Consider the following 72089-nt stretch of genomic DNA (forward strand, 5'->3'; position numbering starts at 1 on the left):
CTCACAGAGACACGCTCCTCTCACAGAGACACGCTCCTCCCACAGAGACACGCTCCTCCCACCACAGAGACACGCTCCTCCCACAGAGATAAACGCTCCTCCCACAGAGACACGCTCCTCTCACAGAGACACCTTCCTCTCACAGAGACACGCTCCTCTCACAGAGACATGCTCCTCCCGCAGAGACACGCTCCTCCCACAGAGACACGCTCCTCCCACAGAGACACACGCTCCTCCCACAGAGACACGCTCCTCCCACAGAGACACACGCTCCTCCCACAGAGACAAGCTCCTCCCGCAGAGACACGCTCCTCCCACAGAGACACGCTCCTCCCACAGAGAGACGCTCCTCCCACAGAGACACGTTCATCCCACAGACACGCTCCTCCCATAGAGACACGCTCCTCCAACAGAGACACGCTCCTCCCACAGACACGCTCCTCCCACAGAGACACGCTCCTCCCACCGAGACACGCTCCTCCCACAGAGACACGCTCCTCCCACAGACACGCTCCTCCCACAGAGACACGCTTCTACCACAGAGACACGCTCCTCCCACAGAGACACGCTCCTACCACAGAGACACGCTCCTCCCGCGGAGACATGCTCCTCCCACAGAGACACGCTCCTCCCACCACAGAGACACGCTCCTCCCACAGAGACACGCTCCTCACAGAGACACACGCTCCTCCCACAGAGACAAGCTCCTCCCACAGAGACACGCTCCTCCCACCACAGAGACACTCTCCTCCCATGGAGACACGCTCCTCCCACAGAGACACGCTCCTCCCACAGAGACACGCTCCTCCCACAGAGAGACGCTCCTCCCACAGAGACACGCTCCTCTCACAGTGACACGCTCCTCTCGCAGAGACACGCTCCTCCCACAGAGACACGCTCCTCCCACAGAGACACGCTCCTCCCACCACAGAGACACGCTCCTCCCATAGAGACACGCTCCTCCCACAGAGAGACGCTCCTCCCACAGAGACACCCTCCTCCCACAGAGACACGCTCCTCCCATAGAGACACTCTCCTCCCACAGAGACACGCTCCTCCCACAGAGACAAGCTCCTCCCGCAGAGACACGCTCCTCCCACAGAGACAAGCTCCTCCCGCAGAAACAAGCTCCTCCCACAGAGACACGCTCCTCCCACAGAGACACGCTCTCCCACAGAGAGACGCTCCTCCCACAGAGACACGCTCCTCCCGCAGAAACAAGCTCCTCCCACAGAGACACGCTCCTCCCACAGAGACACGCTCCTCCCACAGAGACACGCTCCTCCCACAGAGACAAGCTCCTCCCGCAGAAACAAGCTCCTCCCACCACAGAGACACAGTCCTCCAACAGAGACATGCTCCTCCCACCACAGAGACATGCTCCTCCCACCACAGAGACATGCTCCTCCCGCAGAGACACGCTCCTCCCACTGACACGCTCCTCCCACAGAGACACGCTCCTCCCACTGACACGCTCCTCCCACAGAGACACACGCTCCTCCCACAGAGAAACGCTCCTCCCGCAGAGAAACGCTCCTCCCACAGAGACACGCTCCTCCCACAGAGACATGCTCCTCCCGCAGAGACACGCTCTTTCCACAGAGACACGCTCCTCCCACCACAGAGACACGCTCCTCCCATAGAGACACGCTCCTCCCACAGAGACACGCTCCTCCCACAGAGAAACGCTCCTCCCACAGAGACACGCTCCTCCCACAGAGACACGCTCCTCCCACCACAGAGACACGCTCCTCCCACGGAGACACGCTCCTCCCACCACAGAGACACGCTCCTCCCGCGGAGACATGCTCCTCCCACAGAGACACGCTCCTCCCACAGAGACATGCTCCTCCCACCACAGAGACACGCTCCTCCCACCACAGAGACAGGCTCCTCCCGCGGAGACATGTTCCTCCCACAGAGACACGCTCCTCTCACAGAGACACGCTCCTCCCACTGACACGTTCCTCCCACAGAGACTCGCTCCTCCCACAGAGACATGCTCCTCCCACAGTGACACGCTCCTCCCACAGAGACACGTTCATCCCACAGACACGCTCCTCCCACTGAGAAACGCTCCTCCCACAGAGACACGCTCCTCCCACAGACACGCTCCTCCCACTGAGAAACGCTCCTCCCACAGAGACATGCTCTTCCCGCAGAGACACGCTCCTCCCACTGAGAAACGCTCCTCCCACAGAGACACGCTCCTCCCACTGAGAAACACTCCTCCCACAGAGACACGCTCCTCCCACAGAGACACGCTCCTCCCACAGAGAGACGCTCCTCCCACAGAGACACGCTCCTCCCACAGAGACACGCTCCTCCCACCACAGAGACACGCTCCTCCCACAGAGACACGCTTCTCCCGAGGAGACATGCTCCTCCCACAGAGACACGCTCCTCCCACAGAGACATGCTCCTCCCGCAGAGACACGCTCCTCCCACAGAGACAAGCTCCTCCCACAGAGACACGCTCCTCCCACCACAGAGACACTCTCCTCCCATGGAGACACGCTCCTCCCACAGAGACACGCTCCTCCCACAGAGACACGCTCCTCCCACAGAGAGACGCTCCTCCCACAGAGACACGCTCCTCTCACAGTGACACGCTCCTCTCGCAGAGACACGCTCCTCCCACAGAGACACGCTCCTCCCACCACAGAGACACGCTCCTCCCATAGAGACACGCTCCTCCCACAGAGAGACGCTCCTCCCACAGAGACACCCTCCTCCCACAGAGACACGCTCCTCCCATAGAGACACTCTCCTCCCACAGAGACACGCTCCTCCCACAGAGACAAGCTCCTCCCGCAGAGACACGCTCCTCCCACAGAGACAAGCTCCTCCCGCAGAAACAAGCTCCTCCCACAGAGACACGCTCCTCCCACAGAGACACGCTCTCCCACAGAGAGACGCTCCTCCCACAGAGACACGCTCCTCCCACCACAGAGACACGCTCCTACCACAGAGACACGCTCCTCCCACAGAGACACGCTCCTCCCACAGAGACAAGCTCCTCCCGCAGAAACAAGCTCCTCCCACCACAGAGACACAGTCCTCCAACAGAGACATGCTCCTCCCACCACAGAGACATGCTCCTCCCACCACAGAGACATGCTCCTCCCGCAGAGACACGCTCCTCCCACTGACACGCTCCTCCCACAGAGACACGCTCCTCCCACTGACACGCTCCTCCCACAGAGACACACGCTCCTCCCACAGAGAAACGCTCCTCCCGCAGAGAAACGCTCCTCCCACAGAGACACGCTCCTCCCACAGAGACATGCTCCTCCCGCAGAGACACGCTCTTTCCACAGAGACACGCTCCTCCCACCACAGAGACACGCTCCTCCCATAGAGACACGCTCCTCCCACAGAGACACGCTCCTCCCACAGAGAAACGCTCCTCCCACAGAGACACGCTCCTCCCACAGAGACACGCTCCTCCCACCACAGAGACACGCTCCTCCCACGGAGACACGCTCCTCCCACCACAGAGACACGCTCCTCCCGCGGAGACATGCTCCTCCCACAGAGACACGCTCCTCCCACAGAGACATGCTCCTCCCACCACAGAGACACGCTCCTCCCACCACAGAGACAGGCTCCTCCCGCGGAGACATGTTCCTCCCACAGAGACACGCTCCTCTCACAGAGACACGCTCCTCCCACTGACACGTTCCTCCCACAGAGACTCGCTCCTCCCACAGAGACATGCTCCTCCCACAGTGACACGCTCCTCCCACAGAGACACGTTCCTCCCACAGACACGCTCCTCCCACTGAGAAACGCTCCTCCCACAGAGACACGCTCCTCCCACAGACACGCTCCTCCCACTGAGAAACGCTCCTCCCACAGAGACATGCTCTTCCCGCAGAGACACGCTCCTCCCACTGAGAAACGCTCCTCCCACAGAGACACGCTCCTCCCACTGAGAAACACTCCTCCCACAGAGACACGCTCCTCCCACAGAGACACGCTCCTCCCACAGAGAGACGCTCCTCCCACAGAGACACGCTCCTCCCACAGAGACACGCTCCTCCCACCACAGAGACACGCTCCTCCCACAGAGACACGCTTCTCCCGAGGAGACATGCTCCTCCCACAGAGACACGCTCCTCCCACAGAGACATGCTCCTCCCGCAGAGACACGCTCCTCCCACAGAGACACGCTCCTCCCACAGAGACAAGCTCCTCACACAGACACGCTCCTCCCACAGAGACACGCTCCTCCCACAGAGAGAAGCTCCTCCCACAGAGACACGCTCCGCCCACTACAGGGACACGCTCATCCTACAGAGACACGCTCCTCCCACAGACACGCTACTCCCACAGAGACACGCTCCTCCCACAGAGACATGCTCCTCCCACAGAGAGACGCTCCTCCCACAGAGACACGCTCCTCCCGCAGACACGCTCCTCCCACCACAAAGACACGCTCCTCCCACAGAGACACGCTCCTCCCACCACAGAGACACGCTCCTCCCACAGAGAGACACTCCTCCCACAGAGACACGCTCCTCCCACAGAGACAGGCTCCTCCCACCACAGAGACACGCTCCTCCCACAGAGACACGCTTCTCCCCGGAGACATGCTCCTCCCACAGAGACACGCTCCTCCCACAGAGACAAACTCCCACAGAGACACGCTCCTCCCACAGACACGCTCCTCCCACAGAGACACGCTCCTCCCACAGAGACACGCTCCTCCCACAGACACGCTCCTCCCACAGAGACACGCTCCTCCCACAGAGAGAAGCTCCTCCCACAGAGACACGCTCCTCCCACAGAGACATGCTCCCCCCACAGAGAGACGCTCCTCCCACAGAGACACGCTCCTCCCACCACAGAGACACGCTCCTCCCACAGAGACACGCTCCTCCCAGAGACACACGCTCCTCCCACAGAGACAAGCTCCTCCCACAGAGACATGATCCCGCAGAGACACGCTCCTTCCACAGAGACAAGCTCCTCCCACAGAGACAAGCTCCTCCCGCAGAGACACGCTCCTCCCACCACAGAGACACCCTCCTCCCGCAGAGACACGCTCCTCCCACAGAGACACGCTCCTCCAACAGAGACATGCTCCTCCCACAGAGACACGCTCCTCCCACAGATACACACGCTCCTCCCGCAGAGACACGCTCCTCCCACAGAGACACGCTCCTCCCACAGAGAGACGCTCCTCCCACAGAGACACGCTCCTCCCACAGACACGCTCCTACCACAGGGACACGCTCCTCCCATAGAGACACGCTCCTCCCAGAGAGACACGCTCCTCCCACAGAGAGACGCTCCTCCCACAGAGACACGCTCCTCCCACAGACACGCTCCTACCACAGGGACACGCTCCTCCCACAGACACGCTCCTCCCACCACAGCTACATGCTCCTCCCACCACAGAGACATGCTCTTCCCGCAGAGACACGCTCCTCCCACTGAGAAACGCTCCTCCCACAGAGACACGCTCCTCCCACTGAGAAACACTCCTCCCACAGAGACACGCTCCTCCCACTGAGAAACGCTCCTCCCACAGAGACACGCTCCTCCCACAGAGACACACTCCTCCCGCAGACACGCTCCTCCCACCACAGAGACACGCTCCTCCCACAGAGACACGCTCCACCCACAGAGACACACCCTCCTCCCACAGAGAGACGCTCCTCCCACAGAGACACGCTCCTCCCACAGAGACACGCTCCTCCCACCACAGAGACACGCTCCTCCCACAGAGACACGCTTCTCCCGCGGAGACATGCTCCTCCCACAGAGACACGCTCCTCCCACAGAGACATACTCCCACAGAGACACGCTCCTCCCACAGAGACAAGCTCCTCCCGCAGAGACACGCTCCTCCCACAGAGACATGCTCCTCCCACAAAGACATGCTCCTCCCACAGATACACACGCTCCTCCCGCTGAGACACGCTCCTCCCACAGAGACATGCTCCTCCCGCAGAGACACGCTCTTCCCAGAGAGACACGCTCCTCCCACAGAGACACGCTCCTCCCACCACAGAGACACGCTCCTCCCACAGAGACACGCTCCTCCCACAGAGAGACGCTCCTCCCACAGAGACACACGCTCCTCCCGAAGAGACACGCTCCTCCCACAGACACGCTCCTACCACAGAGACACGCTCCTCCCACAGAGACACACCCTCCTCCCGCAGAGACACGCTCCTCCCACAGAGACACGCTCCTCCCACAGAGACACGCTCCTCCCACAGAGACACACGCTCCTCCCACAGAGACACACGCTCCTCCCACAGAGACACGCTCCTCCCGCAGAGACACGCTCCTCTCACAGAGACACGCTCCTCCAACCGAGACACGCTCCTCCAACAGAGACACGCTCCTCCCGCAGAGACACGCTCCTCCCACTGAGACACGCTCCTCCCACAGAGACACGCTCCTCCCACAGACACGCTCCTCCCACCACAGAGACACGCTCCTCCCACAGAGACACACCCTCCTCCCGCAGACACGCTCCTCCCACCACAGAGACACGCTCCTCCCACAGAGACACGCTCCTCCCACAGAGACACGCTCATCCCACAGAGACACGCTCCTCCCACAGAGACATGCTCCTCCCACAGAGAGACGCTCCTCCCACAGAGACACGCTCCTCCCGCAGAGACATGCTCCCACAGAGACACGCTCCTCCCGCAGACACGCTCCTCCCACCACAGAGACACGCTCCTCCCACAGAGACACGCTCCTCCCACCACAGAGACACGCTCCACCCACAGAGACACGCTTCTCCCGCGGAGACATGCTCCTCCCACAGAGACACGCTCCTCCCACAGAGACATACTCCCACAGAGACACGCTCCTCCCACAGAGACAAGCTCCTCCCGCAGAGACACGCTCCTCCCACCACAGAGACACCCTCCTCCCACAGATACACACGCTCCTCCCACAGAGACATGCTCCTCCCACAGAGACATGCTCCTCCCACAGAGACACACTCCTCCCACAGATACACACGCTCCTCCCGCAGAGACACGCTCCTCCCACAGAGACACGCTCCTCCCACCATGAAACGCTCCTCTCACAGAGACACGCTCCTTCCACAGAGACAAGCTCCTCCCACAGAGACAAGCTCCTCCCGCAGAGACACGCTCCTCCCACCACAGAGACACGCTCCTCCCACAGAGACACGCTCCTCCCACAGAGAGACGCTCCTCCCACAGAGACACGCTCCTCCCGCAGAGACATGCTCCCACAGAGACACGCTCCTCCCACAGACACGCTCCTCCCACCACAGAGACACGCTCCTCCCACAGAGACACACCCTCCTCCCGCAGACACGCTCCTCCCACCACAGAGACACGCTCCTCCCACAGAGACACGCTCCTCCCACCACAGAGACACGCTCCTCCCACCACAGCTACATGCTCCTCCCACCACAGAGACATGCTCTTCCCGCAGAGACACGCTCCTCCCACTGAGAAACGCTCCTCCCACAGAGACACGCTCCTCCCACTGAGAAACACTCCTCCCACAGAGACACGCTCCTCCCACTGAGAAACGCTCCTCCCACAGAGACACGCTCCTCCCACAGAGACACACTCCTCCCGCAGACACGCTCCTCCCACCACAGAGACACGCTCCTCCCACAGAGACACGCTCCACCCACAGAGACACACCCTCCTCCCACAGAGAGACGCTCCTCCCACAGAGACACGCTCCTCCCACAGAGACACGCTCCTCCCACCACAGAGACACGCTCCTCCCACAGAGACACGCTTCTCCCGCGGAGACATGCTCCTCCCACAGAGACACGCTCCTCCCACAGAGACATACTCCCACAGAGACACGCTCCTCCCACAGAGAAAAGCTCCTCCCGCAGAGACACGCTCCTCCCACAGAGACATGCTCCTCCCACAGAGACATGCTCCTCCCACAGATACACACGCTCCTCCCGCTGAGACACGCTCCTCCCACAGAGACATGCTCCTCCCACAGAGACACGCTCCTCCCACAGAGACACGCTCCTCCCACCACAGAGACACGCTCCTCCCACAGAGACACGCTCCTCCCACAGAGAGACGCTCCTCCCACAGAGACACACGCTCCTCCCGCAGAGACACGCTCCTCCCACAGACACGCTCCTACCACAGAGACACGCTCCTCCCACAGAGACACACCCTCCTCCCGCAGAGACACGCTCCTCCCACAGAGACACGCTCCTCCCACAGAGACACGCTCCTCCCACAGAGACACACGCTCCTCCCACAGAGACACACCCTCCTCTCGCAGAGACACGCTCCTCCCACAGAGACACGCTCCTCTCACAGAGACACGCTCCTCCAACCGAGACACGCTCCTCCAACAGAGACACGCTCCTCCCGCAGAGACACGCTCCTCCCGCAGAGACACGCTCCTCCCACTGAGACACGCTCCTCCCACAGAGACACGCTCCTCCCACAGACACGCTCCTCCCACCACAGAGACACGCTCCTCCCACAGAGACACACCCTCCTCCCGCAGACACGCTCCTCCCACCACAGAGACACGCTCCTCCCACAGAGACACGCTCCTCCCACAGAGACACGCTCATCCCACAGAGACACGCTCCTCCCACAGAGACATGCTCCTCCCACAGAGAGACGCTCCTCCCACAGAGACACGCTCCTCCCGCAGAGACATGCTCCCACAGAGACACGCTCCTCCCGCAGACACGCTCCTCCCACCACAGAGACACGCTCCTCCCACAGAGACACGCTCCTCCCACCACAGAGACACGCTCCTCCCACAGAGACACGCTTCTCCCGCGGAGACATGCTCCTCCCACAGAGACACGCTCCTCCCACAGAGACATACTCCCACAGAGACACGCTCCTCCCACAGAGACAGGCTCCTCCCGCAGAGACACGCTCCTCCCACCACAGAGACACCCTCCTCCCACAGATACACACGCTCCTCCCACAGAGACATGCTCCTCCCACAGAGACATGCTCCTCCCACAGAGACACACTCCTCCCACAGATACACACGCTCCTCCCGCAGAGACACGCTCCTCCCACAGAGACACGCTCCTCCCACCATGAAACGCTCCTCCCACAGAGACACGCTCCTTCCACAGAGACAAGCTCCTCCCACAGAGACAAGCTCCTCCCGCAGAGACACGCTCCTCCCACCACAGAGACACGCTCCTCCCACAGAGACACGCTCCTCCCACAGAGAGACGCTCCTCCCACAGAGACACGCTCCTCCCGCAGAGACATGCTCCCACAGAGACACGCTCCTCCCACAGACACGCTCCTCCCACCACAGAGACACGCTCCTCCCACAGAGACACACCCTCCTCCCGCAGACACGCTCCTCCCACCACAGAGACACGCTCCTCCCACAGAGACACGCTCCTCCCACCACAGAGACACGCTCCTCCCACAGAGACACGCTTCTCCCGCGGAGACATGCTCCTCCCACAGAGACACGCTCCTCCCACAGAGACATACTCCCACAGAGACACGCTCCTCCCACAGAGACAAGCTCCTCCCGCAGAGACACGCTCCTCCCACCACAGAGACACCCTCCTCCCACAGATACACACGCTCCTCCCACAGAGACATGCTCCTCCCACAGAGACATGCTCCTCCCGCAGAGACACGCTCCTCCCACAGAGACACGCTCCTCCCACCATGAAACGCTCCTCCCACAGAGACCCACCCTCCTCCCACAGAGACACGCTCCTCCCACAGAGACACGCTCCTTCCACAGAGACAAGCTCCTCCCACAGAGACAAGCTCCTCCCGCAGAGACACGCTCCTCCCACCACAGAGACACCCTCCTCCCGCAGAGACACGCTCCTCCCACAGAGACACGCTCCTCCCACAGAGACATGCTCCTCCCACAGAGACACGCTCCTCCCACAGATACACACGCTCCTCCCGCAGAGACACCCTCCTCCCGCAGAGACACGCTCCTCCCACAGAGACATGCTCCTCCCACAGAGACATGCTCCTCCCGCAGAGACAAGCTCTTCCCAGAGAAACACGCTCCTCCCACAGAGACACGCTCCTCCCACCACAGAGACACGCTCCTCCCATAGAGACACGCTCCTCCCACAGAGACACGCTCCTCCCACAGAGAGACGCTCCTCCCACAGAGACACGCTCCTCCCATAGAGACACGCTCCTACCACAGGGACATGCTCCTCCCACAGAGACACGCTCCTCCCATAGAGACATGCTCCTCCCACAGAGACATGCTCCTCCCACCACAGAGACATGCTCTTCCCGCAGAGACACGCTCCTCCCACTGAGAAACGCTCCTCCCACAGAGACACGCTCCTCCCACTGAGAAACGCTCCTCCCACAGAGACACGCTCCTCCCGCAGACACGCTCCTCCCACCACAGAGACACGCTCCTCCCACAGAGACACGCTCCACCCACAGAGACACACCCTCCTCCCACAGAGAGACGCTCCTCCCACAGAGACACGCTCCTCCCACAGAGACACGCTCCTCCCACAGAGACACGCTTCTCCCGCGGAGACATGCTCCTCCCACAGAGACACGCTCCTCCCACAGAGACATACTCCCACAGAGACACGCTCCTCCCACAGAGACAAGCTCCTCCCGCAGAGACACGCTCCTCCCACAGAGACATGCTCCTCCCACAGAGACATGCTCCTCCCACAGATACACACGCTCCTCCCACAGAGACATGCTCCTCCCGCAGAGACACGCTCTTCCCAGAGAGACACGCTCCTCCCACAGAGACACGCTCCTCCCACCACAGAGACACGCTCCTCCCACAGAGACACGCTCCTCCCACAGAGAGACGCTCCTCCCACAGAGACACACGCTCCTCCCGCAGAGACACGCTCATCCCACAGACACGCTCCTCCCACAGAGACACACCCTCCTCCCGCAGAGACACGCTCCTCCCACAGAGACACGCTCCTCCCACAGAGACACGCTCCTCTCGCAGAGACACGCTCCTCCCACAGAGACACACGCTCCTCCCACAGAGACACACCCTCCTCTCGCAGAGACACGCTCCTCCCACAGACACGCTCCTCCCACAGAGACACGCTCTCCCACAGAGACACGCTCCTACCACAGAGACACGCTCCTCCCACAGACACGCTCCTACCACAGAGACACGCTCCTCCCACAGAGACACGCTCCTCCCATAGAGACACTCTCCTCCCACAGACACGCTCCTACCACAGAGACACAGTCCTCCCACAGACACGCTCCTCCCACAGAGACACGCTCCTCCCACAGACACGCTCCTCCCACAGAGACACGCTCCTCCCACAGAGAGAAGCTCCTCCCACAGAGACACGCTCCTCCCACAGACACGCTACTCCCACAGAGACACGCTCCTCCCACAGAGACATGCTCCTCCCACAGAGACACGCTCCTCCCACAGAGACACGCTCCTCCCACAGAGACCCACCCTCCTCCCTCAGAGACACGCTCCTCCCACAGAGACACGCTCCTTCCACAGAGACAAGCTCCTCCCACAGAGACAAGCTCCTCCCGCAGAGACACGCTCCTCCCACCACAGAGACACCCTCCTCCCGCAGAGACACGCTCCTCCCACAGAGACACGCTCCTCCCACAGAGACATGCTCCTCCCACAGAGACACGCTCCTCCCACAGATACACACGCTCCTCCCGCAGAGACACCCTCCTCCCGCAGAGACATGCTCCTCCCACAGAGACATGCTCCTCCCACAGAGACATGCTCCTCCCGCAGAGACACGCTCCTCCCACCACAGAGACACGCTCCTCCCACAGACACGCTCCTACCACAGGGACATGCTCCTCCCACAGTGACACGCTCCTCCCACAGAGACACGCTCCTCCCACAGACACGCTCCTCCCACCACAGCTACATGCTCCTCCCACCACAGAGACATGCTCTTCCCGCAGAGACACGCTCCTCCCACTGAGAAACGCTCCTCCCACAGAGACACGCTCCTCCCACTGAGAAACACTCCTCCCACAGAGACACGCTCCTCCCACTGAGAAACGCTCCTCCCACAGAGACACGCTCCTCCCACAGAGACACGCTCCTCCCGCAGACACGCTCCTCCCACCACAGAGACACGCTCCTCCCACAGAGACACGCTCCACCCACAGAGACACACCCTCCTCCCACAGAGAGACGCTCCTCCCACAGAGACACGCTCCTCCCACAGAGACACGCTCCTCCCACCACAGAGACACGCTCCTCCCACAGAGACACGCTTCTCCCGCGGAGACATGCTCCTCCCACAGAGACACGCTCCTCCCACAGAGACATACTCCCACAGAGACACGCTCCTCCCACAGAGACAAGCTCCTCCCGCAGAGACACGCTCCTCCCACAGAGACATGCTCCTCCCACAGAGACATGCTCCTCCCACAGATACACACGCTCCTCCCGCTGAGACACCCTCCTCCCGCAGAGACACGCTCCTCCCACAGAGACATGCTCCTCCCGCAGAGACACGCTCTTCCCAGAGAGACACGCTCCTCCCACAGAGACACGCTCCTCCCACCACAGAGACACGCTCCTCCCACAGAGACACGCTCCTCCCACAGAGAGACGCTCCTCCCACAGAGACACACGCTCCTCCCGCAGAGACACGCTCATCCCACAGACACGCTCCTACCACAGAGACACGCTCCTCCCACAGAGACACGCTCCTCCCACAGAGACACACCCTCCTCCCGCAGAGACACGCTCCTCCCACAGAGACACGCTCCTCCCACAGAGACACGCTCCTCCCACAGAGACACGCTCCTCCCACAGAGACACACGCTCCTCCAACAGAGACAGTCTCCTCCCGCAGAGACACGCTCCTCTCACAGAGACACGCTCCTCCCACAGAGACACGCTCCTCCAACCGAGACACGCTCCTCCAACAGAGACACGCTCCTCCCGCAGAGACACGCTCCTCCCGCAGAGACACGCTCCTCCCGCAGAGACACGCTCCTCCCACTGAGACACGCTCCTCCCGCAGAGACACGCTCCTCCCACAGAGACACGCTCCTCCCACAGAGACACGCTCCCCCCACAGAGACATGCTCCTCCCACAGTGACACGCTCCTCCCGCAGAGACATGCTCCTCCCACAGTGACACGCTCCTCCCGCAGAGACATGCTCCCACAGAGACACGCTCCTCCCACAGACACGCTCCTCCCACCACAGAGACACGCTCCTCCCACAGAGACACGCTCCTCCCACAGAGACACGCTTCTCCCGCGGAGACATGCTCCTCCCACAGAGACACGCTCCTCCCACAGAGACATACTCCCACAGAGACACGCTCCTCCCACAGAGACAAGCTCCTCCCACAGAGACACACTCCTCCCACCACAGAGACACCCTCCTCCCACAGATACACACGCTCCTCCCACAGAGACATGCTCCTCCCACAGAGACATGCTCCTCCCACAGAGACACACTCCTCCCACAGATACACACGCTCCTCCCGCAGAGACACGCTCCTCCCACAGAGACATGCTCCTCCCACAGAGACATGCTCCTCCCGCAGAGACACGCTCTTCCCAGAGAGACACGCTCCTCCCACAGAGACACGCTCCTCCCACCACAGAGACACGCTCCTCCCACAGAGACACGCTCCTCCCACAGAGAGACGCTCCTCCCACAGAGACACACGCTCCTCCCGCAGAGACACGCTCATCCCACAGACACGCTCCTACCACGGAGACACGCTCCTCCCACAGAGACACGCTCCTCCCACAGAGACACACCCTCCTCCCGCAGAGACACGCTCCTCCCACAGAGACACGCTCCTCCCACAGAGACACGCTCCTCTCGCAGAGACACGCTCCTCCCACAGAGACACACGCTCCCCCCACAGAGACATGCTCATCCAACAGAGACACGCTCCTCCCACAGAGACAAGCTCCTCCCACAGAGAGACGCTCCTCCCACAGAGACACGCTCCTCCCGCAGAGACATGCTCCCACAGAGACACGCTCCTCCCACAGACACGCTCCTCCCACCACAGCTACATGCTCCTCCCACCACAGCTACATGCTCCTCCCACCACAGAGACATGCTCCTCCCACTGAGAAACGCTCCTCCCACAGAGACACGCTCCTCCCACTGAGAAACACTCCTCTCACAGAGACACGCTCCTCCCACTGAGAAACGCTCCTCCCACAGAGACACGGTCCTCCCACAGAGACACGCTCCTCCCGCAGACACGCTCCTCCCACCACAGAGACACGCTCCTCCCACAGAGACACGCTCCTCCCACAGAGAAACGCTCCTCCCACAGAGACACGCTCCTCCCACTGAGAAACGCTCCTCCCACAGAGACACGCTCCTCCCACTGAGAAACACTCCTCTCACAGAGACACGCTCCTCCCACTGAGAAACGCTCCTCCCACAGAGACACGGTCCTCCCACAGAGACACGCTCCTCCCGCAGACACGCTCCTCCCACCACAGAGACAGGCTCCTCCCACAGAGACACGCTCCTGCCACCACAGAGACACGCTCCTCCCACAGAGACACGCTCCTCCCACAGAGAGACGCTCCTCCCACAGAGACGCTCCTCCCACAGAGACACGCTCCTCCATCCACAGAGACACGCTCCTCCCACAGAGACACACTCCTCCCACCACAGAGACACGCTCCTCCCACAGAGACACACCCTCCTCCCGCAGAGACACGCTCCTCCCACCACAGAGACACGCTCCTCTCACAGAGACACGCTCCTCCCACTGAGAAACGCTCCTCCCACAGAGACACGGTCCTCCCACAGAGACACGCTCCTCCCGCAGACACGCTCCTCCCACCACAGAGACACGCTCCTCCCACAGAGACACGCTCCTCCCACAGAGAAACGCTCCTCCCACAGAGACACGCTCCTCCCACTGAGAAACGCTCCTCCCACAGAGACACGCTCCTCCCACTGAGAAACACTCCTCTCACAGAGACACGCTCCTCCCACTGAGAAACGCTCCTCCCACAGAGACACGGTCCTCCCACAGAGACACGCTCCTCCCGCAGACACGCTCCTCACACCACAGAGACACGCTCCTCCCGCAGACACGCTCCTCCCACCACAGAGACACGCTCCTCCCACAGAGACACGCTCCTGCCACCACAGAGACACGCTCCTCCCACAGAGACACGCTCCTCCCACAGAGAGACGCTCCTCCCACAGAGACGCTCCTCCCACAGAGACACGCTCCTCCATCCACAGAGACACGCCCCTCCCACAGAGACACACTCCTCCCACCACAGAGACACCCTCCTCCTGCAGAGACACACTCCTCCCACCACAGAGACACGCTCCTCCCACAGAGACACACCCTCCTCTCACAGAGGCACACGCTCCTCCCACAGAGACACGCTCCTCTCGCAGAGACACGCTCCTCCCACAGAGACAAACGCTCCTCCCACAGAGACACGCTCCTCTCGCAGAGACACGCTCCTCCCACAGAGACACGCTCCTCCCACAGAGACACACGCTCCTCCCACAGAGACAAGCTCCTCCCACAGAGACACACGCTCCTCCCACAGAGACACGCTCCCCCCACAGAGACACGCTCCTCCCACAGAGACACCCTCCTCCCGCAGAGACACGCTCCTCCCAGAGAGACACGCTCCTCCCACAGAGACACGCTCCTCCCACAGAGACACGCTCCTCCTACTGAGATACGCTCCTCCCACAGAGAGACGCTCCTCCCACAGAGACACGCTCCTCCCACCACAGAGACACGTTCATCCCACAGACACGCTCCTCCCACAGAGACACGCTCCTCCCACAGAGACATGCTCCTCCCGCAGAGACACGCTCTTCCCAGAGAGACACGCTCCTCCCACAGAGACACGCTCCTCCCACCACAGAGACACGCTCCTCCCACAGAGACACGCTCCTCCCACAGAGAGACGCTCCTCCCACAGAGACACACGCTCCTCCCGCAGAGACACGCTCATCCCACAGACACGCTCCTACCACAGAGACACGCTCCTCCCACAGAGACACGCTCCTCCCACAGAGACACACCCTCCTCCCGCAGAGACACGCTCCTCCCACAGAGACACGCTCCTCCCACAGAGACACGCTCCTCTCGCAGAGACACGCTCCTCCCACAGAGACACACGCTCCTCCCACAGAGACACACCCTCCTCTCGCAGAGACACGCTCCTCCCACAGAGACACGCTCCTCCCACAGAGACACACGCTCCTCCAACAGAGACAGTCTCCTCCCGCAGAGACACGCTCCTCTCACAGAGACACGCTCCTCCCACAGAGACACGCTCCTCCAACCGAGACACGCTCCTCCAACAGAGACACGCTCCTCCCGCAGAGACACGCTCCTCCCGCAGAGACACGCTCCTCCCGCAGAGACACGCTCCTCCCACTGAGACACGCTCCTCCCACAGAGACACGCTCCTCCAACCGAGACACGCTCCTCCAACAGAGACACGCTCCTCCCGCAGAGACACGCTCCTCCCGCAGAGACACGCTCCTCCCGCAGAGACACGCTCCTCCCACAGAGACACGCTCCTCCCGCAGAGACACGCTCCTCCCACAGAGACACGCTCCTCCCACAGAGACACGCTCCTCCCAGAGAGACATGCTCCTCCCACAGTGACACGCTCCTCCCGCAGAGACATGCTCCCCCCACAGAGACATGCTCCTCCCACAGTGACACGCTCCTCCCGCAGAGACATGCTCCTCCCACAGAGACACGCTCCTCCCACAGAGACATACTCCCACAGAGACACGCTCCTCCCACAGAGACAAGCTCCTCCCACAGAGACACACTCCTCCCACCACAGAGACACCCTCCTCCCACAGATACACACGCTCCTCCCACAGAGACATGCTCCTCCCACAGAGACATGCTCCTCCCACAGAGACACACTCCTCCCACAGATACACACGCTCCTCCCGCAGAGACATGCTCCTCCCACAGAGACATGCTCCTCCCGCAGAGACACGCTCTTCCCAGAGAGACACGCTCCTCCCACAGAGACACGCTCCTCCCACCACAGAGACACGCTCCTCCCACAGAGACACGCTCCTCCCACAGAGAGACGCTCCTCCCACAGAGACACACGCTCCTCCCGCAGAGACACGCTCATCCCACAGACACGCTCCTACCACAGAGACACGCTCCTCCCACAGAGACACGCTCCTCCCACAGAGACACACCCTCCTCCCGCAGAGACACGCTCCTCCCACAGAGACACGCTCCTCCCACAGAGACACGCTCCTCTCGCAGAGACACGCTCCTCCCACAGAGACACACGCTCCCCCCACAGAGACATGCTCATCCAACAGAGACACGCTCCTCCCACAGAGACAAGCTCCTCCCACAGAGAGACGCTCCTCCCACAGAGACACGCTCCTCCCGCAGAGACATGCTCCCACAGAGACACGCTCCTCCCACAGACACGCTCCTCCCACCACAGCTACATGCTCCTCCCACCACAGCTACATGCTCCTCCCACCACAGAGACATGCTCCTCACACTGAGAAACGCTCCTCCCACAGAGACACGCTCCTCCCACTGAGAAACACTCCTCTCACAGAGACACGCTCCTCCCACTGAGAAACGCTCCTCCCACAGAGACACGGTCCTCCCACAGAGACACGCTCCTCCCGCAGACACGCTCCTCCCACCACAGAGACACGCTCCTCCCACAGAGACACGCTCCTCCCACAGAGAAACGCTCCTCCCACAGAGACACGCTCCTCCCACAGAGGGACGCTCCTCCCACAGAGACGCTCCTCCCACAGAGACACGCTCCTCAATCCACAGAGACACGCTCCTCCCACAGAGACACACTCCTCCCACCACAGAGACACGCTCCTCCCACAGAGACACACCCTCCTCCCGCAGAGACACGCTCCTCCCACCACAGAGACACGCTCCTCTCACAGAGACACGCTCCTCCCACTGAGAAACGCTCCTCCCACAGAGAAACGCTCCTCCCACAGAGACACGCTCCTCCCACTGAGAAACGCTCCTCCCACAGAGACACGCTCCTCCCACTGAGAAACACTCCTCTCACAGAGACACGCTCCTCCCACTGAGAAACGCTCCTCCCACAGAGACACGGTCCTCCCACAGAGACACGCTCCTCCCGCAGACACGCTCCTCCCACCACAGAGACACGCTCCTCCCGCAGACACGCTCCTCCCACCACAGAGACACGCTCCTCCCACAGAGACACGCTCCTGCCACCACAGAGACACGCTCCTCCCACAGAGACACGCTCCTCCCACAGAGAGACGCTCCTCCCACAGAGACGCTCCTCCCACAGAGACGCTCCTCCCACAGAGACACGCTCCTCCATCCACAGAGACACGCTCCTCCCACAGAGACACACTCCTCCCACCAAAGAGACACCCTCCTCCCGCAGAGACACACTCCTCCCACCACAGAGACACGCTCCTCCCACAGAGACACACCCTCCTCTCACAGAGACACACGCTCCTCCCACAGAGACACGCTCCTCTCGCAGAGACACGCTCCTCCCACAGAGACAAACGCTCCTCCCACAGAGACACGCTCCTCTCGCAGAGACACGCTCCTCCCGCAGAGACACGCTCCTCCCACAGACCTGCTCCTCCCACAGAGACACGCTCCTCCCACAGAGACACACGCTCCTCCCACAGAGACAAGCTCCTCCCACAGAGACACACGCTCCTCCCACAGAGACACGCTCCTCCCACAGAGACACGTTCCTCCCACAGAGACAAGCTCCTCCCACAGAGACACACGCTCCTCCCACATAGACACACGCTCCCCCCACAGAGACACGCTCCTCCCACAGAGACACCCTCCTCCCGCAGAGACACCCTCCTCCCGCAGAGACACGCTCCTCCCACAGAGACACGCTCCTCCCACAGAGACACGCTCCTCCCACAGAGACACGCTCCTCCTACTGAGATACGCTCCTCCCACAGAGAGACGCTCCTCCCACAGAGACACGCTCCTCCCACCACAGAGACACGTTCATCCCACAGACACGCTCCTCCCACAGAGACACGCTCCTCCCACAGAGACACGCTCCTCCCACTGAGACACGCTCCTCCCACAGAGAGACGCTCCTCCCGCAGAGACACGCTCCTCCCATAGAGACACGCTCCTCCAACAGAGACACGCTCCTCCCGCAGAGACACGCTCCTCCCACAGAGACACGCTCCTCCCGCGGAGACATGCTCCTCCCACAGAGACACGCTCCTCCCACCACAGAGACACGCTCCTCCCACAGAGACACGCTCCTCCCACAGAGACACGCTCCTCCCACCACAGAGACACGCTCCTCCCATGGAGACACGCTCCTCCCACAGAGACACGCTCCTCCCACAGACACGCTCCTCCCACAGAGACACGCTCCTCCCACAGAGAGACGCTCCTCCCACAGAGACACGCTCCTCTCGCAGAGACACGCTCCTCCCACAGAGACACGCTCCTCCCACAGACATTCTCACCCCACAGAGACACACTCCTCCCACAGAGAGACGCTCCTCCCACAGAGACACGCTCCTCCCACCACGGAGACACGTTCATCCCACAGACACGCTCCTCCCACCACAGAGACACGCTCCTCCCACAGACACGCTCCTACCACAGAGACACGCTCCTCCCACAGAGACACGCTCCTCCCATAGAGACACTCTCCTCCCACAGACACGCTCCTCCCACAGAGACACGCTCTCCCACAGAGACACGCTCCTACCACAGAGACACGCTCCTCCCACAGACACGCTCCTACCACAGAGACACGCTCCTCCCACAGAGACACGCTCCTACCACAGAGACACTCTCCTCCCACAGACACGCTCCTACCACAGAGACACAGTCCTCCCACAGACACGCTCCTCCCACAGAGACACGCTCCTCCCACAGAGACATGCTCCTCCCACCACAGAGACATGCTCCTCCCACCACAGAGACATGCTCCTCCCGCAGAGACACGCTCCTCCCACTGACACGCTCCTCCCACAGAGACACGCTCCTCCCACTGACACGCTCCTCCCACTGACACGCTCCTCCCACAGAGACACGCTCCTCCCACAGAGACACGCTCCTCCCACAGAGACACGCTCCTCCCACAGAGACAAACTCCTCTCACAGAGACACGCTCCTCTCACAGAGACACGCTCCTCCCACAGAGACACACGCTCCTCCCACAGAGACACGCTCCTCCCGCAGAGAAACGCTCCTCCCACAGAGAAACGCTCCTCCCACAGAGACACGCTCCTCCCGCAGAGACACGCTCCTCTCGCAGAGACACGCTCCTCCCACAGAGACACACGCTCCTACCACAGAGACAAGCTTCTCCCACAGAGAGACGCTCCTCCCGCAGAGACACGCTCTTTCCACAGAGACACGCTCCTCCCTCAGAGACACGCTCCTCCCACCACAGAGACACGCTCCTCCCATAGAGACACGCTCCTCCCACAGAGACACGCTCCTCCCACAGAGAAACGCTCCTCCCACAGAGACACGCTCCTCCCACAGAGACACGTCCTCCCACCACAGAGACACGCTCCTCCTACAGAGACAAGCTCCTCCCACAGAGACACACCCTCCTCCCACAGAGACACGCTCCTCCCGCAGAGACACCCTCCTCCCACCACAGAGACACGCTCCTCCCGCGGAGACATGCTCCTCCCACAGAGACACGCTCCTCCCACAGAGACATGCTCCTCCCACCACAGAGACCCGCTCCTCCCACCACAGAGACACGCTCCTCCCGCGGAGACATGTTCCTCCCACAGAGACACGCTCCTCCCACTGACACGCTCCTCCCACAGAGACATGCTCCTCCCACAGAGACACGCTCCTCCCACAGAGACATGCTCCTCCCACCACAGAGACACGCTCCTCCCACCACAGAGACTCGCTCCTCCCACAGAGACATGCTCCTCCCACAGTGACACGCTCCTCCCGCAGAGACACGCTCCTCCCACAGAGACACGCTCCTCTCACAGACACGCTACTCCCACAGAGACATGCTCCTCCCACAGCGACATGCTCCTCCCACCACAGAGACATGCTCTTCCCGCAGAGACACGCTCCTCCCACAGACACGCTACTCCCACAGAGACACGCTCCTCCCACAGAGAGACGCTCCTCCCACAGAGACACGCTCCTCCCACAGAGACACGCTCCTCCCACCACAGAGACACGCTCCTCCCACAGAGACACGCTTCTCCCGCGGAGACATGCTCCTCCCACAGAGACACGCTCCTCCCACAGAGACACGCTCCTCCCACAGAGAAACGCTCCTCCCACAGAGACACGCTCCTCCCACAGAGAGACGCTCCTCCCACAGAGACACGCTCCTCCCACAGAGACACGCTCCTCCCACCACAGAGACACGCTCCTCCCACAGAGACACGCTTCTCCCGCGGAGACATGCTCCTCCCACAGAGACACGCTCCTCCCACAGAGACATACTCCCACAGAGACACGCTCCTCCCACAGACACGCTCCTCCCACAGAGACACGCTCCTCCTGCAGAGACACGCTCCTCCCACAGAGACACGCTCCTCCCACAGAGACAAGCTCCTCACACAGACACGCTCCTCCCACAGAGACACGCTCCTCCCACAGAGAGAAGCTCCTCCCACAGAGACACGCTCCTCCCACAGAGACATACTCCCACAGAGACACGCTCCTCCCACAGACACGCTCCTCCAACAGAGACACGCTCCTCCTGCAGAGACACGCTCCTCCCACAGAGACACGCTCCTCCCACAGACACGCTACTCCCACAGAGACACGCTCTTCCCGCAGAGACACGCTCCTCCCACTGAGACACGCTCCTCCCACAGAGAGACGCTCCTCCCACAGAGACACGCTCCTCCCACAGACACGCTCCTCCCATAGAGACACTCTCCTCCCACAGAGACACGCTCCTCCCACTGAGAAACGCTCCTCCCACTGAGAAACGCTCCTCCCACAGAGACACGCTCCTCCCACTGAGAAACACTCCTCCCACAGAGACACGCTCCTCCCACTGAGAAACGCTCCTCCCACAGAGACACGCTCCTCCCACAGAGACACGCTCCTCCCGCAGACACGCTCCTCCCACCACAGAGACACGCTCCTCCCACAGAGACACGCTCCTCCCACCACAGAGACACGCTCCTCCCACAGAGACACGCTCCTCCCACAAAGAGACACTCCTCCCACAGAGACACGCTCCTCCCACAGAGACAGGCTCCTCCCACCACAGAGACACGCTCCTCCCACAGAGACATACTCCCACAGAGACACGCTCCTCCCACAGACACGCTCCTCCCACAGAGACACGCTCCTCCTACAGAGACACACGCTCCTCCCACAGAGACACGCTCCTCCCACAGACACGCTCCTCCCACAGAGACACGCTCCTCTCACAGAGAGAAGCTCCTCCCACAGAGACACGCTCCTCCCACAGACACGCTACTCCCACAGAGACACGCTCCTCCCACAGAGACATGCTCCTCCCACAGAGAGACGCTCCTCCCACAGAGACACGCTCCTCCCGCAGAGACATGATCCCACAGAGAGACGCTCCTCCCACAGAGACACGCTCCTCCCGCAGAGACATGATCCCGCAGAGACACGCTCCTCCCACAGAGACACGCTCCTCCCTCAGAGACACGCTCCTCCCACAGAGACACGCTCCTTCCACAGAGACAAGCTCCTCCCACAGAGAAAAGCTCCTCCCATAGACACGCTCCTCCCAAAGAGACAAGCTCCTCCCGCAGAGACACGCTCCTCCCACCACAGAGACACCCTCCTCCCGCAGAGACACGCTCCTCCCACAGAGACACGCTCCTCCCACAGAGACATGCTCCTCCCGCAGAGACACGCTCTTCCCAGAGAGACACGCTCCTCCCACAGAGACACGCTCCTCCCACCACAGAGACACGCTCCTCCCATAGAGACAAGCTCCTCCCACAGAGACACGCTCCTCCCACAGAGAGACGCTCCTCCCACAGAGACACGCTCCTCCCACCACAGAGACACGCTCCTCCTCCCACAGACACGCTCCTACTACAGGGACATGCTCCTCCCACAGTGACACGCTCCTCCCACAGAGACACGCTCCTCCCACAGACACGCTCCTCCCACCACAGAGACATGCTCCTCCCACTGAGAAACGCTCCTCCCACAGAGACACGCTCCTCCTACTGAGAAACACTCCTCCCACAGAGACACGCTCATCCCACAGAGACACGCTCCTCCCACAGAGACACGCTCCTCCCGCAGACACGCTCCTCCCACCACAGAGACACGCTCCTCCCACAGAGACACGCTCCTCCCACAGAGACATGCTCCTCCCACAGAGACACGCTCCTGCCACCACAGAGACACCCTCCTCCCGCAGACACGCTCCTCCCACAGAGACACGCTCCTGCCACCACAGAGACACGCTCCTCCCACAGAGAGACGCTCCTCCCACAGAGACACGCTCCTCCCACAGAGACACGCTCCTCCCACAGAGACACGCTTCTCCCGCGGAGACATGCTCCTCCCACAGAGACACGCTCCTCCCACAGAGACATACTCCCACAGAGACAGGCTCCTCCCACAGAGACAAGCTCCTCCCGCAGAGACACGCTCCTCCCACCACAGAGACACCCTCCTCCCGCAGAGACACGCTCCTCCCACAGAGACATGCTCCTCCCACAGAGACATGCTCCTCCCACAGAGACACGCTCCTCCCACAGATACACACGCTCCTCCCACAGAGACATGCTCCTCCCACAGAGACATGCTCCTCCCACAGAGACATGCTCCTCCCGCAGAGACACGCTCTTCCCAGAGAGACACGCTCCTCCCACAGAGACACGCTCCTCCCACCACAGAGACACGCTCCTCCCACAGAGACACGCTCCTCCCACAGAGAGACGCTCCTCCCACAGAGACACACCCTCCTCCCGCAGAGACACGCTCCTCCCACAGAGACACGCTCCTCCCACAGAGACACGCTCCTCTCGCAGAGACACGCTCCTCCCACAGAGACACACGCTCCTCCCACAGAGACACACGCTCCTCCCACAGAGACACGCTCCTCCCACAGAGACACGCTCCTCTCGCAGAGACACGCTCCTCCCACAGAGACACACCCTCCTCTCGCAGAGACACGCTCCTCCCACAGAGACACGCTCCTCCCACAGAGACACACGCTCCTCCAACAGAGACAGGCTCCTCCCGCAGAGACACGCTCCTCCCACTGAGACACGCTCCTCCCACAGAGACACGCTCCTCGAACCGAGACACGCTCCTCCAACAGAGACACGCTCCTCCCGCAGAGACACGCTCCTCCAACAGAGACACGCTCCTCCCGCAGAGACACGCTCCTCCCGCAGAGACACGCTCCCCCCGCAGAGACATGCTCCCACAGAGACACGCTCCTCCCGCAGACACGCTCCTCCCACCACAGGGACACGCTCATCCCACAGAGACACGCTCCTCCCACAGAGACATGCTCCCACAGAGACACGCTCCTCCCACAGACACGCTCCTCCCACAGAGACATGCTCCCACAGAGACACGCTCCTCCCACAGACACGCTCCTCCCACCACAGAGACACGCTTCTCCCGCGGAGACATGCTCCTCCCACTGAGAAACGCTCCTCCCACAGAGACACGCTCCTCCCACTGAGAAACGCTCCTCCCACAGAGACACGCTCCTCCCACTGAGAAACACTCCTCCCACAGAGACACGCTCCTCCCACTGAGAAACGCTCCTCCCACAGAGACACGCTCCTCCCAGAGAGACACGCTCCTCCCGCAGACACGCTCCTCCCACCACAGAGACACGCTCCTCCCACAGAGACACGCTCCTCCCACAGAGACACACCCTCCTCCCACAGAGACACGCTCCTCCCACCACAGAGACACGCTCCTCCCATAGAGACATACTCCCGCAGACACGCTCCTCCCACCACAGGGACACGCTCATCCCACAGAGACACGCTCCTCCCACAGAGACATGCTCCCACAGAGACACGCTCCTCCCACAGACACGCTCCTCCCACAGAGACATGCTCCCACAGAGACACGCTCCTCCCACAGACACGCTCCTCCCACAACAGAGACATGCTCTTCCCGCAGAGACACGCTTCTCCCGCGGAGACATGCTCCTCCCACTGAGAAACGCTCCTCCCACAGAGACACGCTCCTCCCACTGAGAAACGCTCCTCCCACAGAGACACGCTCCTCCCACTGAGAAACACTCCTCCCACAGAGACACGCTCCTCCCACTGAGAAACGCTCCTCCCACAGAGACACGCTCCTCCCACAGAGACACGCTCCTCCCGCAGACACGCTCCTCCCACCACAGAGACACGCTCCTCCCACAGAGACACGCTCCTCCCACAGAGACACACCCTCCTCCCACAGAGACACGCTCCTCCCACCACAGAGACACGCTCCTCCCATAGAGACATACTCCCACAGAGACACGCTCCTCCCACAGAGACAAGCTCCTCCCGCAGAGACACGCTCCTCCCACCACAGAGACACGCTCCTCCCATAGAGACATACTCCCACAGAGACACGCTCCTCCCACAGAGACAAGCTCCTCCCGCTGAGACACCCTCCTCCCGCAGAGACACGCTCCTCCCACAGAGACATGCTCCTCCCACAAAGACATGCTCCTCCCACAGAGACACGCTCCTCCCACAGAGACACGCTCCTCCCACAGAGACACGCTCCTCCCACAGAGACACACCCTCCTCCCGCAGAGACACGCTCCTCCCACAGAGACACGCTCCTCCCACAGAGACACGCTCCCCTCGCAGAGACACCCTCCTCCCACAGAGACACCCTCCTCCCGCAGAGACACGCTCCTCCCACAGACACGCTCCTACCACAGAGACACGCTCCTCCCGCAGAGACACGCTCCTCCCACAGAGACACGCTCCTCCCACAGAGACACGCTCCTCCCACAGAGACACACCCTCCTCCCGCAGAGACACGCTCCTCCCACAGAGACACGCTCCTCCCACAGAGACACGCTCCCCTCGCAGAGACACGCTCCTCCCACAGAGACACACGCTCCTCCCACAGAGACACACCCTCCTCTCACAGAGACACGCTCCTCCCACAGAGACACGCTCCTCCCACAGAGACACACGCTCCTCCAACAGAGACAGGCTCCTCCCGCAGAGACACGCTCCTCTCACAGAGACACCTTCCTCCCGCAGAGACACGCTCCTCCCGCAGAGACACGCTCCTCCCACTGAGACACGCTCCTCCCACAGAGACACGCTCCTCCAACCGAGACACGCTCCTCCAACAGAGACACGCTCCTCCCGCAGAGACACGCTCCTCTCACAGAGACACCTTCCTCCCGCAGAGACACGCTCCTCCCGCAGAGACACGCTCCTCCCACTGAGACACGCTCCTCCCACAGAGACACGCTCCTCCAACCGAGACACGCTCCTCCAACAGAGACACGCTCCTCCCGCAGAGACACGCTCCTCCCATAGAGACACGCTCCTCCCACAGAGACACGCTCCTCCCAGAGAGACACGCTCCTCCCACAGAGACACGCTCCTCCAACCGAGACACGCTCCTCCCACTGAGACACGCTCCTCCCACAGAGACACGCTCCTCCAACCGAGACACGCTCCTCCAACAGAGACACGCTCCTCCCGCAGAGACACGCTCCTCCCACAAACACGCTCCTCCCACCACAGGGACACGCTCATCCAACAGAGACACGCTCCTCCCACAGAGACAAGCTCCTCCCACAGAGAGACGCTCCTCCCACAGAGACACGCTCCTCCCGCAGAGACATGCTCCCACAGAGACACGCTCCTCCCACCACAGCGACATGCTCCTCCCACCACAGAGACATGCTCTTCCCGCAGAGACACGCTCCTCCCACTGAGAAACGCTCCTCCCACAGAGACACGCTCCTCCCACTGAGAAACGCTCCTCCCACAGAGACACGCTCCTCCCACAGAGACACGCTCCTGCCACCACAGAGACACGCTCCTCCCACAGAGACACGCTTCTCCCGCGGAGACATGCTCCTCCCACAGAGACACGCTCCTCCCACAGAGACATACTCCCACAGAGACACGCTCCTCCCGCAGAGACACGCTCCTCCCACAGAGACACGCTCCTACCACAGACACGCTCCTCCCACAGAGACACGCTCCTCCCACAGAGAGAAGCTCCTCCCACAGAGACACGCTCCGCCCACTACAGGGACACGCTCATCCCACAGAGACACGCTTCTCCCGCGGAGACATGCTCCTCCCACAGAGACACGCTCCTCCCACAGAGACATACTCCCAAAGAGACACGCTCCTCCCGCAGAGACACGCTCCTCCCACAGAGACACGCTCCTCCCACTGACACGCTCCTCCCACAGAGACATGCTCCTCCCACAGAGAGACGCTCCTCCCACACAGACACGCTCCTCCCACAGAGACACGCTCCTCCCGCAGAGACACGCTCCTCCCACAGAGACATGCTCCTCCCACAGAGACATGCTCCTCCCGCAGAGACACGCTCTTCCCAGAGAGACACGCTCCTCCCACCACAGAGACACGCTCCTCCCATAGAGACACGCTCCTCCCACAGACACGCTCCTCCCACAGAGACACACCCTCCTCCCGCAGAGACAAGCTCCTCCCACAGAGACACGCTCCTCTCGCAGAGACACGCTCCTCCCACAGAGACACACGCTCCTCCCACAGAGACACACCCTCCTCTCGCAGAGACACGCTCCTCCCACAGAGACACGCTCCTCCCACAGAGACACATGCTCCTCCCACAGAGACATGCTCCTCCCGCAGAGACACGCTCTTCCCAGAGACACGCTCCTCCCACCACAGAGACACGCTCCTCCCATAGAGACACGCTCCTCCCACAGACACGCTCCTCCCACAGAGACACGCTCCTCCCACAGAGACACACCCTCCTCCCGCAGAGACACGCTCCTCCCACAGAGACACGCTCCTCTCGCAGAGACACGCTCCTCCCACAGAGACACACGCTCCTCCCACAGAGACACACCCTCCTCTCGCAGAGACACGCTCCTCCCACAGAGACACGCTCCTCCCGCAGACACGCTCCTCCCACCACAGAGACACGCTCCTCCCACAGAGACACGCTCCTCCCACAGAGACACACCCTCCTCCCGCAGACACGCTCCTCCCACCACAGAGACACGCTCCTCCCACAGAGACACGCTCCTCCCACCACAGAGACACGCTCCTCCCATAGAGACATACTCCCACAGAGACACGCTCCTCCCACAGAGACACGCTCCTCTCGCAGAGACACGCTCCTCCCACAGAGACACACGCTCCTCCCACAGAGACACATCCTCCTCTCGCAGAGACACGCTCCTCCCACAGAGACACGCTCCTCCCACCACAGAGACACGCTCCTCCCACCACAGAGACACGCTCCTCCCACAGAGACACGCTCCTCCCACAGAGACACACCCTCCTCCCGCAGACACGCTCCTCCCACCACAGAGACACGCTCCTCCCACAGAGACACGCTCCTCCCACCACAGAGACACGCTCCTCCCATAGAGACATACTCCCACAGAGACACGCTCCTCCCACAGAGACAAGCTCCTCCCGCAGACACACGCTCCTCCCACCACAGAGACACCCTCCTCCCGCAGAGACACGCTCCTCCCGCTGAGACACCCTCCTCCCGCAGAGACACGCTCCTCCCACAGAGACATGCTCCTCCCACAGAGACATGCTCCTCCCACAGAGACACGCTCCTCCCACAGAGACACGCTCCTCCCACAGAGACACGCTCCTCCCACAGAGACACGCTCCCCTCGCAGAGACACGCTCCTCCCACAGAGACACACGCTCCTCCCACAGAGACACACCCTCCTCCCGCAGAGACACGCTCCTCCCACAGAGACACGCTCCTCCCACAGAGACACGCTCCCCTCGCAGAGACACGCTCCTCCCACAGAGACACACGCTCCTCCCACAGAGAGACGCTCCTCCCACAGAGACACGCTTCTCCCGTGGAGACATGCTCCTCCCACAGAGACACGCTCCTCCAACAGAGACACCTTCCTCCCGCAGAGACACCCTCCTCCCGCAGAGACACGCTCCTCTCACAGAGACACCTTCCTCCCGCAGAGACACGCTCCTCCCGCAGAGACACGCTCCTCCCACTGAGACACGCTCCTCCCACAGAGACACGCTCCTCCAACCGAGACACGCTCCTCCAACAGAGACACGCTCCTCCCGCAGAGACACGCTCCTCTCACAGAGACACCTTCCTCCCGCAGAGACACGCTCCTCCCGCAGAGACACGCTCCTCCCACTGAGACACGCTCCTCCCACAGAGACACGCTCCTCCAACCGAGACACGCTCCTCCAACAGAGACACGCTCCTCCCGCAGAGACACGCTCCTCCCATAGAGACACGCTCCTCCCACAGAGACACGCTCCTCCCAGAGAGACACGCTCCTCCCACAGAGACACGCTCCTCCAACCGAGACACGCTCCTCCCACTGAGACACGCTCCTCCCACAGAGACACGCTCCTCCAACCGAGACACGCTCCTCCAACAGAGACACGCTCCTCCCGCAGAGACACGCTCCTCCCACAAACACGCTCCTCCCACCACAGGGACACGCTCATCCAACAGAGACACGCTCCTCCCACAGAGACAAGCTCCTCCCACAGAGAGACGCTCCTCCCACAGAGACACGCTCCTCCCGCAGAGACATGCTCCCACAGAGACACGCTCCTCCCACCACAGCGACATGCTCCTCCCACCACAGAGACATGCTCTTCCCGCAGAGACACGCTCCTCCCACTGAGAAACGCTCCTCCCACAGAGACACGCTCCTCCCACTGAGAAACGCTCCTCCCACAGAGACACGCTCCTCCCACAGAGACACGCTCCTGCCACCACAGAGACACGCTCCTCCCACAGAGACACGCTTCTCCCGCGGAGACATGCTCCTCCCACAGAGACACGCTCCTCCCACAGAGACATACTCCCACAGAGACACGCTCCTCCCGCAGAGACACGCTCCTCCCACAGAGACACGCTCCTACCACAGACACGCTCCTCCCACAGAGACACGCTCCTCCCACAGAGAGAAGCTCCTCCCACAGAGACACGCTCCGCCCACTACAGGGACACGCTCATCCCACAGAGACACGCTTCTCCCGCGGAGACATGCTCCTCCCACAGAGACACGCTCCTCCCACAGAGACATACTCCCAAAGAGACACGCTCCTCCCGCAGAGACACGCTCCTCCCACAGAGACACGCTCCTCCCACTGACACGCTCCTCCCACAGAGACATGCTCCTCCCACAGAGAGACGCTCCTCCCACACAGACACGCTCCTCCCACAGAGACACGCTCCTCCCGCAGAGACACGCTCCTCCCACAGAGACATGCTCCTCCCACAGAGACATGCTCCTCCCGCAGAGACACGCTCTTCCCAGAGAGACACGCTCCTCCCACCACAGAGACACGCTCCTCCCATAGAGACACGCTCCTCCCACAGACACGCTCCTCCCACAGAGACACACCCTCCTCCCGCAGAGACAAGCTCCTCCCACAGAGACACGCTCCTCTCGCAGAGACACGCTCCTCCCACAGAGACACACGCTCCTCCCACAGAGACACACCCTCCTCTCGCAGAGACACGCTCCTCCCACAGAGACACGCTCCTCCCACAGAGACACATGCTCCTCCCACAGAGACATGCTCCTCCCGCAGAGACACGCTCTTCCCAGAGACACGCTCCTCCCACCACAGAGACACGCTCCTCCCATAGAGACACGCTCCTCCCACAGACACGCTCCTCCCACAGAGACACGCTCCTCCCACAGAGACACACCCTCCTCCCGCAGAGACACGCTCCTCCCACAGAGACACGCTCCTCTCGCAGAGACACGCTCCTCCCACAGAGACACACGCTCCTCCCACAGAGACACACCCTCCTCTCGCAGAGACACGCTCCTCCCACAGAGACACGCTCCTCCCGCAGACACGCTCCTCCCACCACAGAGACACGCTCCTCCCACAGAGACACGCTCCTCCCACAGAGACACACCCTCCTCCCGCAGACACGCTCCTCCCACCACAGAGACACGCTCCTCCCACAGAGACACGCTCCTCCCACCACAGAGACACGCTCCTCCCATAGAGACATACTCCCACAGAGACACGCTCCTCCCACAGAGACACGCTCCTCTCGCAGAGACACGCTCCTCCCACAGAGACACACGCTCCTCCCACAGAGACACATCCTCCTCTCGCAGAGACACGCTCCTCCCACAGAGACACGCTCCTCCCACCACAGAGACACGCTCCTCCCACCACAGAGACACGCTCCTCCCACAGAGACACGCTCCTCCCACAGAGACACACCCTCCTCCCGCAGACACGCTCCTCCCACCACAGAGACACGCTCCTCCCACAGAGACACGCTCCTCCCACCACAGAGACACGCTCCTCCCATAGAGACATACTCCCACAGAGACACGCTCCTCCCACAGAGACAAGCTCCTCCCGCAGACACACGCTCCTCCCACCACAGAGACACCCTCCTCCCGCAGAGACACGCTCCTCCCGCTGAGACACCCTCCTCCCGCAGAGACACGCTCCTCCCACAGAGACATGCTCCTCCCACAGAGACATGCTCCTCCCACAGAGACACGCTCCTCCCACAGAGACACGCTCCTCCCACAGAGACACGCTCCTCCCACAGAGACACGCTCCCCTCGCAGAGACACGCTCCTCCCACAGAGACACACGCTCCTCCCACAGAGACACACCCTCCTCTCGCAGAGACACGCTCCTCCCACAGAGACACGCTCCTCCCACAGAGACACGCTCCTGCCACCACAGAGACACGCTCCTCCCACAGAGACACGCTCCTCCCACAGAGAGACGCTCCTCCCACAGAGACACGCTTCTCCCGTGGAGACATGCTCCTCCCACAGAGACACGCTCCTCCCACAGAGACATACTCCCACAGAGACACGCTCCTCCCGCAGAGACACGCTCCTCCCACAGAGACACGCTCCTACCACAGACACGCTCCTCCCACAGAGACACGCTCCTCCCACAGAGAGAAGCTCCTCCCACAGAGACACGCTCCGCCCACTACAGGGACACGCTCCTCCCGCAGAGACACGCTCCTCCCACAGAGACACGCTCCTCCCTCAGAGACACGCTCCTCCCACAGAGACACGCTCCTCCCACAGAGACAAGCTCCTCCCATAGACACGCTCCTCCCACAGAGACAAGCTCCTCCCGCAGAGACACGCTCCTCCCACCACAGAGACACCCTCCTCCCGCAGAGACACGCTCCTCCCACAGAGACACACGCTCCTCCCACAGAGACACACCCTCCTCTCGCAGAGACACGCTCCTCCCACAGAGACACGCTCCTCCCACAGAGACACATGCAGACATTTATGGCTTTGTAGGTCAAGAGTAGAATTTTGTATTCTACTCTTGACCTACAAGTAGACAGACTTAGTACTTGTGTGAAGGAGATAAAAACCTGGATGACACTAAACTACCTGCTTCTTAACCCTGAAAAAACCGAGGTCATTGTGCTTGGCCCTAAGCATCTACGAGACGCTCTATCTGAGCAGATAGTCACACTGGACAATGTCAGTGTAGCCTCCAGTTCTACTGTAAGAAACCTTGGAGTCTTATTTGACCAGGAGCTCTCATTTAAAGCTCATATAAATCAAGCTTGTAAAACAGCCTATTTCCATTTGCGCAACATCGCCAAAATCAGAAGAATCCTGCCTAAAAGTGATGCCGAAAAACTTATCCATGCATTTGTAACGACTAGATTAGACTACTGTAACTCCCTGCTTGCAGCGTGTCCTAAAAGCTCCATAAAAAGCTTTCAACTGGTTCAAAATGCAGCAGCAAGATTACTAACAGGAACAAAAAGAAGAGAGCACATTACGCCAGTGCTGGAGTCTCTTCACTGGCTCCCCGTCGAGTCTAGAATCAAATTCAAAATTCTACTCTTGACCTACAAAGCCATAAATGACATGGCCCCATCCTACCTCAAAGATGCTATAGAACCATATCATCCAAACAGAGCTCTTCGCTCTCAGAATGCCGGCCTTCTGGTGGTGCCAAGAGTCTCTAAAAGTACTGTAGGAGGTAGAGCGTTTAGCTACCAAGCCCCTGTGTTATGGAATCAGCTCCCGACCCATGTTAAATATGCTGACACAGTCTCTTCATTTAAGTCCAGGCTTAAAACGTTCCTCTTTGAAATCGCTTATGGTCAGAGTAGTTAGGAACAAAAAGATAAACCCACAGCTTCAGCTACGCTGCCCTAGGAGTAACTATGCTGGGGGAAGTATGACAGCTTGAGCACTATCCTCTTCTTCTGACTACTTATGCTATCAAACAATATTTATTTTTTAATTCCACTTGCAAACTGTTCACCGCCTTCTTTTTCTTTCTCTCACTCCTGAGGACCTGTGGACCCAGATGTCCCTCTCCTGGTGAAGTGGTCCCTGCCCCATGTGGACGGTCCCTCATCTGCCTGAAGAGTGGCTCCAGTTCGCCTCAGACGGTCCCTCATCTGCCTGAAGAGTGGGTCCAGTTCGCCTCAGTCGGTCCCTCATCTGCCTGAAGAGTGGGTCCAGTTCGCCTCAGTCGGTCCCTCATCTGCCTGAAGAGTGGGTCCAGCTCCAGTCTCCTCGTGTCCGTCTGTCCGTCTGTGAGAGTCGGATCTCTCCTTCACTGGAACTCCTCCAGGTTTCTACGCTTTTTTCCCAAAGAGGTTTTTTTTGTAGTTTTTCCTGGCCGAGAAGGAGAGTCTAAGGACAGAGGACCCTGGGACATCGTCCCTCGCCACCACAGACATTGTCTGACTCCATCGCCACCACAGACATTGTTGATTCATTTCTCCCTGTGGCCCTCAGAGGCAACTGTTGTTGTGATTTTGGGCCTTACAAAATAAATTGATTTGATTTTGATTTGATTTGACATGCTCCTCCCGCAGAGACATGCTCCTCCCGCAGAGACACGCTCTTCCCAGAGAGACACGCTCCTCCCACCACAGAGACACGCTCCTCCCATAGAGACACGCTCCTCCCACAGACACGCTCCTCCCACAGAGACACGCTCCTCCCACAGAGACACACCCTCCTCCCGCAGAGACACGCTCCTCTCGCAGAGACACGCTCCTCCCACAGAGACACACGCTCCTCCCACAGAGACACACCCTCCTCTCGCAGAGACAAACTCCTCCCACAGAGACACGCTCCTCCCACAGAGACACGCTCCTCCCACAGAGACACGCTCCTCCCGCAGAGACACGCTCATCCCACAGACACGCTCCTACCACAGAGACACGCTCCTCCCGCAGAGACACGCTCCTCCCACAGAGACACGCTCCTCCCACAGAGACACGCTCCTCCCACAGAGACACACCCTCCTCCCGCAGAGACATGCTCCTCCCACAGAGACACGCTCCTCCCACAGAGACACGCTCCTCCCACAGAGACACGCTCCCCTCGCAGAGACACGCTCCTCCCGCAGAGACACGCTCCTCCCACCACAGAGACACGCTCCTCCCATAGAGACACGCTCCTCCCACAGACACGCTCCTCCCACAGAGACACGCTCCTCCCACAGAGACACACCCTCCTCCCGCAGAGACACGCTCCTCTCGCAGAGACACGCTCCTCCCACAGAGACACACGCTCCTCCCACAGAGACACACCCTCCTCTCGCAGAGACAAACTCCTCCCACAGAGACACGCTCCTCCCACAGAGACACGCTCCTCCCGCAGAGACACGCTCATCCCACAGACACGCTCCTACCACAGAGACACGCTCCTCCCGCAGAGACACGCTCCTCCCACAGAGACACGCTCCTCCCACAGAGACACGCTCCTCCCACAGAGACACACCCTCCTCCCGCAGAGACACGCTCCTCCCACAGAGACACGCTCCTCCCACAGAGACACGCTCCCCTCGCAGAGACACGCTCCTCCCACAGAGACACACGCTCCTCCCACAGAGACACACCCTCCTCTCGCAGAGACACGCTCCTCCCACAGAGACACGCTCCTCCCACAGAGACACACGCTCCTCCAACAGAGACAGGCTCCTCCCGCAGAGACACGCTCCTCCCGCAGAGACACGCTCCTCCCACTGAGACACGCTCCTCCCACAGAGACACGCTCCTCCAACCGAGACACGCTCCTCCAACAGAGACACGCTCCTCTCACAGAGACACGCTCCTCCCAGAGAGACACCTTCCTCCCGCAGAGACACGCTCCTCCCACTAACACGCTCCTCCCACAGAGACACGCTCATCCAACAGAGACACGCTCCTCCCACAGAGACAAGCTCCTCCCACAGAGACACGCTCCTCCCGCAGAGACATGCTCCCACAGAGACACGCTCCTCCCACCACAGCGACATGCTCCTCCCACCACAGAGACATGCTCTTCCCGCAGAGACACGCTCCTCCCACCACAGAGACACGCTCCTCCCACAGAGACACGCTTCTCCCGCGGAGACATGCTCCTCCCACAGAGACACGCTCCTCCCACAGAGACATACTCCCACAGAGACACGCTCCTCCAGCAGAGACACGCTCCTCCCACAGAGACACGCTCCTACCACAGACACGCTCCTCCCACAGAGACACGCTCCTCCCACAGAGAGAAGCTCCTCCCACAGAGACACGCTCCGCCCACTGCAGGGACACGCTCATCCCACAGAGACACGCTTCTCCCGCGGAGACATGCTCCTCCCACAGAGACACGCTCCTCCCACAGAGACATACTCCCAAAGAGACACGCTCCTCCCGCAGAGACACGCTCCTCCCACAGAGACACGCTCCTCCCACTGACACGCTCCTCCCACAGAGACATGCTCCTCCCACAGAGAGACGCTCCTCCCACACAGACACGCTCCTCCCACAGAGACACGCTCCTCCCACAGAGACACCTTCCTCCCACAGAGACAAGCTCCTCCCATAGACACGCTCCTCCCACAGAGACAAGCTCCTCCCGCAGAGACACGCTCCTCCCACCACAGAGACACGCTCCTCCCACAGAGACATGCTCCTCCCACAGAGACATGCTCCTCCCGCAGAGACACGCTCTTCCCAGAGAGACACGCTCCTCCCACCACAGACACACGCTCCTCCCATAGAGACACGCTCCTCCCACAGACACGCTCCTCCCACAGAGACACGCTCCTCCCACAGAGACACACCCTCCTCCCACAGAGACACGCTCCTCCCACAGAGACACGCTCCTCTCGCAGAGACACGCTCCTCCCACAGAGACACACTCCTCCCACAGAGACACACGCTCCTCCAACAGAGACACGCTCCTCCCACAGAGACACGCTCCTCCCACAGAGACACGCTCCTCCCACTGAGACACGCTCCTCCCACAGAGACACGCTCCTCCCACAGAGACACCTTCCTCCCGCAGAGACACCCTCCTCCCACAGAGACACGCTCCTCCCACAGAGACACGCTCCTCCCACAGAGACACGCTCCTCCCACAGAGACACGCTCCTCCCACTGAGACACGCTCCTCCCACAGAGACACGCTCCTCCAACCGAGACACGCTCCTCCAACAGAGACACGCTCCTCCCGCAGAGACACGCTCCTCCCACAGAGACACGCTCCTCCCACAGAGACACCTTCCTCCCGCAGAGACACGCTCCTCCCACAGACACGCTCCTCCCACAGAGACACGCTCCTCTCACAGAGACACCTTCCTCCCACAGAGACACACTACTCTCACAGAGACACGCTCCTCCCGCAGAGACACGCTCCTCCCACAGAGACACGCTCCTCCCACAGAGACACACACTCCTCCCACAGAGACAAGCTCCTCCCACAGAGACAAGCTCCTCCCACAGAGACACGCTCCTCCCACAGAGACACACTACTCTCACAGAGACACGCTCCTCCCGCAGAGACACGCTCCTCCCATAGACACACGCTCCTCCCACAGAGACACGCTCCTCCCACAGAGACACGCTCCTCCCGCTGAGACACGCTCCTCCCGCAGAGAGACGCTCCTCCCACAGAGACACGCTCCTCCCACCACAGAGACACGCTCCTCCCACAGAGACACACTCCTCCCACCACAGAGACACGCTCCTCCCACAGAGACACACCCTCCTCCCGCAGAGACACGCTCCTCCCACCACAGAGACACGCTCCTCCCACAGAGACACGCTCCTCCCACCACAGAGACACGCTCCTCCCAAAGAGACACACCCTCCTCTCACAGAGACACACGCTCCTCCCACAGAGACACGCTCCTCTCGCAGAGACACGCTCCTCCCACAGAGACAAACGCTCCTCCCACAGAGACACGCTCCTCTCGCAGAGACACGCTCCTCCCGCAGAGACACGCTCCTCCCACAGAGACACACGCTCCTCCCACAGAGACACACCCTCCTCTCACAGAGACACACGCTCCTCCCACAGAGACACGCTCCTCTCGCAGAGACACGCTCCTCCCGCAGAGACACGCTCCTCCCACAGAGACACACGCTCCTCCAAAGGAGACACACCCTCCTCTCACAGAGACACACGCTCCTCTCGCAGAGACACGCTCCTCTCGCAGAGACACGCTCCTCCCACAGAGACACACGCTCCTCCCACAGAGACACACCCTCCTCTCACAGAGACACACGCTCCTCTCGCAGAGACACGCTCCTCCCGCAGAGACACGCTCCTCCCACAGACATGCTCCTCCCACAGAGACACGCTCCTCCCGCAGAGACACACGCTCCTCCCACAGACACACGCTCCTCCCACAGAGACACGCTCCTCCCACAAAGACACGCTCCTCCCACAGAGACACCCTCCTCCCGCAGAGACACGCTCCTCCCACAGAGACACGCTCCTCCCGCAGAGACACGCTCCTCCCATAGAGACACGCTCCTCCAACAGAGACACGCTCCTCCCGCAGAGACACGCTCCTCCCACAGAGACACGCTCCTCCCACAGAGACACGCTCCTCCCACAGAGACACCTTCCTCCCGCAGAGACACGCTCCTCCCACAGAGACACGCTCCTCCCACAGAGACACGCTCCTCCCACAGAGACACCTTCCTCCCACAGAGACACGCTCCTCCAACAGAGACACGCTCCTCTCACAGAGACACCTTCCTCCCACAGAGACACACTACTCTCACAGAGACACGCTCCTCCCGCAGACACACGCTCCTCCCACAGAGACACGCTCCTCCCACAGAGACACACACTCCTCCCACAGAGACAAGCTCCTCCCACAGAGACACGCTCCTCCCGCAGACACACGCTCCTCCCACAGAGACACGCTCCTCCCACAGAGACACACACTCCTCCCACAGAGACACGCTTCTCCCGCGGAGACATGCTCCTCCCACAGAGACACGCTCCTCCCACAGAGACATACTCCCACAGAGACACGCTCCTCCCACAGAGACAAGCTCCTCCCGCAGAGACACGCTCCTCCCACCACAGAGACACCCTCCTCCCGCAGAGACACGCTCCTCCCACAGAGACATGCTCCTCCCACAGAGACATGCTCCTCCCACAGAGACACGCTCCTCCCACAGATACACACGCTCCTCCCGCTGAGACACCCTCCTCCCGCAGAGACACGCTCCTCCCACAGAGACATGCTCCTCCCACAGAGACACGCTCCTCCCACAGAGACACGCTCCTCCCACCACAGAGCCACGCTCCTCCCACAGAGACACGCTCCTCCCACAGAGAGACGCTCCTCCCACAGAGACACACGCTCCTCCCGCAGAGACACGCTCCTCCCACAGAGACACACGCTCCTCCCACAGAGACACACCCTCCTCTCGCAGAGACACGCTCCTCCCGCAGAGACACGCTCCTCCCACAGAGACACGCTCCTCCCGCAGAGACACGCTCCTCTCACAGAGACACCTTCCTCCCGCAGAGACACGCTCCTCCCACAGAGACACACGCTCCTCCAACAGAGACATGCTCCTCCCGCAGAGACACGCTCCTCCCACTGAGACACGCTCCTCCCACAGAGACACGCTCCTCCAACAGAGACACGCTCCTCCCACAGAGACACGCTCCTCCCACCACAGGGACACGCTCATCCAACAGAGACACGCTCCTCCCACAGAGACAAGCTCCTCCCACAGAGAGACGCTCCTCCCACAGAGACACGCTCCTCCCGCAGAGACACGCTCCTCCCACCACAGAGACATGCTCCCACAGAGACACGCTCCTCCCACAGACACGCTCCTCCCACCACAGCGACATGCTCCTCCCACCACAGAGACTTGCTCTTCCCGCAGAGACACGCTCCTCCCACTGAGAAACACTCCTCCCACAGAGACACGCTCCTGCCACCACAGAGACACGCTCCTCCCACAGAGACACGCTCCTCCCACAGAGAGACGCTCCTCCCACAGAGACACTCTCCTCCCACAGAGACACGCTCCTCCCACAGAGAGAAGCTCCTCCCACAGAGACACGCTCCGCCCTCTACAGGGACACGCTCATCCCACAGAGACACGCTCCTCCCACAGAGACATGCTCCTCCCACAGAGAGACGCTCCTCCCACAGAGACACACTCCTCCCGCAGAGACATGATCCCACAGAGACACGCTCCTCCCTCAGAGACACGCTCCTCCCACAGAGACACGCTCCTTCCACAGAGACAAGCTCCTCCCACAGAGACAAGCTCCTCCCATAGACACGCTCCTCCCACAGAGACAAGCTCCTCCCGCAGAGACACGCTCCTCCCACCACAGAGACACCCTCCTCCCGCAGAGACACGCTCCTCCCACAGAGACATGCTCCTCCCGCAGAGACACGCTCCTCCCACAGAGACATGCTCCTCCCACAGAGACATGCTCCTCCCGCAGAGACACGCTCTTCCCAGAGAGACACGCTCCTCCCATAGAGACACGCTCCTCCCACAGACACGCTCCTACCACAGAGACACGCTCCTCCCACAGACACGCTCCTCCCACAGAGACACGCTCCTCCCACAGAGACACACCCTCCTCCCGCAGAGACACGCTCCTCCCACAGAGACACGCTCCTCCCACAGAGACACGCTCCTCTCGCAGAGACACGCTCCTCCCACAGAGACACACGCTCCTCCAACAGAGACACGCTCCTCCCGCAGAGACACGCTCCTCTCACAGAGACACGCTCCTCCCACAGAGACACCTTCCTCCCGCAGAGACACGCTCCTCCCACAGAGACACGTTCCTCCCACAGAGACACGCTCCTCCAACCGAGACACGCTCCTCCCACACAGACACACTCCTCCCGCAGAGACATGATCCCACAGAGACACGCTCCTCCCTCAGAGACACGCTCCTCCCACAGAGACACGCTCCTTCCACAGAGACAAGCTCCTCCCACAGAGACAAGCTCCTCCCATAGACACGCTCCTCCCACAGAGACAAGCTCCTCCCGCAGAGACACGCTCCTCCCACCACAGAGACACCCTCCTCCCGCAGAGACAAGCTCCTCCCACAGAGACATGCTCCTCCCGCAGAGACACGCTCCTCCCACAGAGACATGCTCCTCCCACAGAGACATGCTCCTCCCGCAGAGACACGCTCTTCCCAGAGAGACACGCTCCTCCCACCACAGAGACACGCTCCTCCCACAGAGACACGCTCCTCCCACAGACACGCTCCTCCCACAGAGACACGCTCCTCCCACAGAGACACACCCTCCTCCCGCAGAGACACGCTCCTCCCACAGAGACACGCTCCTCCCACAGAGACACGCTACTCTCGCAGAGACACGCTCCTCCCACAGAGACACACGCTCCTCCCACAGAGACACACCCTCCTCTCGCAGAGACACGCTCCTCCCACAGAGACACGCTCCTCCCACAGAGACACACGCTCCTCCAACAGAGACACGCTCCTCCCGCAGAGACACGCTCCTCCCGCAGAGACACGCTCCTCCCACAGAGACACGCTCCTCCCACAGAGACACGCTCCTCCCGCAGAGACACGCTCCTCCCGCAGAGACACGCTCCTCCCACAGAGACACGCTCCTCCAACCGAGACACGCTCCTCCCGCAGAGACACGCTCCTCCCACAGAGACACCTTCCTCCCGCAGAGACACGCTCCTCCCACAGACACGCTCCTCCCACAGAGACACGCTCCTCTCACAGAGACACCTTCCTCCCACAGAGACACACTACTCTCACAGAGACACGCTCCTCCCGCAGAGACACGCTCCTCCCACAGAGACACGCTCCTCCCACAGAGACACACGCTCCTCCCACAGAGACAAGCTCCTCCCACAGAGACAAGCTCCTCCCACAGAGACACGCTCCTCCCACAGAGACACACTACTCTCACAGAGACACGCTCCTCCCGCAGAGACATGCTCCTCCCATAGACACACGCTCCTCCCACAGAGACACGCTCCTCCCACAGAGACACGCTCCTCCCACAGAGACACGCTCCTCCCGCTGAGACACGCTCCTCCTGCAGAGAGACGCTCCTCCCACAGAGACACGCTCCTCCCACCACAGAGACACGCTCCTCCCACAGAGACACACTCCTCCCGCAGAGACACGCTCCTCCCACCACAGAGACACGCTCCTCCCACAGAGACACACTCCTCCCACCACACAGACACGCTCCTCCCACAGAGACACACCCTCCTCCCACTGAGACACGCTCCTCCCACAGAGACACACGCTCCTCCCACAGAGACACCTTCCTCCCGCAGAGACACGCTCCTCCCACAGAGACACCCTCCTCCCACAGAGACACGCTCCTCCCACAGAGACACCTTCCTCCCACAGAGACACGCTCCTCCAACAGAGACACGCTCCTCCCACAGACATGCTCCTCCCACAGAGACACACGCTCCTCCCACTGAGACACCCTCCTCCCACAGAGACACGCTCCTCCCACAGAGACACGCTCCTCTCGCAGAGACACGCTCCTCCCACAGAGACACGCTCCTCTCGCAGAGACACGCTCCTCCCACAGAGACACACGCTCCTCCCACAGAGACACGCTCCTCCCACAGAGACACACGCTCCTCCCACAGAGACAAGCTCCTCCCACAGAGACACGCTCCTCCTACCACAGAGACACGCTCCTCCCACAGAGACACGCTCCTCCCACAGAGACACACGCTCCTCCCACAGAGACACGCTCCTCCCACCACAGAGACACGCTCATCCCACAGACACGCTCCTACCACAGAGACACGCTCCTCCCACAGAGACACGCTCCTCCCACAGAGAGACGCTCCTCCCCCAGAGACATGCTCCTCCCACCACAGCGACACGCTCCTCCCACCACAGAGACACGCTCCTCCCACAGAGACACGCTCCTCCCACAGAGAGACGCTGCTCCCACAGAGACACACGCTCCTCCCGCAGAGACACGCTCCTCCCACAGAGACACACGCTCCTCCCACAGAGACACACCCTCCTCTCGCAGAGACACGCTCCTCCCGCAGAGACACGCTCCTCCCACAGAGACACGCTCCTCCCACAGAGACACACGCTCCTCCAACAGAGACAGGCTCCTCCCGCAGAGACACGCTCCTCTCACAGAGACACCTTCCTCCCGCAGAGACACGCTCCTCCCGCAGAGACACGCTCCTCCCACAGAGACACGCTCCTCCCACAGAGACACGCTCCTCCCACAGAGACACACGCTCCTCCAACAGAGACATGCTCCTCCCGCAGAGACACGCTCCTCCCACAGAGACACGCTCCTCCCACAGAGACACGCTCCTCCCACAGAGACACACGCTCCTCCAACAGAGACATGCTCCTCCCGCAGAGACACGCTCCTCCCACTGAGACACGCTCCTCCCACAGAGACACGCTCCTCCAACCGAGACACGCTCCTCCAACAGAGACACGCTCCTCCCGCAGAGACACGCTTCTCCCACAGAGACACGCTCCTCCCGCAGACACGCTCCTCCCACAGAGACACGCTCCTCCCACAGAGACACGCTCCTCCCACCACAGGGACACGCTCATCCAACGGAGACACGCTCCTCCCACAGAGACAAGCTCGTCCCACAGAGAGACGCTCCTCCCACAGAGACACGCTCCTCCCGCAGAGACACGCTCCTCCCACCACAGAGACATGCTCCCACGGAGACACGCTCCTCCCACAGACACGCTCCTCCCACCACAGCGACATGCTCCTCCCACCACAGAGACATGCTCTTCCCGCAGAGACACGCTCCTCCCACTGAGAAACGCTCCTCCCACAGAGATACGCTCCTTCCACTGAGAAACACTCCTCCCACAGAGACACGCTCCTGCCACCACAGAGACACGCTCCTCCCACAGAGACACGCTCCTCCCACAGAGAGACGCTCCTCCCACAGAGACACGCTCCTCCCACAGAGACACGCTCCTCCCACAGAGAGAAGCTCCTCCCACAGAGACACGCTCCTCCCACAGAGACACGCTCCTCCCACAGAGACACGCTCCTCCCACAGAGACACGCTCATCCCACAGAGACACGCTCCTCCCACAGAGACATGCTCCTCCCACAGAGAGACGCTCCTCCCACACAGACACGCTCCTCCCACAGAGAGACGCTCCTCCCACAGAGACACGCTCCTCCCACAGAGACACGCTCCTCCCACAGAGAGAAGCTCCTCCCACAGAGACACGCTCCTCCCACAGAGACACGCTCCTCCCACAGAGACACGCTCCTCCCACAGAGACACGCTCATCCCACAGAGACACGCTCCTCCCACAGAGACATGCTCCTCCCACAGAGACACGCTCCTTCCACAGAGACAAGCTCCTCCCACAGAGACAAGCTCCTCCCATAGACACGCTCCTCCCACAGACACGCTCCTCCAACAGAGACACGCTCCTCCCACAGAGACACACCCTCCTCCCGCAGAGACACGCTCCTCCCACAGAGACACGCTCCTCCCACAGAGACACGCTCCTCTCGCAGAGACACGCTCCTCCCACAGAGACACACGCTCCTCCCACAGAGACACACGCTCCTCCAACAGAGACACGCTCCTCCCGCAGAGACACGCTCCTCTCACAGAGACACGCTCCTCCCACAGAGACACCTTCCTCCCGCAGAGACACGCTCCTCCCACAGAGACACGTTCCTCCCACAGAGACACGCTCCTCCCGCAGGGACACGCTCCTCCCGCAGAGACACGCTCCTCCCACTGAGACACGCTCCTCCCACAGAGACACGCTCCTCCAACCGAGACACGCTCCTCCCACACAGACACACTCCTCCCGCAGAGACATGATCCCACAGAGACACGCTCCTCCCACAGAGACACGCTCCTTCCACAGAGACAAGCTCCTCCCACAGAGACAAGCTCCTCCCATAGACACGCTCCTCCCACAGAGACAAGCTCCTCCCGCAGAGACACGCTCCTCCCACCACAGAGACACCCTCCTCCCGCAGAGACACGCTCCTCCCACAGAGACATGCTCCTCCCACAGAGACATGCTCCTCCCGCAGAGACCTCTCTTCCCAGAGAGACACGCTCCTCCCACCACAGAGACACGCTCCTCCCACAGAGACACGCTCCTCCCACAGACACGCTCCTCCCACAGAGACACGCTCCTCCCACAGAGACACACCCTCCTCCCGCAGAGACACGCTCCTCCCACAGAGACACGCTCCTCCCACAGAGACACGCTCCTCTCGCAGAGACACGCTCCTCCCGCAGAGACACGCTCCTCCCACAGAGACACGCTCCTCCAACCGAGACACGCTCCTCCAACAGAGACACGCTCCTCCCGCAGAGACACGCTCCTCCCACAGAGACACGCTCCTCTCACAGAGACACCTTCCTCCCACAGAGACACACTACTCTCACAGAGACACGCTCCTCCCGCAGAGACACGCTCCTCCCACAGAGACAAGCTCCTCCCACAGAGACACGCTCCTCCCACAGAGACACACTACTCTCACAGAGACACGCTCCTCCCGCAGAGACACGCTCCTCCCATAGACACACGCTCCTCCCACAGAGACACGCTCCTCCCACAGAGACACGCTCCTCCCACAGAGACACGCTCCTCCCGCTGAGACACGCTCCTCCTGCAGAGAGACGCTCCTCCCACAGAGACACGCTCCTCCCACCACAGAGACACGCTCCTCCCACAGAGACACACCCTCCTCCCGCAGAGACACGCTCCTCCCACCACAGACACACGCTCCTCCCACAGAGACACACCCTCCTCCCACAGAGACACGCTCCTCCCACCACTGAGACACGCTCCTCCGACTGAGACACGCTCCTCCCGCAGAGACACGCTCCTCCCACAGACATGCTCCTCCCACAGAGACACACGCTCCTCCCACTGAGACACGCTCCTCCCGCAGAGACACGCTCCTCCCACAGACATGCTCCTCCCACAGAGACACGCTCCTCCCACAGAGACACACGCCCCTCCCACAGAGACAAGCTCCTCCCACAGAGACACGCTCCTCCCACAGAGACACACGCTCCTCCCACAGAGACACGCTCCTCCCACAGAGACACGCTCCTCCCACAGAGACACGCTCCTCCCACAGAGACACGCTCCTCCCGCAGAGACACGCTCCTCCCGCAGAGACAAGCTCCTCCCACAGAGACACGCTCCTCCCACAGAGACACGCTCCTCCCACAGAGACACGCTCCTCCCACAGAGACAAGCTCCTCCCACTGAGACACGTTCATCCCACAGACACGCTCCTCCCACAGAGACACGTTCCTCCCACAGAGACACGCTCCTCCAACAGAGACACGCTCCTCCAACAGAGACACGCTCCTCCCACAGAGACACGCTCCTCCCACAGAGACACACACTCCTCCCACAGAGACAAGCTCCTCCCACAGAGACAAGCTCCTCCCACAGAGACACACGCTCCTCCCACAGAGACACGCTCCTCCCACAGAGACACGCTCCTCCCACAGACACGCTCCTCCCACAGACACGCTCCTCCCACAGAGACACGCTCCTCCCACAGAGAGATGCTCCTCCCACAGAGACACGCTCCTCCCACCACAGAGACACGCTCCTCCCACAGAGACACACTCCTCCCACCACAGAGACACGCTCCTCCCACAGAGACACACCCTCCTCCAGCAGAGACACGCTCCTCCCACCACAGAGACACGCTCCTCCCACAGAGACACACTCCTCCCACCACAGAGACACGCTCCTCCCACAGAGACACACCCTCCTCTCACAGAGACACACGCTCCTCCCACAGAGACACGCTCCTCTCGCAGAGACACGCTCCTCCCACAGAGACAAACGCTCCTCCCACAGAGACACGCTCCTCTCGCAGAGACACGCTCCTCCCACAGAGACAAACGCTCCTCCCACAGAGACACGCTCCTCTCGCAGAGACACGCTCCTCCCACAGAGACACGCTCCTCTCACAGAGACACCTTCCTCCCACAGAGACACACTACTCTCACAGAGACACGCTCCTCCCGCAGAGACACGCTCCTCCCACAGAGACAAGCTCCTCCCACAGAGACACACTCCTCCCACCACAGAGACACGCTCCTCCCACAGAGACACACCCTCCTCTCACAGAGACACACGCTCCTCCCACAGAGACACGCTCCTCTCGCAGAGACACGCTCCTCCCACAGAGACAAACGCTCCTCCCACAGAGACACGCTCCTCTCGCAGAGACACGCTCCTCCCACAGAGACACGCTCCTCTCGCAGAGACACGCTCCTCCCACTGAGACACGCTCCTCCCACAGAGACACGCTCCTCCCACCACAGAGACACGTTCATCCCACAGACACGCTCCTCCCACAGAGACACGCTCCTCCCATAGAGACACGCTCCTCCCACAGAGACACGCTCCTACCACAGAGACACGCTCCTCCCACAGAGACACGCTCCTCCCATAGAGACACGCTCCTCCCAGAGAGACACGCTCCTCCCATAGAGACACGCCCCTCCCACAGAGACACGCTCCTCCCACAGAGACACGCTCCTCCCACAGAGACACGCTCCTCCCACAGAGACACGCTCCTCCCATAGAGACACGCTCCTCCCACAGAGACACGCTCCTCCCACAGAGACACGCTCCTCCCACAGAGACACGCTCCTCCAACAGAGACACGCTCCTCCCACAGAGACACGCTCCTCCCACAGACACGCTCCTCCCACAGAGACACGCTCCTCCCGCAGAGACACGCTCCTCCCACAGAGACATGCTCCTCCCGCAGAGACACGCTCCTCCCACAGAGAGACGCTCCTCCCACAGAGACACGCTCCTCCCACCACAGAGACACACCCTCCTCTCGCAGAGACACGCTCCTCCCACAGACATGCTCCTCCCACAGAGACACGCTCCTCCCACAGAGACACACGCTCCTCCCACAGAGACAAGCTCCTCCCACAGAGACACACGCTCCTCCCACAGAGACACGCTCCTCCCACAGAGACACGCTCCTCCCACAGAGACACGCTCCTCCCACAGAGACACGCTCCTCCCACTGAGACACGTTCATCCCACAGACACGCTCCTCCCACAGAGACACGCTCCTCCCACAGAGACACGCTCCTCCCACTGAGACACGCTCCTCCCACAGAGACACGCTCCTCCCACAGAGACACGCTCCTCTCACAGAGACACGCTCCTCCCGCAGAGACACGCTCCTCCCACAGAGACACGCTCCTCTCACAGAGACACGCTCCTCCCACTGAGACACGCTCCTCCCAGAGAGACACGCTCCTCCCACAGAGACAAGCTCCTACCACAGAGACACACGCTCCTCCCACAGAGACACGCTCCTCCCACAGAGACACGCTCCTCCCACAGAGACAAGCTCCTCCCACATAGACACACGCTCCTCCCACAGAGACACGCTCCTCCCACAGAGACACGCTCCTCCAACAGAGACACGCTCCTCCCACAGACACACGCTCCTCCCACAGAGACACACGCTCCTCCCACAGAGACACGCTCCTCCCACAGAGACACGCTCCTCCCACAGAGACAAGCTCCTACCACAGAGACACACGCTCCTCCCACAGAGACACGCTCCTCCCACAGAGACACGCTCCTCCCACAGAGACAAGCTCCTCCCACAGAGGCACACGCTCCTCCCACAGAGACAAGCTCCTCCCACAGAGACACGTTCATCCCACAGACACGCTCCTCCCACAGAGACACGCTCCTCCCACAGAGACACGCTCCTCCCACAGAGACACGCTCCTCCCATAGAGACACGCTCCTCCCACAGAGACACGCTCCTCCCACAAAGACACGCTCCTCCCACAGAGACACGCTCCTCCAACAGAGACACGCTCCTCCCACAGAGACACGCTCCTCCCACAGACACACTCCTCCCACAGAGACATGCTCCTCCCACAGAGACACTTTCCTCCCACAGAGACACACTACTCTCACAGAGACACGCTCCTCTCACAGAGACACGCTCCTCCCACAGAGAGACGCTCCTCCCACAGAGACACGCTCCTCCCACCACAGAGACACACCCTCCTCTCGCAGAGACACGCTCCTCCCACAGACATGCTCCTCCCACAGAGACACGCTCCTCCCACAGACACACGCTCCTCCCACAGAGACACACGCTCCTCCCACAGAGACAAGCTCCTCCCACAGAGACACACGCTCCTCCCACAGAGACACGCTCCTCCCACAGAGACACGCTCCTCCCACAGAGACACACTCCTCCCACAGAGACACGCTCCTCCCGCAGAGACACGCTCCTCCCACAGAGACACGCTCCTCCCACAGAGACACACGCTCCTCCCACAGAGACACGCTCCTCCCAACACAGAGACACGCTCATCCCACAGAGACATGCTCCCCCCACAGAGACACGCTCCTCCCACAGAGACACGCTCCTCCCACAGAGACACGCTCCTCCCACAGAGACACGCTCCTCCCACCACAGAGACACGCTCATCCCACAGACACGCTCCTACCACAGAGACACGCTCCTCCCACAGAGACACGCTCCTCCCACAGAGAGACGCTCCTCCCCCAGAGACATGCTCCTCCCACCACAGCGACACGCTCCTCCCACCACAGAGACACGCTCCTCCCACAGACACGCTCCTCCCACAGAGACACGCTCCTCCCACCACAGAGACACGCTCCTCCCACAGAGACACGCTCCTCCCACAGAGACACGCTCCTCCCATAGAGACACGCTCCTCCCACAGAGACACGCTCCTCCCACAGAGACACGCTCCTCCCACAGAGACACGCTCCTCCCACAGAGACACGCTCCTCCCATAGAGACACGCTCCTCCCAGAGAGACACGCTCCTCCCACAGAGACACGCTCCTCCCACAGAGACACGCTCCTCCCACAGAGACACTTTCCTCCCACAGAGACACACTACTCTCACAGAGACACGCTCCTCCCGCAGAGACACGCTCCTCCCACAGAGACATGCTCCTCCCGCAGAGACACGCTCCTCCCACAGAGACATGCTCCTCCCGCAGAGACACGCTCCTCCCACAGAGACACTTTCCTCCCACAGAGACACACTACTCTCACAGAGACACGCTCCTCCCGCAGAGACACGCTCCTCCCACAGAGACATGCTCCTCCCACAGAGACATACTCCTCCCGCAGAGACACGCTCCTCCCACAGAGACACGCTCCTCCCACAGAGACACGCTCCTCCCACAGAGACACACGCTCCTCCAACAGAGACATGCTCCTCCCGCAGAGACACGCTCCTCCCACTGAGACACGCTCCTCCCACAGAGACACGCTCCTCCAACCGAGACACGCTCCTCCAACAGAGACACGCTCCTCCCGCAGAGACACGCTTCTCCCACAGAGACACGCTCCTCCCGCAGACACGCTCCTCCCACAGAGACACGCTCCTCCCGCAGACACGCTCCTCCCACCACAGGGACACGCTCATCCAACGGAGACACGCTCCTCCCACAGAGACAAGCTCGTCCCACAGAGAGACGCTCCTCCCACAGAGACACGCTCCTCCCGCAGAGACACGCTCCTCCCACCACAGCGACATGCTCCTCCCACCACAGAGACATGCTCCCACGGAGACACGCTCCTCCCACAGACACGCTCCTCCCACCACAGCGACATGCTCCTCCCACCACAGAGACATGCTCTTCCCGCAGAGACACGCTCCTCCCACTGAGAAACGCTCCTCCCACAGAGATACGCTCCTTCCACTGAGAAACACTCCTCCCACAGAGACACGCTCCTGCCACCACAGAGACACGCTCCTCCCACAGAGACACGCTCCTCCCACAGAGAGACGCTCCTCCCACAGAGACACGCTCCTCCCACAGAGACACGCTCCTCCCACAGAGAGAAGCTCCTCCCACAGAGACACGCTCCTCCCACAGAGACACGCTCCTCCCACAGAGACACGCTCCTCCCACAGAGACACGCTCATCCCACAGAGACACGCTCCTCCCACAGAGACATGCTCCTCCCACAGAGAGACGCTCCTCCCACACAGACACACTCCTCCCGCAGAGACATGATCCCACAGAGACACGCTCCTCCCTCAGAGACACGCTCCTCCCACAGACACACGCTCCTTCCACAGAGACAAGCTCCTCCCACAGAGACAAGCTCCTCCCATAGACACGCTCCTCCCACAGACACGCTCCTCCAACAGAGACACGCTCCTCCCACAGAGACACACCCTCCTCCCGCAGAGACACGCTCCTCCCACAGAGACACGCTCCTCCCACAGAGACACGCTCCTCTCGCAGAGACACGCTCCTCCCACAGAGACACACGCTCCTCCCACAGAGACACACGCTCCTCCAACAGAGACACGCTCCTCCCGCAGAGACACGCTCCTCTCACAGAGACACGCTCCTCCCACAGAGACACCTTCCTCCCGCAGAGACACGCTCCTCCCACAGAGACACGTTCCTCCCACAGAGACACGCTCCTCCCGCAGGGACACGCTCCTCCCGCAGAGACACGCTCCTCCCACTGAGACACGCTCCTCCCACAGAGACACGCTCCTCCAACCGAGACACGCTCCTCCCACACAGACACACTCCTCCCGCAGAGACATGATCCCACAGAGACACGCTCCTCCCACAGAGACACGCTCCTTCCACAGAGACAAGCTCCTCCCACAGAGACAAGCTCCTCCCATAGACACGCTCCTCCCACAGAGACAAGCTCCTCCCGCAGAGACACGCTCCTCCCACCACAGAGACACCCTCCTCCCGCAGAGACACGCTCCTCCCACAGAGACATGCTCCTCCCGCAGAGACGCGCTCCTCCCACAGAGACATGCTCCTCCCACAGAGACATGCTCCTCCCGCAGAGACCTCTCTTCCCAGAGAGACACGCTCCTCCCACCACAGAGACACGCTCCTCCCACAGAGACACGCTCCTCCCACAGACACGCTCCTCCCACAGAGACACGCTCCTCCCACAGAGACACACCCTCCTCCCGCAGAGACACGCTCCTCCCACAGAGACACGCTCCTCCCACAGAGACACGCTCCTCTTGCAGAGACACGCTCCTCCCGCAGAGACACGCTCCTCCCACAGAGACACGCTACTCCAACCGAGACACGCTCCTCCAACAGAGACACGCTCCTCCCGCAGAGACACGCTCCTCCCACAGAGACACGCTCCTCTCACAGAGACACCTTCCTCCCACAGAGACACACTACTCTCACAGAGACACGCTCCTCCCGCAGAGACACGCTCCTCCCACAGAGACAAGCTCCTCCCACAGAGACACGCTCCTCCCACAGAGACACACTACTCTCACAGAGACACGCTCCTCCCGCAGAGACACGCTCCTCCCATAGACACACGCTCCTCCCACAGAGACACGCTCCTCCCACAGAGACACGCTCCTCCCACAGAGACACGCTCCTCCCGCTGAGACACGCTCCTCCTGCAGAGAGACGCTCCTCCCACAGAGACACGCTCCTCCCACCACAGAGACACGCTCCTCCCACAGAGACACACCCTCCTCCCGCAGAGACACGCTCCTCCCACCACAGACACACGCTCCTCCCACAGAGACACACCCTCCTCCCACAGAGACACGCTCCTCCCACCACTGAGACACGCTCCTCCCACTGAGACACGCTCCTCCCGCAGAGACACGCTCCTCCCACAGACATGCTCCTCCCACAGAGACACACGCTCCTCCCACTGAGACACGCTCCTCCCGCAGAGACACGCTCCTCCCACAGACATGCTCCTCCCACAGAGACACGCTCCTCCCACAGAGACACACGCCCCTCCCACAGAGACAAGCTCCTCCCACAGAGACACGCTCCTCCCACAGAGACACACGCTCCTCCCACAGAGACACGCTCCTCCCACAGAGACACGCCCCTCCCACAGAGACAAGCTCCTCCCACAGAGACACGCTCCTCCCACAGAGACACACGCTCCTCCCACAGAGACACGCTCCTCCCACAGAGACACGCTCCTCCCACAGAGACACGCTCCTCCCACAGAGACACGCTCCTCCCGCAGAGACACGCTCCTCCCGCAGAGACAAGCTCCTCCCACAGAGACACGCTCCTCCCACAGAGACACGCTCCTCCCACAGAGACACGCTCCTCCCACAGAGACAAGCTCCTCCCACTGAGACACGTTCATCCCACAGACACGCTCCTCCCACAGAGACACGTTCCTCCCACAGAGACACGCTCCTCCAACAGAGACACGCTCCTCCAACAGAGACACGCTCCTCCCACAGAGACACGCTCCTCCCACAGAGACACACACTCCTCCCACAGAGACAAGCTCCTCCCACAGAGACAAGCTCCTCCCACAGAGACACACGCTCCTCCCACAGAGACACGCTCCTCCCACAGAGACACGCTCCTCCCACAGACACGCTCCTCCCACAGACACGCTCCTCCCACAGAGACACGCTCCTCCCACAGAGAGATGCTCCTCCCACAGAGACACGCTCCTCCCACCACAGAGACACGCTCCTCCCACAGAGACACACTCCTCCCACCACAGAGACACGCTCCTCCCACAGAGACACACCCTCCTCCAGCAGAGACACGCTCCTCCCACCACAGAGACACGCTCCTCCCACAGAGACACACTCCTCCCACCACAGAGACACGCTCCTCCCACAGAGACACACCCTCCTCTCACAGAGACACACGCTCCTCCCACAGAGACACGCTCCTCTCGCAGAGACACGCTCCTCCCAGAGAGACACGCTCCTCCCACAGAGACACGCTCCTCCCACAGAGACACTTTCCTCCCACAGAGACACACTACTCTCACAGAGACACGCTCCTCCCGCAGAGACACGCTCCTCCCACAGAGACATGCTCCTCCCGCAGAGACACGCTCCTCCCACAGAGACATGCTCCTCCCGCAGAGACATGCTCCTCCCACAGAGACACTTTCCTCCCACAGAGACACACTACTCTCACAGAGACACGCTCCTCCCGCAGAGACACGCTCCTCCCACAGAGACATGCTCCTCCCACAGAGACATACTCCTCCCGCAGAGACACGCTCCTCCCACAGAGACACGCTCCTCCCACAGAGACACGCTCCTCCCACAGAGACACACGCTCCTCCAACAGAGACATGCTCCTCCCGCAGAGACACGCTCCTCCCACTGAGACACGCTCCTCCCACAGAGACACGCTACTCCAACCGAGACACGCTCCTCCAACAGAGACACGCTCCTCCCGCAGAGACACGCTTCTCCCACAGAGACACGCTCCTCCCGCAGACACGCTCCTCCCACAGAGACACGCTCCTCCCGCAGACACGCTCCTCCCACCACAGGGACACGCTCATCCAACGGAGACACGCTCCTCCCACAGAGACAAGCTCGTCCCACAGAGAGACGCTCCTCCCACAGAGACACGCTCCTCCCGCAGAGACACGCTCCTCCCACCACAGCGACATGCTCCTCCCACCACAGAGACATGCTCCCACGGAGACACGCTCCTCCCACAGACACGCTCCTCCCACCACAGCGACATGCTCCTCCCACCACAGAGACATGCTCTTCCCGCAGAGACACGCTCCTCCCACTGAGAAACGCTCCTCCCACAGAGATACGCTCCTTCCACTGAGAAACACTCCTCCCACAGAGACACGCTCCTCCCACTGAGAAACGCTCCTCCCACAGAGAGACGCTCCTCCCACAGAGACACGCTCCTCCCACAGAGAGACGCTCCTCCCACAGAGACACGCTCCTCCCACAGAGACACGCTCCTCCCACAGAGAGAAGCTCCTCCCACAGAGACACGCTCCTCCCACAGAGACACGCTCCTCCCACAGAGACACGCTCCTCCCACAGAGACACGCTCATCCCACAGAGACACGCTCCTCCCACAGAGACATGCTCCTCCCACAGAGAGACGCTCCTCCCACACAGACACACTCCTCCCGCAGAGACATGATCCCACAGAGACACGCTCCTCCCTCAGAGACACGCTCCTCCCACAGAGACACGCTCCTTCCACAGAGACAAGCTCCTCCCACAGAGACAAGCTCCTCCCATAGACACGCTCCTCCCACAGACACGCTCCTCCAACAGAGACACGCTCCTCCCACAGAGACACACCCTCCTCCCGCAGAGACACGCTCCTCCCACAGAGACACGCTCCTCCCACAGAGACACGCTCCTCTCGCAGAGACACACGCTCCTCCAACAGAGACATGCTCCTCCCGCAGAGACACGCTCCTCTCACAGAGACACGCTCCTCCCACAGAGACACCTTCCTCCCGCAGAGACACGCTCCTCCCACAGAGACACGTTCCTCCCACAGAGACACGCTCCTCCCGCAGGGACACGCTCCTCCCGCAGAGACACGCTCCTCCCACTGAGACACGCTCCTCCCACAGAGACACGCTCCTCCAACCGAGACACGCTCCTCCCACAGAGACACGCTCCTTCCACAGAGACAAGCTCCTCCCATAGACACGCTCCTCCCACAGAGACAAGCTCCTCCCGCAGAGACACGCTCCTCCCACCACAGAGACACCCTCCTCCCGCAGAGACACGCTCCTCCCACAGAGACATGCTCCTCCCGCAGAGACGCGCTCCTCCCACAGAGACATGCTCCTCCCACAGAGACATGCTCCTCCCGCAGAGACCTCTCTTCCCAGAGAGACACGCTCCTCCCACCACAGAGACACGCTCCTCCCACAGAGACACGCTCCTCCCACAGACACGCTCCTCCCACAGAGACACGCTCCTCCCACAGAGACACGCTCCTCCCGCAGAGACACGCTCCTCCCGCAGAGACAAGCTCCTCCCACAGAGACACGCTCCTCCCACAGAGACACGCTCCTCCCACAGAGACACGCTCCTCCCACAGAGACAAGCTCCTCCCACTGAGACACGTTCATCCCACAGACACGCTCCTCCCACAGAGACACGTTCCTCCCACAGAGACACGCTCCTCCAACAGAGACACGCTCCTCCAACAGAGACACGCTCCTCCCACAGAGACACGCTCCTCCCACAGAGACACACACTCCTCCCACAGAGACAAGCTCCTCCCACAGAGACAAGCTCCTCCCACAGAGACACACGCTCCTCCCACAGAGACACGCTCCTCCCACAGAGACACGCTCCTCCCACAGACACGCTCCTCCCACAGACACGCTCCTCCCACAGAGACACGCTCCTCCCACAGAGAGATGCTCCTCCCACAGAGACACGCTCCTCCCACCACAGAGACACGCTCCTCCCACAGAGACACACTCCTCCCACCACAGAGACACGCTCCTCCCACAGAGACACACCCTCCTCCAGCAGAGACACGCTCCTCCCACCACAGAGACACGCTCCTCCCACAGAGACACACTCCTCCCACCACAGAGACACGCTCCTCCCACAGAGACACACCCTCCTCTCACAGAGACACACGCTCCTCCCACAGAGACACGCTCCTCTCGCAGAGACACGCTCCTCCCAGAGAGACACGCTCCTCCCACAGAGACACGCTCCTCCCACAGAGACACTTTCCTCCCACAGAGACACACTACTCTCACAGAGACACGCTCCTCCCGCAGAGACACGCTCCTCCCACAGAGACATGCTCCTCCCGCAGAGACACGCTCCTCCCACAGAGACATGCTCCTCCCGCAGAGACACGCTCCTCCCACAGAGACACTTTCCTCCCACAGAGACACACTACTCTCACAGAGACACGCTCCTCCCGCAGAGACACGCTCCTCCCACAGAGACATGCTCCTCCCACAGAGACATACTCCTCCCGCAGAGACACGCTCCTCCCACAGAGACACGCTCCTCCCACAGAGACACGCTCCTCCCACAGAGACACACGCTCCTCCAACAGAGACATGCTCCTCCCGCAGAGACACGCTCCTCCCACTGAGACACGCTCCTCCCACAGAGACACGCTACTCCAACCGAGACACGCTCCTCCAACAGAGACACGCTCCTCCCGCAGAGACACGCTTCTCCCACAGAGACACGCTCCTCCCGCAGACACGCTCCTCCCACAGAGACACGCTCCTCCCGCAGACACGCTCCTCCCACCACAGGGACACGCTCATCCAACGGAGACACGCTCCTCCCACAGAGACAAGCTCGTCCCACAGAGAGACGCTCCTCCCACAGAGACACGCTCCTCCCGCAGAGACACGCTCCTCCCACCACAGCGACATGCTCCTCCCACCACAGAGACATGCTCCCACGGAGACACGCTCCTCCCACAGACACGCTCCTCCCACCACAGCGACATGCTCCTCCCACCACAGAGACATGCTCTTCCCGCAGAGACACGCTCCTCCCACTGAGAAACGCTCCTCCCACAGAGATACGCTCCTTCCACTGAGAAACACTCCTCCCACAGAGACACGCTCCTCCCACTGAGAAACGCTCCTCCCACAGAGAGACGCTCCTCCCACAGAGACACGCTCCTCCCACAGAGAGACGCTCCTCCCACAGAGACACGCTCCTCCCACAGAGACACGCTCCTCCCACAGAGAGAAGCTCCTCCCACAGAGACACGCTCCTCCCACAGAGACACGCTCCTCCCACAGAGACACGCTCCTCCCACAGAGACACGCTCATCCCACAGAGACACGCTCCTCCCACAGAGACATGCTCCTCCCACAGAGAGACGCTCCTCCCACACAGACACACTCCTCCCGCAGAGACATGATCCCACAGAGACACGCTCCTCCCTCAGAGACACGCTCCTCCCACAGAGACACGCTCCTTCCACAGAGACAAGCTCCTCCCACAGAGACAAGCTCCTCCCATAGACACGCTCCTCCCACAGACACGCTCCTCCAACAGAGACACGCTCCTCCCACAGAGACACACCCTCCTCCCGCAGAGACACGCTCCTCCCACAGAGACACGCTCCTCCCACAGAGACACGCTCCTCTCGCAGAGACACACGCTCCTCCAACAGAGACATGCTCCTCCCGCAGAGACACGCTCCTCTCACAGAGACACGCTCCTCCCACAGAGACACCTTCCTCCCGCAGAGACACGCTCCTCCCACAGAGACACGTTCCTCCCACAGAGACACGCTCCTCCCGCAGGGACACGCTCCTCCCGCAGAGACACGCTCCTCCCACTGAGACACGCTCCTCCCACAGAGACACGCTCCTCCAACCGAGACACGCTCCTCCCACAGAGACACGCTCCTTCCACAGAGACAAGCTCCTCCCATAGACACGCTCCTCCCACAGAGACAAGCTCCTCCCGCAGAGACACGCTCCTCCCACCACAGAGACACCCTCCTCCCGCAGAGACACGCTCCTCCCACAGAGACATGCTCCTCCCGCAGAGACGCGCTCCTCCCACAGAGACATGCTCCTCCCACAGAGACATGCTCCTCCCGCAGAGACCTCTCTTCCCAGAGAGACACGCTCCTCCCACCACAGAGACACGCTCCTCCCACAGAGACACGCTCCTCCCACAGACACGCTCCTCCCACAGAGACACGCTCCTCCCACAGAGACACACCCTCCTCCCGCAGAGACACGCTCCTCCCACAGAGACACGCTCCTCCCACAGAGACACGCTCCTCTTGCAGAGACACGCTCCTCCCGCAGAGACACGCTCCTCCCACAGAGACACGCTCCTCCAACCGAGACACGCTCCTCCAACAGAGACACGCTCCTCCCGCAGAGACACGCTCCTCCCACAGAGACACGCTCCTCTCACAGAGACACCTTCCTCCCACAGAGACACACTACTCTCACAGAGACACGCTCCTCCCGCAGAGACACGCTCCTCCCACAGAGACAAGCTCCTCCCACAGAGACACGCTCCTCCCACAGAGACACACTACTCTCACAGAGACACACTACTCTCACAGAGACACGCTCCTCCCGCAGAGACACGCTCCTCCCACAGAGACAAGCTCCTCCCACAGAGACACGCTCCTCCCACAGAGACAAGCTCCTCCCACAGAGACACACTACTCTCACAGAGACACGCTCCTCCCGCAGAGACACGCTCCTCCCATAGACACACGCTCCTCCCACAGAGACACGCTCCTCCCACAGAGACACGCTCCTCCCACAGAGACACGCTCCTCCCGCTGAGACACGCTCCTCCTGCAGAGAGACGCTCCTCCCACAGAGACACGCTCCTCCCACCACAGAGACACGCTCCTCCCACAGAGACACACCCTCCTCCCGCAGAGACACGCTCCTCCCACCACAGACACACGCTCCTCCCACAGAGACACACCCTCCTCCCACAGAGACACGCTCCTCCCACCACTGAGACACGCTCCTCCCACTGAGACACGCTCCTCCCGCAGAGACACGCTCCTCCCACAGACATGCTCCTCCCACAGAGACACACGCTCCTCCCACTGAGACACGCTCCTCCCGCAGAGACACGCTCCTCCCACAGACATGCTCCTCCCACAGAGACACGCTCCTCCCACAGAGACACACGCCCCTCCCACAGAGACAAGCTCCTCCCACAGAGACACGCTCCTCCCACAGAGACACACGCTCCTCCCACAGAGACACGCTCCTCCCACAGAGACACGCTCCTCCCACAGAGACACGCTCCTCCCACAGAGACACGCTCCTCCCGCAGAGACACGCTCCTCCCGCAGAGACAAGCTCCTCCCGCAGAGACACGCTCCTCCCACAGAGACACGCTCCTCCCACAGAGACACGCTCCTCCCACAGAGACAAGCTCCTCCCACTGAGACACGTTCATCCCACAGAGACACGCTCCTCCAACAGAGACACGCTCCTCCAACAGAGACACGCTCCTCCCACAGAGACACGCTCCTCCCACAGAGACACACACTCCTCCCACAGAGACAAGCTCCTCCCACAGAGACAAGCTCCTCCCACAGAGACACACGCTCCTCCCACAGAGACACGCTCCTCCCACAGAGACACGCTCCTCCCACAGACACGCTCCTCCCACAGACACGCTCCTCCCACAGAGACACGCTCCTCCCACAGAGAGATGCTCCTCCCACAGAGACACGCTCCTCCCACCACAGAGACACGCTCCTCCCACAGAGACACACTCCTCCCACCACAGAGACACGCTCCTCCCACAGAGACACACCCTCCTCCAGCAGAGACACGCTCCTCCCACCACAGAGACACGCTCCTCCCACAGAGACACACTCCTCCCACCACAGAGACACGCTCCTCCCACAGAGACACACCCTCCTCTCACAGAGACACACGCTCCTCCCACAGAGACACGCTCCTCTCGCAGAGACACGCTCCTCCCACAGAGACAAACGCTCCTCCCACAGAGACACGCTCCTCTCGCAGAGACACGCTCCTCCCACAGAGACAAACGCTCCTCCCACAGAGACACGCTCCTCTCGCAGAGACACGCTCCTCCCACAGAGACACGCTCCTCTCACAGAGACACCTTCCTCCCACAGAGACACACTACTCTCACAGAGACACGCTCCTCCCGCAGAGACACGCTCCTCCCACAGAGACAAGCTCCTCCCACAGAGACACACTCCTCCCACCACAGAGACACGCTCCTCCCACAGAGACACACCCTCCTCTCACAGAGACACACGCTCCTCCCACAGAGACACGCTCCTCTCGCAGAGACACGCTCCTCCCACAGAGACAAACGCTCCTCCCACAGAGACACGCTCCTCTCGCAGAGACACGCTCCTCCCACAGAGACACGCTCCTCTCGCAGAGACACGCTCCTCCCACTGAGACACGCTCCTCCCACAGAGACACGCTCCTCCCACCACAGAGACACGTTCATCCCACAGACACGCTCCTCCCACAGAGACACGCTCCTCCCATAGAGACACGCTCCTCCCACAGAGACACGCTCCTACCACAGAGACACGCTCCTCCCACAGAGACACGCTCCTCCCATAGAGACACGCTCCTCCCAGAGAGACACGCTCCTCCCATAGAGACACGCTCCTCCCACAGAGACACGCTCCTCCCACAGAGACACGCTCCTCCCACAGAGACACGCTCCTCCAACAGAGACACGCTCCTCCCGCAGAGACACGCTTCTCCCACAGAGACACGCTCCTCCCGCAGACACGCTCCTCCCACAGAGACACGCTCCTCCCGCAGACACGCTCCTCCCACCACAGGGACACGCTCATCCAACGGAGACACGCTCCTCCCACAGAGACAAGCTCGTCCCACAGAGAGACGCTCCTCCCACAGAGACACGCTCCTCCCGCAGAGACACGCTCCTCCCACCACAGCGACATGCTCCTCCCACCACAGAGACATGCTCCCACGGAGACACGCTCCTCCCACAGACACGCTCCTCCCACCACAGCGACATGCTCCTCCCACCACAGAGACATGCTCTTCCCGCAGAGACACGCTCCTCCCACTGAGAAACGCTCCTCCCACAGAGATACGCTCCTTCCACTGAGAAACACTCCTCCCACAGAGACACGCTCCTCCCACTGAGAAACGCTCCTCCCACAGAGAGACGCTCCTCCCACAGAGACACGCTCCTCCCACAGAGAGACGCTCCTCCCACAGAGACACGCTCCTCCCACAGAGACACGCTCCTCCCACAGAGAGAAGCTCCTCCCACAGAGACACGCTCCTCCCACAGAGACACGCTCCTCCCACAGAGACACGCTCCTCCCACAGAGACACGCTCATCCCACAGAGACACGCTCCTCCCACAGAGACATGCTCCTCCCACAGAGAGACGCTCCTCCCACACAGACACACTCCTCCCGCAGAGACATGATCCCACAGAGACACGCTCCTCCCTCAGAGACACGCTCCTCCCACAGAGACACGCTCCTTCCACAGAGACAAGCTCCTCCCACAGAGACAAGCTCCTCCCATAGACACGCTCCTCCCACAGACACGCTCCTCCAACAGAGACACGCTCCTCCCACAGAGACACACCCTCCTCCCGCAGAGACACGCTCCTCCCACAGAGACACGCTCCTCCCACAGAGACACGCTCCTCTCGCAGAGACACGCTCCTCCCACAGAGACACACGCTCCTCCCACAGAGACACACGCTCCTCCAACAGAGACACGCTCCTCCCGCAGAGACACGCTCCTCTCACAGAGACACGCTCCTCCCACAGAGACACCTTCCTCCCGCAGAGACACGCTCCTCCCACAGAGACACGTTCCTCCCACAGAGACACGCTCCTCCCGCAGAGACACGCTCCTCCCACTGAGACACGCTCCTCCCACAGAGACACGCTCCTCCAACCGAGACACGCTCCTTCCACAGAGACAAGCTCCTCCCACAGAGACAAGCTCCTCCCATAGACACGCTCCTCCCACAGAGACAAGCTCCTCCCGCAGAGACACGCTCCTCCCACCACAGAGACACCCTCCTCCCGCAGAGACACGCTCCTCCCACAGAGACATGCTCCTCCCGCAGAGACGCGCTCCTCCCACAGAGACATGCTCCTCCCACAGAGACATGCTCCTCCCGCAGAGACCTCTCTTCCCAGAGAGACACGCTCCTCCCACCACAGAGACACGCTCCTCCCACAGAGACACGCTCCTCCCACAGACACGCTCCTCCCACAGAGACACGCTCCTCCCACAGAGACACACCCTCCTCCCGCAGAGACACGCTCCTCCCACAGAGACACGCTCCTCCCACAGAGACACGCTCCTCTTGCAGAGACACGCTCCTCCCGCAGAGACACGCTCCTCCCACAGAGACACGCTCCTCCAACCGAGACACGCTCCTCCAACAGAGACACGCTCCTCCCGCAGAGACACGCTCCTCCCACAGAGACACGCTCCTCTCACAGAGACACCTTCCTCCCACAGAGACACACTACTCTCACAGAGACACGCTCCTCCCGCAGAGACACGCTCCTCCCACAGAGACAAGCTCCTCCCACAGAGACACGCTCCTCCCACAGAGACACACTACTCTCACAGAGACACGCTCCTCCCGCAGAGACACGCTCCTCCCATAGACACACGCTCCTCCCACAGAGACACGCTCCTCCCACAGAGACACGCTCCTCCCACAGAGACACGCTCCTCCCGCTGAGACACGCTCCTCCTGCAGAGAGACGCTCCTCCCACAGAGACACGCTCCTCCCACCACAGAGACACGCTCCTCCCACAGAGACACACCCTCCTCCCGCAGAGACACGCTCCTCCCACCACAGACACACGCTCCTCCCACAGAGACACACCCTCCTCCCACAGAGACACGCTCCTCCCACCACTGAGACACGCTCCTCCCACTGAGACACGCTCCTCCCGCAGAGACACGCTCCTCCCACAGACATGCTCCTCCCACAGAGACACACGCTCCTCCCACTGAGACACGCTCCTCCCGCAGAGACACGCTCCTCCCACAGACATGCTCCTCCCACAGAGACACGCTCCTCCCACAGAGACACACGCCCCTCCCACAGAGACAAGCTCCTCCCACAGAGACACGCTCCTCCCACAGAGACACACGCTCCTCCCACAGAGACACGCTCCTCCCACAGAGACACGCTCCTCCCACAGAGACACGCTCCTCCCACAGAGACACGCTCCTCCCGCAGAGACACGCTCCTCCCGCAGAGACAAGCTCCTCCCACAGAGACACGCTCCTCCCACAGAGACACGCTCCTCCCACAGAGACACGCTCCTCCCACAGAGACAAGCTCCTCCCACTGAGACACGTTCATCCCACAGACACGCTCCTCCCACAGAGACACGTTCCTCCCACAGAGACACGCTCCTCCAACAGAGACACGCTCCTCCAACAGAGACACGCTCCTCCCACAGAGACACGCTCCTCCCACAGAGACACACACTCCTCCCACAGAGACAAGCTCCTCCCACAGAGACAAGCTCCTCCCACAGAGACACACGCTCCTCCCACAGAGACACGCTCCTCCCACAGAGACACGCTCCTCCCACAGACACGCTCCTCCCACAGACACGCTCCTCCCACAGAGACACGCTCCTCCCACAGAGAGATGCTCCTCCCACAGAGACACGCTCCTCCCACCACAGAGACACGCTCCTCCCACAGAGACACACTCCTCCCACCACAGAGACACGCTCCTCCCACAGAGACACACCCTCCTCCAGCAGAGACACGCTCCTCCCACCACAGAGACACGCTCCTCCCACAGAGACACACTCCTCCCACCACAGAGACACGCTCCTCCCACAGAGACACACCCTCCTCTCACAGAGACACACGCTCCTCCCACAGAGACACGCTCCTCTCGCAGAGACACGCTCCTCCCACAGAGACAAACGCTCCTCCCACAGAGACACGCTCCTCTCGCAGAGACACGCTCCTCCCACAGAGACAAACGCTCCTCCCACAGAGACACGCTCCTCTCGCAGAGACACGCTCCTCCCACAGAGACACGCTCCTCTCACAGAGACACCTTCCTCCCACAGAGACACACTACTCTCACAGAGACACGCTCCTCCCGCAGAGACACGCTCCTCCCACAGAGACAAGCTCCTCCCACAGAGACACACTCCTCCCACCACAGAGACACGCTCCTCCCACAGAGACACACCCTCCTCTCACAGAGACACACGCTCCTCCCACAGAGACACGCTCCTCTCGCAGAGACACGCTCCTCCCACAGAGACAAACGCTCCTCCCACAGAGACACGCTCCTCTCGCAGAGACACGCTCCTCCCACAGAGACACGCTCCTCTCGCAGAGACACGCTCCTCCCACTGAGACACGCTCCTCCCACAGAGACACGCTCCTCCCACCACAGAGACACGTTCATCCCACAGACACGCTCCTCCCACAGAGACACGCTCCTCCCATAGAGACACGCTCCTCCCACAGAGACACGCTCCTACCACAGAGACACGCTCCTCCCACAGAGACACGCTCCTCCCATAGAGACACGCTCCTCCCAGAGAGACACGCTCCTCCCATAGAGACACGCTCCTCCCACAGAGACACGCTCCTCCCACAGAGACACGCTCCTCCCACAGAGACACGCTCCTCCCACAGAGACACGCTCCTCCCATAGAGACACGCTCCTCCCACAGAGACACGCTCCTCCCACAGAGACACGCTCCTCCCACAGAGACACGCTCCTCCAACAGAGACACGCTCCTCCCACAGAGACACGCTCCTCCCACAGACACGCTCCTCCCACAGAGACACGCTCCTCCCGCAGAGACACGCTCCTCCCACAGAGACATGCTCCTCCCGCAGAGACACGCTCCTCCCACAGAGACACGCTCCTCCCACAGAGACACACGCTCCTCCCACAGAGACACGCTCCTCCCAACACAGAGACACGCTCATCCCACAGAGACATGCTCCCCCCACAGAGACACGCTCCTCCCACAGAGACACGCTCCTCCCACAGAGACACGCTCCTCCCACCACAGAGACACGCTCATCCCACAGACACGCTCCTACCACAGAGACACGCTCCTCCCACAGAGACACGCTCCTCCCACAGAGAGACGCTCCTCCCCCAGAGACATGCTCCTCCCACCACAGCGACACGCTCCTCCCACCACAGAGACACGCTCCTCCCACAGACACGCTCCTCCCACAGAGACACGCTCCTCCCACCACAGAGACACGCTCCTCCCACAGAGACACGCTCCTCCCACAGAGACACGCTCCTCCCATAGAGACACGCTCCTCCCAGAGAGACACGCTCCTCCCACAGAGACACGCTCCTCCCACAGAGACACGCTCCTCCCACAGAGACACGCTCCTCCCACAGAGACACGCTCCTCCCATAGAGACACGCTCCTCCCAGAGAGACACGCTCCTCCCACAGAGACACGCTCCTCCCACAGAGACACGCTCCTCCCACAGAGACACTTTCCTCCCACAGAGACACACTACTCTCACAGAGACACGCTCCTCCCGCAGAGACACGCTCCTCCCACAGAGACATGCTCCTCCCGCAGAGACACGCTCCTCCCACAGAGACATGCTCCTCCCGCAGAGACACGCTCCTCCCACAGAGACACTTTCCTCCCACAGAGACACACTACTCTCACAGAGACACGCTCCTCCCGCAGAGACATGCTCCTCCCACAGAGACATGCTCCTCCCACAGAGACATACTCCTCTCGCAGAGACACGCTCCTCTCGCAGAGACACGCTCCACGCTGACAAAGCTCTGCAAACTTTTCAAGGTAGTTTATTTACAGAGAAAGCAGTGTCAAATACAGGACAGCAGAAAACAGCGCCCTGGGTCCGCTGGTGATCAGGAAGACGAACCCCGTCTCTGGGCGTATCTCACCTTTATATACTGAAGACGCACAAAGACCGATAAACAATATCTGACAGGTATGACCCTATCCATGTACCAACGGATTAGCCAATGAGAGAGCAAGATGTAAAGGTATCCTTATTTGGGTAGCACCAGGGGAGAAGTTACAGAAATGAGATCATGCGCTTACACAGATGTACACAAGGCATCTCAAGGCCTCGCAGCCAATGGAGACATCTCCCATTCGGTAGTTAATCAGATGTGGGCCCCTTACATTCCGTGGAATAGACATTTTGGTAGAAACACACATATTCCTAAAAGCCAGTCTCAGAATGAGGCCTAACTTTGCATGGACCTAGTTTTAATACACTTCATATTCCTCCCTTCTGAGTGATTAAGCTCAGATCAATTAATTAATTAGACACGATCAACGACAAGCGAGAGCAAAAACCTGTTTTTCCATATTTACTTTTGTTTAGCAGGAAAAATTCTCTCGCGGCACCAACCGTCAGCTGTTCTGACCGATCTTGGCTACCACCCCTTCTGGCTGTCCTTGATCGTGTTATCTAGCGACCTAAACAGCCTCACTTCTTTGATTATCATTAAATTTAAGAGAAAATTTGTCTTCGATCTTAAGTTATTATCCAATTGAATCAGTCCTTAATCGCTACTGTGTGAGGATATTCGTGTCGCCGCACAACCTAAACATCAGCACTGGATTATCAACAACACCTCAACACATCAACACAGGAGTATAATTTATGTCATCAACCCTTTACTTATTTAACCAAATCATTTATTTAAACCTTTTATCATTCTATTATAACTCTTTTCACCACTCCTCTCAGCGATGATTATGTTGTCTTCAAAGGTGTTGGTATGTTGTGATGTTTGGCTCCAGCGTTCTCCTCTGATATTCTCAATGTCCACTCCAGTTATTGTCCATGTCCATTGTCCTTTTAACAGCATTTCAGCATCGTCCTGGGAACAAAAATAACTGAACAGTATCTTGTAGCTTGCGATCTTTTCATGTAAAAACATCCTCTAAAAAGTATTTTTTTATTTTTTATGTGAACAGAATATAGATATATATATAAGTGTGATAATATAATGGTTAACCAAATTTAATAAGTAAAACAATCCATGGAATGTATACAACAAAAACAATAGAAAATAAGTGTAAAAATGTATGTAATGTAATGTACTGTAATGTACTCCTCCCTTAAACCAGAACACTCCTTCTATGTGAGTGATAGGCTAACCATCATTCATGATCATGTGCATGCATCCCCTTTAAGGAACCATCACCATGAATGATAACTCCTGTTGAGTTAAGCTAATTTACTATTAACTAATTCTAAACCCCATTTCCATGTTAGCTTGTTGATATAATAGTCAATGTTCTTGCTGTTTTAACAGACAACTTCATCTTTGCCGTTGTCCTAGTTAATGTTGATGTCAACGTTGACTCAGTCATCTTGTACTTAATCATTAATGTAATCATTAATGCGAATATTTCTAAACAGCACCAATCTATAATTTTGTCTTCCCCTATAACTTTCTTATGCAAAACGCCGTTCCTAATTTCTTCTAATCTAAATATTTCTCCCATTATTATAAAGGATATATCTTCTCTGATTATTTCCTCTTTCGCATTTTCCCTTAATTCAAGATTTCCCCTTTTTAGTCACTACTAAATTTAGCTTCCTATTTGGTTTTGAACCCAGTTATCAAATCAACTTCGTCAGTGGAAGTTGCTTAAACCCTTAGTTTAGAGATTTATTTCTGTTCCAATTGTCACCACTGTTTTCCCCATTTCAGACCGATTTGTCTGCAACGTCTGTAGATAATTTCTCATCAAATGTTCCCTCATATCTTAACATCTGTTTGCATCTCGTTCTCTAATAGCTTTAAACTATGGTTCTTACCTCTTGTGCAAACGCTGCGTTGACATATGTGCACCCGTCACCACTCACGTGGTTTCATTTGAAATTGTAACTCACTTGAACGTTGTCAGTGTCAGTGGAAGCTCTTCTCCCAGTTTAAACCTCTATTTTGCTAGATTATTTTCCAAAAGTCCATTTCTAATTTGTTTCCTACATTAATCTAGTCTTTAATCTAGTTTAATCCCCTTAAATCCTATTGAACCCCAATTTGATCTAATTTTATTAAATTTCATTTATTCAGTTTTTTATTATTCACAAATTCTGTCTTTCACCAGAAAGATTCTGTTTGACAGGCTCCACCTCCTTATGATTGTCTACACAAAACTTCACTTCACACAAACTTGGCAACAGATGATGCATCTCTTCTGTTCAAGTTTTGAAAGTAGTTCAAAGTAAATATTGTCTCTGGTTGGTGTCTAATTGTCTCTTAACCTCCTCCTTGCACCATGCGCTAAGCCATGTGCTTCAAGAATAATTAGAACCAACAGTCTAAAATCAAATCTTTAACATCTTTAAAATCCAAATCATCTTTAATGTAATATTTTCTTTCAAATTCACCTCATATGTGACTTAAAGAACTTTTCCTCACTGCATTTTCACCGGTCACAAGGTTTGCAGCTTCTTCGGCTGTTCTGTTTACTTTGTGAGACTTTTAACTCTTAATTTATGTAGTACATTTAGCTATTGCTATTTATTTATTATTTATTATTATTATATTTTCCAATTCTTCTTGCAGTATGGTAACTTCTTTTGAGACTTTGTCTCCCTTTTTCCCCATAGTTTCTGTAACACTTGATAGAGTCTTTATGGCACATTTCTTGATTCAGTGAATAATTATCATGTCATCCATGTCTTTGAATAATCGTCCTTTATAGATTCTTGTTCAATTTCAGCAAAAAATTTTCTTCAAAAATTTCAGACTCTGTTTTAGTCCCATGGGAAGTTTTTTCCTCAATCATAATCTTCATGAACCATTGTTCTTCCACCAACTTTTACTTGATTCAGTTTTCGAAGCACTTCTTGATCTTGCTCTCTTTGATCTTCTTTCTTTTTCCGATACAGCTCCACGTGATGAGCTATGTGGTCTGTGTAAATCTTATTGGTCATGCTTCCAAGGCCAACAACTTCTGCCAGTTTATTTTTTACTGGTATCGGCAAGCCTTTCTGAATTTTAGTTCGCAGAATTGATTTCTCCATTTGATTCAACTCTGGATTGTTGCCAGTGACATTTCTCCACACTTGATGAGCTTTTGATACGTATGCTCTTGGATTCTCCTCCAGTCCGAGCGGTTGTAGAATGATATTATCTGGATGAACGTTTGTTGGAAACATCTCACTTAATGTTCTCCATATTGACCCGAACAGCTCTGCGTCGTACACTGCTGTCTTCGCATATTGGTTCAGTCCTGCTTTTGTCAACACTTCTTGCATCCCTGCCATGCCAAGAATAGTTGCTAGTAGTCTCTTCATATCTCCCATTGCTGCTTGTGTCCCCACGAGCATCTCCTCCAGTTTAGTTATCCAGGGGTGTGCACCATCTTGGAGTATGGGCAACTTTTCCATCAAATCCGACAATCGACATTTTGCCATGGTTTGTATTCCAAACGTTGTCCTTTTATTATTATTGGGCACATCTTCTGGTTTATTCCCTTTGTCACTGTCCTGTCACGCAGTTCATAATCCGAAAGCTCTGAGAATGAAAGTCGATGTTTACTAGATGCTTTCGGTCTGTTCTCTGCATCTCTCCAGGATGTTGAATCAGAATCATCACTCTGATCTTGAGTCTCTTCATTTGAATCCGTTCCATCTTCTGACTCTTCATCGCTGTCCTCTGTTTCAGTGTCATTGTTCTCCTTTTGTGTTTTGCATGTCACCTTTAATGACTTCTTTCCTTTCTTCTCCGCGGCAGCCAAAACTCTCTTCACAGCTGGATCGTATCCATTCGCTGCTCCTTCTTCTTCATCACTTTTGTCATTTTTGGTGGACAATTTACTGAGTCTTTGTCCCACGGTTTTTGAGCTTGTCTTTTTCTTCTTCTTGTTTTTGAGTTTTTGATACATTGTTACAGTTGTTGTAGCTTTACCAGTCTCTATTACTTGTTCATTTTCATCTTCAATTTTGTATCTTCCATCTTGAGTCATCACTGGGAGCTGTGGATATTCTTTTGCAATATCCTGTAATTTCTCGTAAGGTGGAGGCATCTTCACTGTTGCCTGCGTATTTGAGGATGATCTATTGATCTTTACCCTCACCTTTTCCACTTTTGGCTTATCCTTCTCCATTTCCATCTTTGTTTTCTCCCGTTTCTCTTTGTTTTCGAGCCACTTGATCCCTTCGTTTTCGAACAACTGCATCACTTCCAATTCAATTCTTCTCTTCTCTTTGCGTTTCCGTCCAATTCTTCCTCTCTTTTGGTTGGCTTTGTATGTTTCGATCAACACCTGTAGTATTTTAATTATGTCCTTCACAAGATGATTGTTTATCTGCACCAAATCCACTGTAGTATTTAGTCTTGATGTCGCCATCATGCTATATTTTCTTTCTTTAGATTTATTTTATTTTATTTTATTAAATGAATTTACCTCAACGTAGTGTTTTCTCTAACACTTCTCAAGTTATTTAGTCCGTTTGATAAAAACTTCAAAGATCATTTGCCAATCTCAGCGGATGTGAAAGAAATTGGTGTTCAATGTCAATCAAAAATCTGAATTATAACTAAAGAGTAAAAATAAACCAAAATAAATCCAATGTCTATCAAAAACCAAAGTTATTTTTATCTAACTAAAGAGTAACAATAAACAAATTCAAAATTATACCTTATCCAATTAACCTTAAGATATGAGAAAATCAAAGCTATATTTTTATTTAATTCTAGTTAAATCTCAGCAAATTCTCGGGATACGCAGTGGACCAACTAAAAATGTAAAATTCTTAATTGTAGAAACATGTCTTATCTTATGGACAACACCAACAATCAGAAATTGGTGACCAATGTAAGTCAGGTCAAAGTTATTTTCTATCTGACTTAAACAATACACAATTCCAAATTGTACCTTATTCGATTCAAATTAGGATATTGTACCACTGGTTATTCAAATTAGGATATAATAGGACCAACTTAATTTTTATCCGATTAAGTAGCATAAACAATTCTCTTAACTCACAATGGACCACACCAATGCAACAGTTCTCGACTGTAAAGATACGCCTTATCTTATGTAATTATGTGTAACCCCAACAATCAGTCATTGCCAAGTTTTTGCATAACAGAAGTATGTGATTATAAATGTGTAATTACACAGTCTTTTTTAATGCAAGAGTTTGTGAATAGAAACAAACTGGCCTTTTCCAAGGTCTTCTCCTCCAGTTGACGGCTTTGTTTCGTCAAACTGTTCCGCTCCATTTCCTGTCTCCTTCTGTCACTCCGATCTCGTATGTTGCCCCAATAACAGAAAAGAAAACAGTGATTAGTTCACGTTAATCCTTTGCCAATTCAGGTTATTTCAAACAATTACCATAACATAATTTTCATCATGAATAATTTTCTTAATCATCCAATAAGGTATCTTATTTTTGTAATATCATCATTCATTTTTTCTATTTTCTCGTTAATTAACCTCTTTTTATTTCTAACTTCCTCCCTTTTATTATTTATCCTATAATAATAAATTGAGTACAGCCTGTGATAACAAACGGTCGAGATTACCTCTGCTCCTGCTGTTTCGCCCTGTTCTGCCTCACACACATGTAGGAGGAGCCAATAGCTCCGCCCCCCAATAGAGTTCCTCTGCTCAGTCTTCTTCCGGTCTACTGTCTGAGCACTTCCGCTGTTTTCTCTCTGCTCTGTCTTTCTTCAAACCCCGTGGGAGGAGCTAAACTCCACCCCCAACTTCTAAAAACTATCTCCAACACGGTCCAGTTGAAACATCTCTTAACAGACTCCACAGAGCGAAGAAATTGATACAAAAACCGACTCCACACTCCGGATGATTATTACATTTAGTCTCACCTTAGAGTTAAACCGTTTTGAAGAACTTAAGGCAAATGTTAGAAATGTAAATAAACATTGTGCCACTAGGGGGTGTGGTCTCTGGACTGTAGCAGTGGCGCATGAACCACCACAAGGAGGCGCCAGAGAGACTCACCCGTTCCACTGGCTCTGATCACGCCGCGTTTCACATGATTTCTCTGTTTTCCACTTTTTCCTCTCGCCACAGTCTCATCTGTGATTGGCTGCTGGACGTGGTTTCCATGACAACACTCCTTCACGTCCAATAAGCTCTGTGTCTACAGCAAGGCCTGTAAACGTCCTCACAGCTAAAAATAAAGACACTAAACTGAGGTCCACATGTCCGGACCACATTACCCATGACTCCCTGCGTTATCGCCATGGAAACTGGACAGAAGGGACAGAAGACGTGACTAAAGAGCATTCCTCAGTGTGTTGGTCTGAGGTGATATTGGGGCGTGATTGTGTCTGTGCAGGCCTCACTGTGAGAGCGCCTCCTCTGGTGAGAACGCTGACCCTGCTGCAGTGTGCTGGGGTC

Source organism: Eucyclogobius newberryi, unplaced genomic scaffold (assembly GCF_026437365.1).
Source record: "Eucyclogobius newberryi isolate DKJ021-1_F unplaced genomic scaffold, fEucNew1.0.hap1 SCAF_12, whole genome shotgun sequence".
NCBI lineage: Eukaryota > Metazoa > Chordata > Actinopteri > Gobiiformes > Gobiidae > Eucyclogobius > Eucyclogobius newberryi.